At 52.0% G+C, this 70093-nt stretch overlaps 2 protein-coding genes across 12 annotated transcripts; both read right to left on the minus strand.

The window, feature by feature from the left end:
• Positions 1-30377: 30377 nt before the first annotated feature.
• Positions 30378-43122, minus strand: LOC125324514. 11 transcript variants are annotated; one of them, XR_007203017.1, is made up of 8 exons: positions 42970-43037; positions 41634-41756; positions 41128-41234; positions 39360-39653; positions 38506-38710; positions 37802-37894; positions 34486-35737; positions 30378-34408 (listed from the first exon to the last, which is right to left on the minus strand). XR_007203017.1 is itself a non-coding variant. In XM_048300466.1 (6 exons), exons 1-5 carry the CDS (start codon positions 43108-43110, stop codon positions 38678-38680), a joined length of 699 nt encoding a protein of 232 aa, XP_048156423.1. In that variant the 5' UTR covers positions 43111-43122; the 3' UTR covers positions 36243-37894; positions 38506-38677. The 11 variants fall into 11 exon arrangements, 3 of the variants coding, with proteins under 3 accessions (XP_048156423.1, XP_048156422.1, XP_048156424.1); XR_007203015.1 differs by lacking the exon at positions 34486-35737; XR_007203020.1 differs by lacking the exons at positions 30378-34408; positions 34486-35737 and having other exon boundaries at positions 36243-37894; positions 39360-39437; positions 41094-41234.
• Positions 43123-62145: 19023 nt separating this feature from the next.
• Positions 62146-65266, minus strand: LOC125324513. Its single transcript, XM_048300464.1, has one exon. The coding sequence runs from the start codon at positions 65253-65255 to the stop codon at positions 62862-62864; it is 2394 nt and encodes a 797-aa protein (XP_048156421.1). The 5' UTR covers positions 65256-65266; the 3' UTR covers positions 62146-62861.
• Between the last annotated feature and the right edge of the window lie 4827 nt (positions 65267-70093).

The raw sequence follows: 70093 nt of genomic DNA on the forward strand, positions 1-70093 counted from the left end.
CTCCTGGACACAAGCTGGCCAGAAGCAGGTTCCTAAGCCTTCAGTGCTGCAGAGTGCATGCAGCTGGAGCACAGCCAGAAGGACGCATCCAGAAAGAAGGCGTTCTTCAAGTACCCCCCTCCTCCAGGCAGCCTTGCAACTGAGCACAACAAACTGCGCCTCGGGGAGCTTCTTCCTCAGATAGATGGACCGTCCCCTTCTTCACTCTCGCAGCTCCGTTGCCCACTTGCGGCAGCTGCTGCCAAGATAAAAGGCTCCAGAAGTCAAAGCCTCTGCTGGGCTGCACTTTCCCCTTGCCTCACGTCAAAGCACCAGAAACTCTCCGCTGCACTCTGTATTTCCAGTCTCCGCTGCATCTACCACTGTCATCTCTGCATCTCCAAGCATCAAGCTGGGCACAATTCTTTCCAGGCAAAGCTGGAAGAGAAATAGGTAGCAGCACAAGTGGCCGCAGGTTGAACTTTCTGTTTTCAAGTTCTAACGTGAATCCGCACACAAGCGAGAGGCAGCCACGCTTCCTCTTGCAGCCTGTGCCATGCGCATACCAGCTCCGTGCTCTGCGCCTTCATTGTGCCGGAGTGGAACCGGTGTCTACTTCTCGCCCAGAGAGCACGGTGCTGGCAGAGAAATGCTCCAGGCTGCTGCCTCTGCCCAAACACGCCTGGCCTCTGCACTTTCCCTCTCAGCGCTAGGTAGCAGCACATTCGGTCTGCCTTGCAGCCTGAATCTTAACGGAAAGCTTCTCAGCTACGTCTCGCACAGAGAACAGTTGTAGGTCAACAAGCTTACCTTATGCGGAGCTTACCCTCGACGCGTGGAAACCTGTATTTGCAGCACATCCTAGTGGTAGCCCTCTTTCCTTTCCAGCCTGCACAGCGCGCAGTGCACAGATCGCGGTGCTCTCTGCACCTGCCTTCTCATTTGCAAGTACCAGCGCCAAGCTTACAGCCTTGCAGGGAGCGAAGAGGCGGATAGGCGTGTCACCCAGAAGAACGTGCCAGGACCAAAAGATGGTCTTCCTTTCTGCTGCTCCTTGCCCGAATTGTGGTGCTGTGTTGAAAGTCTTGCCCAGCGAAAAGCTACTCCAGCAAGTGGTTCTCTCCTGACGCATTTCGCTGAGCGAGAGCTACACGGACAGTTTGCACTCGGTGAAACAGCAAGAAAATGCTTGTCCGCCGAGCTGAAGGAAACTCCCTGCACAGCACACTGTGGCTGCGTGCAGTGTTCACGCTGAAGAGCGGCAAAGCTCCAAGCCATGGCTGGGCTTCACTTCTGTCCAGAGCACAGAAGGCGAAGAACCAAGCAGCTGGGCACCAGGCTCGTACTCAGGGGAGCCAATTTCAAATGTCCAGCCAAGAGCTGCTTCACAAGCAGCTGCAGCGGAGAATGCTCTGGCTGCTTCAGAAAGGAAGGCGCAGCCCTTGCACTCCTGGACACAAGCTGGCCAGAAGCAGGTTCCTAAGCCTTCAGTGCTGCAGAGTGCATGCAGCTGGAGCACAGCCAGAAGGACGCATCCAGAAAGAAGGCGTTCTTCAAGTACCCCCCTCCTCCAGGCAGCCTTGCAACTGAGCACAACAAACTGCGCCTCGGGGAGCTTCTTCCTCAGCTAGATGGACCGTCCCCTTCTTCACTCTCGCAGCTCCGTTGCCCACTTGCGGCAGCTGCTGCCAAGATAAAAGGCTCCAGAAGTCAAAGCCTCTGCTGGGCTGCACTTTCCCCTTGCCTCACGTCAAAGCACCAGAAACTCTTCGCTGCACTCTGTATTTCCAGTCTCCGCTGCATCTACCACTGTCATCTCTGCATCTCCAGGCATCAAGCTGGGCACAATTCTTTCCAGGCAAAGCTGGAAGAGAAATAGGTAGCAGCACAAGTGGCCGCAGGTTGAACTTTCTGTTTTCAAGTTCTAACGTGAATCCGCACACAAGCGAGAGGCAGCCACGCTTCCTCTTGCAGCCTGTGCCATGCGCATACCAGCTCCGTGCTCTGCGCCTTCATTGTGCCGGAGTGGAACCGGTGTCTACTTCTCGCCCAGAGAGCACGGTGCTGGCAGAGAAATGCTCCAGGCTGCTGCCTCTGCCCAAACACGCCTGGCCTCTGCACTTTCCCTCTCAGCGCTAGGTAGCAGCACATTCGGTCTGCCTTGCAGCATGAATCTTAACGGAAAGCTTCTCAGCTACGTCTCGCACAGAGAACAGTTGTAGGTCAACGAGCTTACCTTATGCGGAGCTTACCCTCGACGCGTGGAAACCTGTATTTGCAGCACATCCTAGTGGTAGCCCTCTTTCCTTTCCAGCCTGCACAGCGCGCAGTGCACAGATCGCGGTGCTCTCTGCACCTGCCTTCTCATTTGCAAGTACCAGCGCCAAGCTTACAGCCTTGCAGGGAGCGAAGAGGCGGATAGGCGTGTCACCCAGAAGAACGTGCCAGGACCAAAAGATGGTCTTCCTTTCTGCTGCTCCTTGCCCGAATTGTGGTGCTGTGTTGAAAGTCTTGCCCAGCGAAAAGCTACTCCAGCAAGTGGTTCTCTCCTGACGCATTTCGCTGAGCGAGAGCTACACGGACAGTTTGCACTCGGTGAAACAGCAAGAAAATGCTTGTCCGCCGAGCTGAAGGAAACTCCCTGCACAGCACACTGTGGCTGCGTGCAGTGTTCACGCTGAAGAGCGGCAAAGCTCCAAGCCATGGCTGGGCTTCACTTCTGTCCAGAGCACAGAAGGCGAAGAACCAAGCAGCTGGGCACCAGGCTCGTACTCAGGGGAGCCAATTTCAAATGTCCAGCCAAGAGCTGCTTCACAAGCAGCTGCAGCAGAGAATGCTCTGGCTGCTTCAGAAAGGAAGGCGCAGCCCTTGCACTCCTGGACACAAGCTGGCCAGAAGCAGGTTCCTAAGCCTTCAGTGCTGCAGAGTGCATGCAGCTGGAGCACAGCCAGAAGGACGCATCCAGAAAGAAGGCGTTCTTCAAGTACCCCCCTCCTCCAGGCAGCCTTGCAACTGAGCACAACAAACTGCGCCTCGGGGAGCTTCTTCCTCAGATAGATGGACCGTCCCCTTCTTCACTCTCGCAGCTCCGTTGCCCACTTGCGGCAGCTGCTGCCAAGATAAAAGGCTCCAGAAGTCAAAGCCTCTGCTGGGCTGCACTTTCCCCTTGCCTCACGTCAAAGCACCAGAAACTCTCCGCTGCACTCTGTATTTCCAGTCTCCGCTGCATCTACCACTGTCATCTCTGCATCTCCAGGCATCAAGCTGGGCACAATTCTTTCCAGGCAAAGCTGGAAGAGAAATAGGTAGCAGCACAAGTGGCCGCAGGTTGAACTTTCTGTTTTCAAGTGCTAACGTGAATCCGCATACAAGCGAGAGGCAGCCACGCTTCCTCTTGCAGCCTGTGCCATGCGCATACCAGCTCCGTGCTCTGCGCCTTCATTGTGCCGGAGTGGAACCGGTGTCTACTTCTCACCCAGAGAGCACGGTGCCGGCAGAGAAATGCTCCAGGCTGCTGCCTCTGCCCAAACACGCCTGGCCTCTGCACTTTCTCTCTCAGCGCTAGGTAGCAGCACATTCGGTCTGCCTTGCAGCCTGAATCTTAACGGAAAGCTTCTCAGCTACGTCTCGCACAGAGAACAGTTGTAGGTCAACGAGCTTACCTTATGCGGAGCTTACCCTCGACGCGTGGAAACCTGTATTTGCAGCACATCCTAGTGGTAGCCCTCTTTCCTTTCCAGCCTGCACAGCGCGCAGTGCACAGATCGCGGTGCTCTCTGCACGTGCCTTCTCACTTGCAAGTACCAGCGCCAAGCTTACAGCCTTGCAGGGAGCGAAGAGGCGGATAGGCGTCTCGCCCAGAAGAACGTGCCAGGACCAAAAGATGGTCTTCCTTTCTGCTGCTCCTTGCCCGAATTGTGGTGCTGTGTTGAAAGTCTTGCCCAGCGAAAAGCTACTCCAGCAAGTGGTTCTCTCCTGACGCATTTCGCTGAGCGAGAGCTACACGGACAGTTTGCACTCGGTGAAACAGCAAGAAAATGCTTGTCCGTCGAGCTGAAGGAAACTCCCTGCACAGCACACTGTGGCTGCGTGCAGTGTTCCCGCTGAAGAGCGGCAAAGCTCCAAGCCATGGCTGGGCTTCACTTCTGTCCAGAGCACAGAAGGCGAAGAACCAAGCAGCTGGGCACCAGGCTCGTACTCAGGGGAGCCAATTTCAAATGTCCAGCCAAGAGCTGCTTCACAAGCAGCTGCAGCGGAGAATGCTCTGGCTGCTTCAGAAAGGAAGGCGCAGCCCTTGCACTCCTGGACACAAGCTGGCCAGAAGCAGGTTCCTAAGCCTTCAGTGCTGCAGAGTGCATGCAGCTGGAGCACAGCCAGAAGGACGCATCCAGAAAGAAGGCGTTCTTCAAGTACCCCCCTCCTCCAGGCAGCCTTGCAACTGAGCACAACAAACTGCGCCTCGGGGAGCTTCTTCCTCAGATAGATGGACCGTCCCCTTCTTCACTCTCGCAGCTCCGTTGCCCACTTGCGGCAGCTGCTGCCAAGATAAAAGGCTCCAGAAGTCAAAGCCTCTGCTGGGCTGCACTTTCCCCTTGCCTCACGTCAAAGCACCAGAAACTCTCCGCTGCACTCTGTATTTCCAGTCTCCGCTGCATCTACCACTGCCATCTCTGCATCTCCAAGCATCAAGCTGGGCACAATTCTTTCCAGGCAAAGCTGGAAGAGAAATAGGTAGCAGCACAAGTGGCCGCAGGTTGAACTTTCTGTTTTCAAGTGCTAACATGAATCCGCATACAAGCGAGAGGCAGCCACGCTTCCTCTTGCAGCCTGTGCCATGCGCATACCAGCTCCGTGCTCTGCGCCTTCATTGTGCCGGAGTGGAACCGGTGTCTACTTCTCACCCAGAGAGCACGGTGCCGGCAGAGAAATGCTCCAGGCTGCTGCCTCTGCCCAAACACGCCTGGCCTCTGCACTTTCCCTCTCAGCGCTAGGTAGCAGCACATTCGGTCTGCGTGGCAGCCTGAATCTTAACGGAAAGCTTCTCAGCTACGTCTCGCACAGAGAACAGTTGTAGGTCAACGAGCTTACCTTATGCGGAGCTTACCCTCGACGCGTGGAAACCTGTATTTGCAGCACATCCTAGTGGTAGCCCTCTTTCCTTTCCAGCCTGCACAGCGCGCAGTGCACAGATCGCGGTGCTCTCTGCACCTGCCTTCTCATTTGCAAGTACCAGCGCCAAGCTTACAGCCTTGCAGGGAGCGAAGAGGCGGATAGGCGTGTCACCCAGAAGAACGTGCCAGGACCAAAAGATGGTCTTCCTTTCTGCTGCTCCTTGCCCGAATTGTGGTGCTGTGTTGAAAGTCTTGCCCAGCGAAAAGCTACTCCAGCAAGTGGTTCTCTCCTGACGCATTTCGCTGAGCGAGAGCTACACGGACAGTTTGGACTCGGTGAAACAGCAAGAAAATGCTTGTCCGCCGAGCTGAAGGAAACTCCCTGCACAGCACACTGTGGCTGCGTGCAGTGTTCACGCTGAAGAGCGGCAAAGCTCCAAGCCATGGCTGGGCTTCACTTCTGTCCAGAGCACAGAAGGCGAAGAACCAAGCAGCTGGGCACCAGGCTCGTACTCAGGGGAGCCAATTTCAAATGTCCAGCCAAGAGCTGCTTCACAAGCAGCTGCAGCGGAGAATGCTCTGGCTGCTTCAGAAAGGAAGGCGCAGCCCTTGCACTCCTGGACACAAGCTGGCCAGAAGCAGGTTCCTAAGCCTTCAGTGCTGCAGAGTGCATGCAGCTGGAGCACAGCCAGAAGGACGCGTCCAGAAAGAAGGCGTTCTTCAAGTACCCCCCTCCTCCAGGCAGCCTTGCAACTGAGCACAACAAACTGCGCCTCGGGGAGCTTCTTCCTCAGCTAGATGGACCGTCCCCTTCTTCACTCTCGCAGCTCCGTTGCCCACTTGCGGCAGCTGCTGCCAAGATAAAAGGCTCCAGAAGTCAAAGCCTCTGCTGGGCTGCACTTTCCCCTTGCCTCACGTCAAAGCACCAGAAACTCTCCGCTGCACTCTGTATTTCCAGTCTCCGCTGCATCTACCACTGTCATCTCTGCATCTCCAAGCATCAAGCTGGGCACAATTCTTTCCAGGCAAAGCTGGAAGAGAAATAGGTAGCAGCACAAGTGGCCGCAGGTTGAACTTTCTGTTTTCAAGTGCTAACGTGAATCCGCACACAAGCGAGAGGCAGCCACGCTTCCTCTTGCAGCCTGTGCCATGCGCATACCAGCTCCGTGCTCTGCGCCTTCATTGTGCCGGAGTGGAACCGGTGTCTACTTCTCGCCCAGAGAGCACGGTGCTGGCAGAGAAATGCTCCAGGCTGCTGCCTCTGCCCAAACACGCCTGGCCTCTGCACTTTCCCTCTCAGCGCTAGGTAGCAGCACATTCGGTCTGCCTTGCAGCCTGAATCTTAACGGAAAGCTTCTCAGCTACGTCTCGCACAGAGAACAGTTGTAGGTCAACGAGCTTACCTTATGCGGAGCTTACCCTCGACGCGTGGAAACCTGTATTTGCAGCACATCCTAGTGGTAGCCCTCTTTCCTTTCCAGCCTGCACAGCGCGCAGTGCACAGATCGCGGTGCTCTCTGCACCTGCCTTCTCATTTGCAAGTACCAGCGCCAAGCTTACAGCCTTGCAGGGAGCGAAGAGGCGGATAGGCGTGTCACCCAGAAGAACGTGCCAGGACCAAAAGATGGTCTTCCTTTCTGCTGCTCCTTGCCCGAATTGTGGTGCTGTGTTGAAAGTCTTGCCCAGCGAAAAGCTACTCCAGCAAGTGGTTCTCTCCTGACGCATTTCGCTGAGCGAGAGCTACACGGACAGTTTGCACTCGGTGAAACAGCAAGAAAATGCTTGTCCGCTGAGCTGAAGGAAACTCCCTGCACAGCACACTGTGGCTGCGTGCAGTGTTCACGCTGAAGAGCGGCAAAGCTCCAAGCCATGGCTGGGCTTCACTTCTGTCCAGAGCACAGAAGGCGAAGAACCAAGCAGCTGGGCACCAGGCTCGTACTCAGGGGAGCCAATTTCAAATGTCCAGCCAAGAGCTGCTTCACAAGCAGCTGCAGCGGAGAATGCTCTGGCTGCTTCAGAAAGGAAGGCGCAGCCCTTGCACTCCTGGACACAAGCTGGCCAGAAGCAGGTTCCTAAGCCTTCAGTGCTGCAGAGTGCATGCAGCTGGAGCACAGCCAGAAGGACGCGTCCAGAAAGAAGGCGTTCTTCAAGTACCCCCCTCCTCCAGGCAGCCTTGCAACTGAGCACAACAAACTGCGCCTCGGGGAGCTTCTTCCTCAGCTAGATGGACCGTCCCCTTCTTCACTCTCGCAGCTCCGTTGCCCACTTGCGGCAGCTGCTGCCAAGATAAAAGGCTCCAGAAGTCAAAGCCTCTGCTGGGCTGCACTTTCCCCTTGCCTCACGTCAAAGCACCAGAAACTCTCCGCTGCACTCTGTATTTCCAGTCTCCGCTGCATCTACCACTGTCATCTCTGCATCTCCAAGCATCAAGCTGGGCACAATTCTTTCCAGGCAAAGCTGGAAGAGAAATAGGTAGCAGCACAAGTGGCCGCAGGTTGAACTTTCTGTTTTCAAGTGCTAACGTGAATCCGCACACAAGCGAGAGGCAGCCACGCTTCCTCTTGCAGCCTGTGCCATGCGCATACCAGCTCCGTGCTCTGCGCCTTCATTGTGCCGGAGTGGAACCGGTGTCTACTTCTCGCCCAGAGAGCACGGTGCTGGCAGAGAAATGCTCCAGGCTGCTGCCTCTGCCCAAACACGCCTGGCCTCTGCACTTTCCCTCTCAGCGCTAGGTAGCAGCACATTCGGTCTGCCTTGCAGCCTGAATCTTAACGGAAAGCTTCTCAGCTACGTCTCGCACAGAGAACAGTTGTAGGTCAACGAGCTTACCTTATGCGGAGCTTACCCTCGACGCGTGGAAACCTGTATTTGCAGCACATCCTAGTGGTAGCCCTCTTTCCTTTCCAGCCTGCACAGCGCGCAGTGCACAGATCGCGGTGCTCTCTGCACCTGCCTTCTCATTTGCAAGTACCAGCGCCAAGCTTACAGCCTTGCAGGGAGCGAAGAGGCGGATAGGCGTGTCACCCAGAAGAACGTGCCAGGACCAAAAGATGGTCTTCCTTTCTGCTGCTCCTTGCCCGAATTGTGGTGCTGTGTTGAAAGTCTTGCCCAGCGAAAAGCTACTCCAGCAAGTGGTTCTCTCCTGACGCATTTCGCTGAGCGAGAGCTACACGGACAGTTTGCACTCGGTGAAACAGCAAGAAAATGCTTGTCCGCTGAGCTGAAGGAAACTCCCTGCACAGCACACTGTGGCTGCGTGCAGTGTTCACGCTGAAGAGCGGCAAAGCTCCAAGCCATGGCTGGGCTTCACTTCTGTCCAGAGCACAGAAGGCGAAGAACCAAGCAGCTGGGCACCAGGCTCGTACTCAGGGGAGCCAATTTCAAATGTCCAGCCAAGAGCTGCTTCACAAGCAGCTGCAGCGGAGAATGCTCTGGCTGCTTCAGAAAGGAAGGCGCAGCCCTTGCACTCCTGGACACAAGCTGGCCAGAAGCAGGTTCCTAAGCCTTCAGTGCTGCAGAGTGCATGCAGCTGGAGCACAGCCAGAAGGACGCGTCCAGAAAGAAGGCGTTCTTCAAGTACCCCCCTCCTCCAGGCAGCCTTGCAACTGAGCACAACAAACTGCGCCTCGGGGAGCTTCTTCCTCAGCTAGATGGACCGTCCCCTTCTTCACTCTCGCAGCTCCGTTGCCCACTTGCGGCAGCTGCTGCCAAGATAAAAGGCTCCAGAAGTCAAAGCCTCTGCTGGGCTGCACTTTCCCCTTGCCTCACGTCAAAGCACCAGAAACTCTCCGCTGCACTCTGTATTTCCAGTCTCCGCTGCATCTACCACTGTCATCTCTGCATCTCCAAGCATCAAGCTGGGCACAATTCTTTCCAGGCAAAGCTGGAAGAGAAATAGGTAGCAGCACAAGTGGCCGCAGGTTGAACTTTCTGTTTTCAAGTGCTAACGTGAATCCGCACACAAGCGAGAGGCAGCCACGCTTCCTCTTGCAGCCTGTGCCATGCGCATACCAGCTCCGTGCTCTGCGCCTTCATTGTGCCGGAGTGGAACCGGTGTCTACTTCTCGCCCAGAGAGCACGGTGCTGGCAGAGAAATGCTCCAGGCTGCTGCCTCTGCCCAAACACGCCTGGCCTCTGCACTTTCCCTCTCAGCGCTAGGTAGCAGCACATTCGGTCTGCCTTGCAGCCTGAATCTTAACGGAAAGCTTCTCAGCTACGTCTCGCACAGAGAACAGTTGTAGGTCAACGAGCTTACCTTATGCGGAGCTTACCCTCGACGCGTGGAAACCTGTATTTGCAGCACATCCTAGTGGTAGCCCTCTTTCCTTTCCAGCCTGCACAGCGCGCAGTGCACAGATCGCGGTGCTCTCTGCACCTGCCTTCTCATTTGCAAGTACCAGCGCCAAGCTTACAGCCTTGCAGGGAGCGAAGAGGCGGATAGGCGTGTCACCCAGAAGAACGTGCCAGGACCAAAAGATGGTCTTCCTTTCTGCTGCTCCTTGCCCGAATTGTGGTGCTGTGTTGAAAGTCTTGCCCAGCGAAAAGCTACTCCAGCAAGTGGTTCTCTCCTGACGCATTTCGCTGAGCGAGAGCTACACGGACAGTTTGCACTCGGTGAAACAGCAAGAAAATGCTTGTCCGCTGAGCTGAAGGAAACTCCCTGCACAGCACACTGTGGCTGCGTGCAGTGTTCACGCTGAAGAGCGGCAAAGCTCCAAGCCATGGCTGGGCTTCACTTCTGTCCAGAGCACAGAAGGCGAAGAACCAAGCAGCTGGGCACCAGGCTCGTACTCAGGGGAGCCAATTTCAAATGTCCAGCCAAGAGCTGCTTCACAAGCACATGCAGCTGAGAATGCTCTGGCTGCTTCAGAAAGGAAGGCGCAGCCCTTGCACTCCTGGACACAAGCTGGCCAGAAGCAGGTTCCTAAGCCTTCAGTGCTGCAGAGTGCATGCAGCTGGAGCACAGCCAGAAGGACGCATCCAGAAAGAAGGCGTTCTTCAAGTACCCCCCTCCTCCAGGCAGCCTTGCAACTGAGCACAACAAACTGCGCCTCGGGGAGCTTCTTCCTCAGATAGATGGACCGTCCCCTTCTTCACTCTCGCAGCTCCGTTGCCCACTTGCGGCAGCTGCTGCCAAGATAAAAGGCTCCAGAAGTCAAAGCCTCTGCTGGGCTGCACTTTCCCCTTGCCTCACGTCAAAGCACCAGAAACTCTCCGCTGCACTCTGTATTTCCAGTCTCCGCTGCATCTACCACTGTCATCTCTGCATCTCCAGGCATCAAGCTGGGCACAATTCTTTCCAGGCAAAGCTGGAAGAGAAATAGGTAGCAGCACAAGTGGCCGCAGGTTGAACTTTCTGTTTTCAAGTTCTAACGTGAATCCGCACACAAGCGAGAGGCAGCCACGCTTCCTCTTGCAGCCTGTGCCATGCGCATACCAGCTCCGTGCTCTGCGCCTTCATTGTGCCGGAGTGGAACCGGTGTCTACTTCTCGCCCAGAGAGCACGGTGCTGGCAGAGAAATGCTCCAGGCTGCTGCCTCTGCCCAAACACGCCTGGCCTCTGCACTTTCCCTCTCAGCGCTAGGTAGCAGCACATTCGGTCTGCCTTGCAGCATGAATCTTAACGGAAAGCTTCTCAGCTACGTCTCGCACAGAGAACAGTTGTAGGTCAACGAGCTTACCTTATGCGGAGCTTACCCTCGACGCGTGGAAACCTGTATTTGCAGCACATCCTAGTGGTAGCCCTCTTTCCTTTCCAGCCTGCACAGCGCGCAGTGCACAGATCGCGGTGCTCTCTGCACCTGCCTTCTCATTTGCAAGTACCAGCGCCAAGCTTACAGCCTTGCAGGGAGCGAAGAGGCGGATAGGCGTGTCACCCAGAAGAACGTGCCAGGACCAAAAGATGGTCTTCCTTTCTGCTGCTCCTTGCCCGAATTGTGGTGCTGTGCTGAAAGTCTTGCCCAGCGAAAAGCTACTCCAGCAAGTGGTTCTCTCCTGACGCATTTCGCTGAGCGAGAGCTACACGGACAGTTTGGACTCGGTGAAACAGCAAGAAAATGCTTGTCCGCCGAGCTGAAGGAAACTCCCTGCACAGCACACTGTGGCTGCGTGCAGTGTTCACGCTGAAGAGCGGCAAAGCTCCAAGCCATGGCTGGGCTTCACTTCTGTCCAGAGCACAGAAGGCGAAGAACCAAGCAGCTGGGCACCAGGCTCGTACTCAGGGGAGCCAATTTCAAATGTCCAGCCAAGAGCTGCTTCACAAGCAGCTGCAGCGGAGAATGCTCTGGCTGCTTCAGAAAGGAAGGCGCAGCCCTTGCACTCCTGGACACAAGCTGGCCAGAAGCAGGTTCCTAAGCCTTCAGTGCTGCAGAGTGCATGCAGCTGGAGCACAGCCAGAAGGACGCATCCAGAAAGAAGGCGTTCTTCAAGTACCCCCCTCCTCCAGGCAGCCTTGCAACTGAGCACAACAAACTGCGCCTCGGGGAGCTTCTTCCTCAGATAGATGGACCGTCCCCTTCTTCACTCTCGCAGCTCCGTTGCCCACTTGCGGCAGCTGCTGCCAAGATAAAAGGCTCCAGAAGTCAAAGCCTCTGCTGGGCTGCACTTTCCCCTTGCCTCACGTCAAAGCACCAGAAACTCTCCGCTGCACTCTGTATTTCCAGTCTCCGCTGCATCTACCACTGTCATCTCTGCATCTCCAGGCATCAAGCTGGGCACAATTCTTTCCAGGCAAAGCTGGAAGAGAAATAGGTAGCAGCACAAGTGGCCGCAGGTTGAACTTTCTGTTTTCAAGTGCTAACGTGAATCCGCATACAAGCGAGAGGCAGCCACGCTTCCTCTTGCAGCCTGTGCCATGCGCATACCAGCTCCGTGCTCTGCGCCTTCATTGTGCCGGAGTGGAACTGGTGTCTACTTCTCACCCAGAGAGCACGGTGCCGGCAGAGAAATGCTCCAGGCTGCTGCCTCTGCCCAAACACGCCTGGCCTCTGCACTTTCTCTCTCAGCGCTAGGTAGCAGCACATTCGGTCTGCCTTGCAGCCTGAATCTTAACGGAAAGCTTCTCAGCTACGTCTCGCACAGAGAACAGTTGTAGGTCAACGAGCTTACCTTATGCGGAGCTTACCCTCGACGCGTGGAAACCTGTATTTGCAGCACATCCTAGTGGTAGCCCTCTTTCCTTTCCAGCCTGCACAGCGCGCAGTGCACAGATCGCGGTGCTCTCTGCACCTGCCTTCTCACTTGCAAGTACCAGCGCCAAGCTTACAGCCTTGCAGGGAGCGAAGAGGCGGATAGGCGTGTCACCCAGAAGAACGTGCCAGGACCAAAAGATGGTCTTCCTTTCTGCTGCTCCTTGCCCGAATTGTGGTGCTGTGTTGAAAGTCTTGCCCAGCGAAAAGCTACTCCAGCAAGTGGTTCTCTCCTGACGCATTTCGCTGAGCGAGAGCTACACGGACAGTTTGCACTCGGTGAAACAGCAAGAAAATGCTTGTCCGTCGAGCTGAAGGAAACTCCCTGCACAGCACACTGTGGCTGCGTGCAGTGTTCCCGCTGAAGAGCGGCAAAGCTCCAAGCCATGGCTGGGCTTCACTTCTGTCCAGAGCACAGAAGGCGAAGAACCAAGCAGCTGGGCACCAGGCTCGTACTCAGGGGAGCCAATTTCAAATGTCCAGCCAAGAGCTGCTTCACAAGCAGCTGCAGCGGAGAATGCTCTGGCTGCTTCAGAAAGGAAGGCGCAGCCCTTGCACTCCTGGACACAAGCTGGCCAGAAGCAGGTTCCTAAACCTTCAGTGCTGCAGAGTGCATGCAGCTGGAGCACAGCCAGAAGGACGCGTCCAGAAAGAAGGCGTTCTTCAAGTACCCCCCTCCTCCAGGCAGGCTTGCCACTGAGCACAACACACTGCGCCTCGAGGAGCTTCTTCCTCAGATAGATGGACCGTCCCCTTCTTCACTCTCGCAGCTCCGTTGCCCACTTGCGGCAGCTGCTGCCAAGATAAAAGGCTCCAGAAGTCAAAGCCTCTGCTGGGCTGCACTTTCCCCTTGCCTCACGTCAAAGCACCAGAAACTCTCCGCTGCACTCTGTATTTCCAGTCTCCGCTGCATCTACCACTGTCATCTCTGCATCTCCAAGCATCAAGCTGGGCACAATTCTTTCCAGGCAAAGCTGGAAGAGAAATAGGTAGCAGCACAAGTGGCCGCAGGTTGAACTTTTTGTTTTCAAGTGCTAACGTGAATCCGCACACAAGCGAGAGGCAGCCACGCTTCCTCTTGCAGCCTGTGCCATGCGCATACCAGCTCCGTGCTCTGCGCCTTCATTGTGCCGGAGTGGAACCGGTGTCTACTTCTCGCCCAGAGAGCACGGTGCCGGCAGAGAAATGCTCCAGGCTGCTGCCTCTGCCCAAACACGCCTGGCCTCTGCACTTTCCCTCTCAGCGCTAGGTAGCAGCACATTCGGTCTGCCTTGCAGCATGAATCTTAACGGAAAGCTTCTCAGCTACGTCTCGCACAGAGAACAGTTGTAGGTCAACGAGCTTACCTTATGCGGAGCTTACCCTCGACGCGTGGAAACCTGTATTTACAGCACATTCTAGTGGTAGCCCTCTTTCCTTTCCAGCCTGCAACAGCGCCGGCAGATCGCGGTGCTCTCTGCACCTGCCTTCTCACTTGCAAGTACCAGCACCAAGCTTACAGCCTTGCAGGGAGCGAAGAGGCGGATAGGCGTGGCACCCAGAAGAAGGTGCCAGGACCAAAAGATGGTCTTCCTTTCTGCTGCTCCTTGCCCGAATTGTGGTGCTGTGTTGAAAGTCTTGCCCAGCGAAAAGCTACTCCAGCAAGTGGTTCTCTCCTGACGCATTTCGCTGAGCGAGAGCTACACGGACAGTTTGCACTCGGTGAAACAGCAAGAAAATGCTTGTCCGCCGAGCTGAAGGAAAATCCCTGCACAGCACACTGTGGCTGCGTGCAGTGTTCCCGCTGAAGAGCGGCAAAGCTCCAAGCCATGGCTGGGCTTCACTTCTGTCCAGAGCACAGAAGGCGAAGAACCAAGCAACTGGGCCCCGGGCTCATGTACTCAGGGGGGCTTTGTAATTACAGTTTGATTCACCGGTTATCAGTTTTCAGGAGTTTCACCTTCTGGAGGGAATTTCGTATTTTCTGAAGGCAGCCACTCCTACAAACTGCCCTTTATTTATGTGTGATTGCATTTGGGACAGTTGTAGGGGACAGGATTTTGTATTAGGATTCGCTTTTGAGAATCAATGTTTAAACGCTGGCTTCTGCTTGCCTCTTTGATTAGTCAAGCAGAAGAGTTGTAAGTAGAATGCATTCTAAATATACTGCTTTTTAATGATATCCCAACAGATTTTAGCCGTGTAAGAGATAACACTTTTTATTAGAGTTAGTTTCACCAATTCTAATTTTATTTTTCTAAAACTTGAGTTTAGTTTTTGGCTTTTGCAAGGAGTACAGGGGGCAATCAGAAGCTGTTGAAATGCAGGAATGTGTGGAAGCTGGCTCATGGGTCATCTAGCCCTTAGGATGTGTGGCCTTTGCTTGCTGTAAAGGAGTGTTGTTAGGTTGATGGGTCAGTTCATTTGGGTTTTTTTGTGAGGCGTTTGTATTGCCGCTTTCCCCCCCTGCCACTCCAAAGCAGGTTTTGGCACTTGGAAACTCAAGGCAGTTGTTACCTGTTTCTCTCCTGAACAATTTCTTAGTACATTTGGAGTTTCTTTCGGCAACGGTCTTAAACACCGTAAGATCTGCCTCTGCAGAGGCTGGGATGCTTGCGTCTGCACGGCTGTGTTATGCTTGCAAGCAGCCGGCTTGTGTAGCAGCAGCAGAGGTATTTTTAGCTGACTGCACAGGGGCAATACATTCCTCTCTTTTCATAATATTCATTCATAATATTCATTTGACTACTCCACAATGTAATGAATGGATGATGTGGGTTTAAAGAAGTTCCTGCCTTTTGCCCGGGCCTCTGGTAGCAGGCAGTCACATTACGGAGGTGGCCACCACGCCAAGAGCCGCTCTCATTCGTAAGTTCTTTAATGATGGCCGATTTGGTCTATTATAGAATGAATTATTTAGTGAATGGACACAAAACTAACAGACATGAGACTTAAAAGAGACTATTACTACACAGGAGTAAGACAAAAGGGACCACTAGTATTATATGCACAGGGTTAAATGTACCATTAAATTTTCAGCTAGCTAAGAAATAGCAGAACTTAGGATCCAATGTTCCTTACCACCAAATGGTTGAAGAGGCACGCATTGAAATCCTTTCCCTCAATTTCTGGAAAAATGACCACGAAGTGTCGTCCAGGCTTCAGGGAGAAATTGTCTTGCCCGTTCCCAGGGAGCGTGTAAGAGACTTCTGCCTCCTGACAACCTGTACTACTTTTACAGTGTGAAACCAGGCCTTTTGGTCACCTCTGGTTTTTTATCTCTTCCCACAACTCTTAAGCTGGCAGACCTTTTGGTGCCAGGAGATGATACCTGCTGGGCCTTGCCCGCCTGGGTTGTCTCTCCTGTCTGCACCAGCCGCCTGTGGTAGGGAGAGGGGTGATATGCCCTGCCCCTGGGCTAAGTATGGATTTAAACGGGGCTGGGTGTTAGTTTTGGGAAGAGACGTTTTTCTTTCAGGCTGCCAAAATAAACACCTGTAAAATCCTAGCTCTGCATTCTGTGTAACATGTTTCTATTTCATATTTGTGTAATCGCAAAAAGCAAGGAAAGAATAAATGTGACTGGTTCCCACTATTGCAATGTGAAGGTTTTTGAAAGGCTGGTGTATTTATGTTCTATTCTCCCACTCCAAGCTTGGCTTTTTCCCTCCTTTTTCAGTGTCTGCTGCATTGGGTGTCCCAAGGAAGGCTGGATTCCTCAGCAGGAGTCTTAGGAATTGGTGCTGATTCTGCTTTTTCTGAAGGTGTATCCAAGGATGCTACCAAAATGGCTGTTTTCTCCACTGAAAAGCTTTCCCTCTATGACATCAATGCATGCATGTGTTTTAATCATGTAGCCAGATGTACTAAGAATTGTACTTTCAATGCAAACACCTGCAGTAGGTTTCTGTTTGGTTTGTGTCTGTAAGAGGTGGGATTTGTGCTGGAGAAGTGCTCTTGAGTACAAAGGACGGAGTAAATTGGCTCCCTGGATGTGCAGTGAAGGACTGACTTGCAGGGAAGGGGAGCATTTTTAAACTGCATCATTATTGCCCTGAAATTCTGGGTAGTTGGAGTTGGCTTGGGCCTGTCAGGGTGAGCCATAAGCAACCCGAGCAAGCCCCTGAAGCCTCAATGGATGTTTGAAACACTTCCACAGAAAGCCAAAGCAGTAACGATTCCAGAGGAGAAGTTATAGGTGATTGCTTATGATCGGTGGGGAATTTCCTTGGCAATTATTAACCTTGGACATACAGCATTTTGGAGGTGGAATTCCAGTTTCAGCCACAGGCACCTGGATGAGAAGGAGAGTTCTTTGCCAGAGGAAGGGAAGTATTCTTTTGCTACTTAGTGCTATTAGTGAAGTGATCAGAACAAAAGAATGACTTCTTTTGGGATAGGCTTATTTATTATATGGATCAAAGCAAGTAAGAAGAATGAACTACATGGATAAGAAGCAGTAACAGCAATCAAGGTCGAAAGGCAATGCATCAAATCATTATTATGTATTCTAGTAGGGATTAGGAAGGGATACAACAGCAATTACCCTAAAACGTTACTGTCATCCTGCTCTGTACTTCAGCTGGGGAGTCCCATTGCAGAGAAAAGACCAGAGAAACCCTCCTGGTAACCCTTATGGGAATGATCCAGACTTGCTCCAAGTTGGTCTCACTTTGATATTGTTTCTTGTACAAGGGTATGTGATCACGTGTTTTGCTTTTCTTTTTTGTGACCTGGGGCTCTGTCACACCCGTCCACTGGCCAGGAGTCCAGGTATGTTGAGCGCGCAGCTCCTGTTTTCCTAAAATTGCAAATCTGGATGTGAAAAGACATATGTCTTTGGAAGTGAACATAGAGTTCAGCTTGAGTTGATGTAGTGATCGACTTAGGTTCAGCTTAAAAAAGGCCCTACCAACAGTTTATTGTATCTAATCCCTGCTTTCCCCTGCGTTTTAGTTCTTGCCTCTTGGCCCACTCTGTTTCACGGGGCTGTACATGGTAAAACACTTCCCTATGTGCTTTCTGGGTTTGAGCTGCCCTGCCCCGGCACGTAGGGTCACGGTTAAGTAGAAGACTTATCAAACTTAGTGGTTCATCTCTTTTCTATGGCTTTTTGGGCAGAAGACTTACGGGCCCGGTGTGGGAATAACTCCTAGCCCTCGGCATCTCGTTGACCGCCTCCTGTTGTCTCGCAGGTCTCCGAGGTGGCTTCAAATCTCCGCGGTCACCGACGCTGCCGATTTTCCCGGTGCGCGCCATTCGACGTCAAGGAGTGGCATCCAGAAGCTGTGTCGGAGCATCTTCATGGCTGGAATGTTTTGAGTAAGGGCTGCAGTCAGGGTGTAAGCTGAAGGGTGTGTGACTGTGTGTGTGTGTGACTGTGTCTGTCTGCCTGCGAGAAGAGTGCGTGTGTGGAATGGTTCTAACCTTGTGTGTGGGAGTTTTGCCTTTCAGGCTTTTCAGCTACTTTTTAAACTTAGAGTAAAAACAACCCAGCTGTGCTGTCTGGGGATTTTTTCCCTCCTCACTGGACTTTTTTTATCTGGGGCCCGGCCGGTCTGTGAGGTGACGTTCATCGCCAGGGTTTGGGTGCCGACCGTGCCGGGGATTTGTCAGGCGGGATGATTTTGGGGCTCCCGGGAACCGCGTTCCCATGGGGTGTTCTCGAGACGAGAGCGAGGGTGGGTTTGTGTGCTGCTGTTGTTTTGGGTTTCCTGGAACAATAAAATGTCCTAAATTTTCCAGAAATAGAACAATTGTTACATTGTACTGATAGGGGGTTGGCTTGTGTTGCTCTGTGTTTGTGTTTGCTGCTGCACTTGCACATATTGCTCTGTATGTCAATTGGACTTTGACCAGTGTGCATATGGATTGTATTTGTACTTGTGTACATTGTTGTTTCCACTTGCTTTGCTGAAGTGTAAATAAAAAACCCTCGTTCAATCAAGTTGAATAAACCCTAATAAAGATACTCCCCCTCCCCCCCTTTTGGTTGCTCTCTTCCTTTGGTGTGGTTTAGTAATTTTTTTGTCGTATTTCTTGCTTTGCTACTCTGTTTTGCTTTACTTTTCAGTCTATTCCTCACTTGACTTTTTCTAACTCTTTATCTTTTTCTTGCTGTTTAACTCTTTCTGGATGTCTCTGTCACTCTATTTCTCAGTTTCTCTTTTTCTCTTCAGCACTAATTCTCTTTTAAACTCGATTTCTTTTTCTCTCAAACCCTATTCTTCTGTTTCTCTATTCCTTTTTCTCTCTATTTTTCTTTCTCTTTCTTTCTGACTCTTTCTTTCTCTCTCTCTGACTTTCTCTCTCTCTGACTTTCTCACTTTCTCTCTGACTTTATTTCTCTCTCTCTGACTTTATTTCTCTCTCTCTGACTTTCTTTCTCTCTCTCTGACTTTCTTTCTTTCTCTCTGACTTTGACTTTCTTTCTCTCTCTCTCTCTGACTTTGACTTTCGAACTACCTTTCTCACCTTCCCTCCTTTGTTCATTTTTACCTTTCTACCTTAGGTTGTTTCTGTAGCAGCTTGGAAAAAAACAAGAGACCACTCTTTCTTCAGGCACGATCTGCCCCAGGCTTTGTGTTTCTATTTTGGGAAAGTTTTAAGAGAGTTTTGGGAATGGGCACAGGGAAAGACAAAACAGATCCATGCCCACAGACTGGTCAGGGCACACTTTCTGCCCCTTCTAGGCCACTGACTCAAACATGAAACCCCCCAGCTTTCTGGGAGGTGAAGGAAGAACAGTCACACCTGGTGCTTCTACCTGTAGTCATTTGCCTGCTCTGCATCTTTCCCAAGAGAGCAGAAGGCCCTTAGCAAAGTGAAGATCAATGTAACAAGTTGCTCTTCTTCTACACAGGGCTTTCGTTAAGGCTGGAATGGCCTCTGCCAGCCTCTGCACTTTCTGCCTCTCCAACTTCCTACCTTTGTTCATTTCTACCTTTCTATTTTTCTACCTTTGTTGCTTTCTACCTTTCTCAATTTCTAACTTGATACGTTTGTTTGTTTCTACCATTTGAACTTTCTATCTTTCCATCTTTCTTCATTTCCAACTTTCTACATTTCTACCTTTGTTCATTTCTATGTTTCTACCTTTCTGCATTTGTTCATTTCTACCCTTCTGACCTTGTGCTTTTCTACCTTTTTTGTTTCTACTTTTATGACTTTGTACCACCTAAGTTTTCTCTCTTTTTACCTTTGTTCATTTTTACCTTTGTTAGTTTCTAACTTTCTACATCTCTGACTTTCTCTCTTTGTTTGTTTCTACCTTTCTAGATTTGTCCCTTTCTGCCTTTGTTTGTTTGGAACTTTGAAACTTTATACCTTTTTTTTTCTCCCCATTTTTACCTTTCTAACTTTGTTTCTAACACTCTACATTTCTAACTTTGTGCCTTTCTAAATTTGTTTTTTACTTTCTAACTTTTACCTTTCTAACTTTGTTTCTAACCTTCTTTAGAGTGAAGGCTCCTCTGGCCTCAGGCCCAGAGGGAAGCCAAAGCACTAGGTTTGAATTAAAACCTTTGGACAGATTTTTAACTTTTAGTAGAAATAGATGCTAAGTGCCTTAAACATGAAAAAGCTGTAGCAGAGATCTTAAACACAGCTCTTGCTGCAGCAGTGTTACCTTTTCACAGAATTCTGTACTTTAGACAAAATCTAGATTGAATTAGACTGTTCACATTTTTCAGATGGAGTGTTCACATAAACAGTAAGAGCTGATCGAAACTGTATGTGCAAATCTGTGTAATACAGATGTAACACGTGTGAGGCTTATGAGTGTTAGAATTAGACCAGGATGGGTTAAGAAAAAGAAAACTAGAATGGTGTGTTAATCTTATTGGTCAATTAACAAATATAATCCACACTTCTGTAAGAAAAAATACAGTGTATGGAGCATATAGAAGAAGCTGGTTTTGCCTGCTGCTGCTGCTTGGCTTTATCATGTAACCCCATTCGAACTCTGCCTTCAAGACAGCTGTGAGACCGTGAAATAAAGAACTTAGCAGAACAGCAGCCTCCTCTGCTCTTTCACCCTGGTCCGAGAAGGAAGGGTACCTTGTCAAAAGCTCAACACCTTCTGCCTTTCTGACTTTGTTTCTAAATTTCTACCTTTCTAACTTTGTTTCTAATTTTTTTTTTGTTTCTAACTTTGTTTTTAACTTTCAACCTTTCTACCTTTAGAAATTTGTTCGTTTCTTGTATTTTACCTCTTTGTTTGTTTCTAAATTTCTGCCGTTGTAACTTTGTTTCTAACTTTCTACTTTTTAAATTTCAATTGTTTTTAACTTCTTACCATTCCTCCCAGCGAGGGGTGTGTGCAGAATACTAAAACCTGTTAAGTTCTTCATTTTTACATCTCTAGGCAAATGCTACTGATTTAGATGTAAATTCATTTTGAAATAAGCCAGCCCTCTCTACTCTGTCGCATACAGGAATATAAGAAGCTGGGAATAGAGATCAGCAAGTTTTGAGAATAACAAGCCGGCATTTTTCTGTAGGAAGGAAAGAAGCAAGTGCCTGGCCCCAGGAGCCGAGACACTCGGGCTGCAGGACCTGCAGAGCGCCCAGAGCCGGCTTTTCCCTCTGCTCTGTCCCTGCCCCCGGGCTGAGCTGGGCGGCGCTGCTGCCGCCTGGTGGCGAGAGCGCGGCACTGCCGCCCCCGACACGGCGCCCCGGCGCTGCTGCCGCCCGGTGCCGGCTGAGCCGAGAGGGCGGCGGCCTCGGTGGCTGCCGAGCGTGGCAAGGGCAAGGAGCGGGAGCGAGCGGGGCGGCGTCTGTCAGCGGAGGGGAGGGGCGAAGGGCGGTTCGGAGCGCTGAGGGACACGGCCGTGCGTGAGCAGGGCCACAGCTATGGAAAGGAGTGGGCGCCGTGCGGGGCGGCGACCGCGAGGAATGACAGCACGGGGGGCGGCCCGGCGGGGCCGGTTTTGCCGGGCAGCAGAGGTGCGGTCGCAGCGCGACCCGGGGCGGGGAGCACCGGGCGGGCACGGTCGGAATCGAGCCGCCCGTGTGCCGCTCTCAAGGGGGCGGCTCGGAAAGGAAGGCGCAGTTCGGCGCTTTCGGGACGGCGTTAAGTGACCTTGCAGAGGGTGGTTTACACTTCCGCCACACTCAAGATGGCGGATGCGATAGGCCCCTGCGAGAGGTGTCCCTGCCGATGCCTGCCGCCGGTCGCGGAGCAGTTGCCCGCCTCTGGTGCCGTTGACCCCACCAGCCGTGTCCTCGCACCGGGAAGCACCGCGGAAAATCGCGCGGAAAGCGCGGGGCCGGCGTCGGAGTCCGGGCTGGATTCAGGCAGCCGAATAGACAGATGCCCTTGGGGAGGGGGGCCTTAAATGCACCACACTAAAGATGGCGGCTTGACCGGAAGTGGCTTCTGCCAGCACCCAAGATGGCGACGGCGGGCGGAAGTCACGTGATCGCCACACTAAAGATGGTGCTTTTTTTACGAGGCTTTTTTGACCTTCTCAATATGGCAGCAGGGAAGGTCTCTCGGTCCGTCTATTCGGCTGCCTGAACGCAACGCCGATGCAGATCCAGCGCTTTCAGCACAATTTTCTGAGGCGTTTCCCGCTCTGCGGACACCGACTGTGGGGTCAGCGGCGCCAGAGGTGGGCGGGAGCATTCAGGCAGCAAAATAGACGGAGCGGGGTCCTTCCGGGCCGCCATATTGAGAAGGTCGAATACCCAGTTACCTGATCGCCATATTGGTGTGGTACCGGTGACTTCCGCCCTTCTTCGCCAGGAGCGGCAATGGCGGGGAGCCCGGGGATCAGCGCGGCCGGGCCGGGGGCACCGGGGCGGCTGCTCCGGGCTTGGAGGTGAGTTGGGAACGGGGACAGCCCCGAACGAACGGCAGGGGCCCCGGGGGATCGGTATTCCGGCCCAGGGATGGGTGTCCCGGCCCAGGGATGGGTGTCCTGGCACAGGGATCGCTGTCCCGGCACAGCGGGAGCTGCGGGCACCGGGACACCGGAGCTGCCTCGGCTGTGCAGGGCCCAAGGCGTCGCTCCGGGGTGGATTTTGTAGGGGACTAAATGAACATTTTGGGGTAAAATCTGGGTTAATCTGCAGGGGAGAGAATGAACAGTTTGGGGTAAGAATGAGCTGATCGGTGCTCGCCGGAGGGACCAGCTCGGGCTGGTTCTGTGTTGCTGTGAAGAATTTGCTTTGTGGAAAGAAAGAGACACCTGAGACTGCCGCGGGAATCCTGGGGTGGAGTCGGGAAGGAAACCTGGTCTGACTGCGGGAATGGGAAGGGGGGGTCAGGAGGGGTCCTGGTCAGTCACTGGAGCCGCCGCCGTGAAGGCGACGTGTAACAATGTATAGCGAGGTGTAAGGAACATATTGATTACTGGATCATCTATAACGAGGTGTGAGGAACATATTGATTATTGGGTTATCTATAGCGAGGTGTGAGGAACATATTGATTATTGGATTATCTATAACGAGGTATAAGGAAGATATTGATTGCTGGACTACCTAATAAAATTATATAACAATATATAACAAGGAGATATATATAAAAAATCCTCCATGGTCATCCTTCTCCCAGCCCCGCTGTGTTTTCAGGATCTTGGGGGCAGAGTTTGGGTCTGGACAAGGTTCTCGGGCACAGGGTGGGATTCTTGGGGTGCAGGGCCAGGATTTGGACTTGATGCTCCCTGTGGGTCCCTTCCAGCCCAGGAAATGCTGCGATCCTGTGCCTCTGAGGGTGAAATAAAGGGGACCCGTGGGGTTTGTGCCCGCTGTGTTCACGGCCCCGCCGGCTCAGGGCGGGTTAAAGGCGCAGCTGCCCCGAGACAGCGGGACCGGCCGGGGCTGCTCGCTCCCAGTGCTGCTGCCTTGTGGGGAGAGCCCGGCACTGCAGCCCGGAACGGCGCTGGACACGGGATCGGCGTGGAACAGCAGTGCAGGGAATGCTGAGGCACCCCAGGGAAGGCTGAGGCGTCCCAGGGAATGCTGAGGCGTCCCAGGGAATGCTGAGGCATCCCAGGGAAGGCTGAGGCACCCCAGGGAAGGCTGAGGCTTCCCCTGCCCGGGGCACTCGGCAGCAAATCCCTGATGTTGAGCAGAAAAAGGAAAGTTCTGTGTTAGTGGGAGGAGGTATCTGGAATGGAGTTGGAACAGGTGCTGACCCACGCATGGAATCAGGGCTGGTTTGGCTTGGAAGGGACCACCAAGATCATTTACACTCTGTTTGTTGTCTGATTCCACAGCAAAGAACATCCAGAACTGCCACCTCACCCTCACGGACAGCAGGAATGCCTTCCATAGCTCTTGTTTCACAGTGGGAATGGCTGTTGGGAACTCTGGCAGGACCAGGTAAGAACAGAAATGGGATCATTCCGGCTGCTGCCGGAGGTGGTTTTCTCCTTTTCGTCTGTTCTTCTGATTGATCCTTTCACAGCAGTGTTCCTGGGCACATTTGAGGGTAATTCCAGGAATTTCAAAACAGTTGAAAAATGGTGGGGAAAAAATGTGAACCTGATCCATTTCTAGTAATTCCAAGCTTCTCCCACAGCACTGTTCCAGGGGAAAATTGATGAAAGGGTAAAGATGCAGAGGAACAAGTGCTGTAAACCCCCCAGGCTCTCTGACAGAGCAAACCTTCCAGTAATGCCAGTACATCGCTCTGAGAGACTCTGGGATCACAAGGTTTTCCAGGAAAGCAAAACAAAGACAGAGATGAGGGAAGAGGCGTCCAGTTAAGAATGGTTTGGTGGGTGTAGGAATGATTCTTGTATGTTTGATGCTTCCCTTTTTATTCCTGAATAATTTTAAAATGATTCCTTGAATAAATCATCTAAATTTGGGAATTTAAATTTGAGAGGGAACAGTGCAACATTAATACAGGCAGAGATCATGGAATGATGGAATGGTTTGTGTTGAAAGCCCCATCTCTGAGCCTGTTCTGGGCAGGCTCCTGCCCATCGGCCACTCCTTGCAGGTGGACATGGAAGCGATGGAGGTGTTCAGGGAATGCTGATTGTTTTTCCCTGCCTCTGGCAGTCAGGTCATTAAAAAGACTAATTGACCTCTTCCTCCTCCTCCTCCTCTGTGGGGAGACATTTAAACAAGAGGTGCCAAAAAGAATTGGAGCTTCTGCACGATGAAATCTGCAAGTATCCAACTTAAAATCCCCCCTGGATCATCACCGGTGCGACTCCCACGGACTGGTCACCTTGGCCAGGAGTGTCCAATCCTGCTGTAAATGCATTGGGCTGGGGTCTCATTTTCATTTCATGTAAAGACCCTCTGGGTGCCCCCCAGTCACTGGAAAGACTGGACTGGGCTCCCAGGGCAGTAATTCCAGGTGTTCTCTTCATGGGAATAGCACAGGAGCCTTCCCCTTGGCCAGAGGAGCGACCAGTGCCTCCCTTAGTCCACAAATCCCCAGGACAGAACACAGAGAAAGCAACAGGAATATGGAAATCCCCCACAGTGGGAGATTCTGGTGCTCTGGATTAGATTTTGGATTTATAACGTTAAAGGGAGGGGTTTCAAAGACTGAAATATTATGTTTTATGACTTAAACATTTTCTTAAAACTTTTAAAACTGTACTACAAAAGCTGCAGAAGACTCCCACACCCTGAATGGGGCCCTGAGGCCTGACGCTGCGCGCTGATGAAGATAAGATAAAGTAACAACTCAGGGCTGGGGATATTCAGGGAGCTCAGGCTTAACACCTCCAAGAAGAGGAGCACAGCCCCAGGGCTATCAGCTGCCCGGGCTCGCACCAAGGGGTGGAGGGAGGAGAGGCTTTGGGTACCTTGGAAAAGCTGGTGGTCACAGACGCAGTGACTGCCCATCCTCCAACTGTGCAGAGCCCAGCTGCGGGGTCCTCACCGGGGGGAGGAAGCTCATCCGCAGCAGAAGGGGTGACATGGCCCAGCACAGGGGCCCCCAGACCCTGCAGCAGAGCACCAGAGATGATGCAACAGACCCTCAGTGTTGCAAGGGACAGTGTCAAGCCAGCCCCTGCAAGAGAGGCACGTGAGCGTTCCCACCTGGCCCAAAGTATGCATTAACCCACGGAATTCTGCACCCTTCGGCTGTGGCAGCATGTGGCGGCGTGGCCACGGCGCCCACGGGGGACCCTCACCACCGGCAGACCAGATGGAGGGGAGCAACGAGACGTCGTTGGCACCCTCAGATGGGTGATGGGCTTCCATCCAACCCCTCTCCCTGTTCCCCCACGCACCCTTCTTTTGTCTGTTTCTTTCTCTCTCTTCCCTTCTCTTTGCCTCTCTACTACTAAATAAAATACATCCATTTTTTTGGCAACAACATCTAGCCTCGTTTGGTTTTAATCTCGTTTCTGGGGATATTTTGAACCTTCTAAGTTCTTTCTGGTTTAGGCACAGAGACTTCGCTTGCTTTGCTTTTCTGGGTTTAAACCGGATCATAACAGGGCGGGTGTGGAGGGGTTTTTCTCCCTCTCCTGTTCATTAGTGTTATCACTGCTCTTGTTGCTCTCACTGTTACTATGTGTTGTCATTAATCTCAAATGATTGTATTTGTCTTGGTTTCCATTCTTAAACTGTTCTGAGCTGGAATTTTGTCTCTGGTCTCTTCCCCATCCCACGGGGCGGTGAGGGAGCGGCTGCTGGTGCCCAGCTGGGGTCCAGCCATGGCCCCGGGCACTTCTGGGGGCTCCGAACCCGAGGGACAGGAGCGGTTTTGGACTCACAAAAAGAGACCCAGTGCTGTGTTTCGGGGGCTCAAAAGCAGGCGCAGAGCTTAAAAGCAGAGACTAAATCCTGCATTGTGGAGTCCTATTACCGCAGGCCGAGGCCCTAGGGTATATCACTGTGGCCCGCAGCCAAAGGGAGGAGGAGGAGGAGAGAAGATCCAGCAGGCAGGAATTGTGCGGCAAGATTGATTCATTATTTTACACACTCTTATAGACTTCTTTCTTCACAGTCTAATTGGACAAAGGATCAGCCTCCCCTTGGGGGTGATTGGCTAAAATCCTAAAACATCCATTGTCAAAATATTTTTCTACCATAAAGAAGACTTTTCAAGGTTGCAGGTGGCTTGGTTGTTTACATAATTCTGCTACCTCCTGTGAGAGAGAAAAGTCTCTCAGAAAATAGCAAGAAAATCCTTGCTAGCAGCATTTCTCGATCTACAGAGTCCTGAGAGCAGGCTGGTATGGCCAGAGTTGGGACTCAGAAACAGTGACTAAATCCTGTTTTCAGGGCTTGAGGAAGAGAGCGAGTCCTGTGTGTTTGGGCTCACAAAGAGAAACTGAAGTGCTGTGTTTTGCTGGACCTGAATTAAAGCCCAAGTGCCGTGTTTTGATGCTCAAAGCGGGCTCTTCGGGCCAGGGCGACTCTGTGTCTCTGGGCTCCGAGTCCTGCCTCAGGCACAGCCCGAAGCCGGGCTCGCCAGCCCCACGCAGAGCTCGGGAGCAGCGACTCAGCGCCGCGTCCAGGGCTGGCGGCAGAGCCCGGGGCCGCGTCGTGGGGCCCAAGGCGGGCTCCGGGAGGGGCTCAGGGCTGAGAGCAGAGCCCGGCCCGGCGCGTCGGGCCCGGCTCGGGATCCCGGGGCAGCGCCGGGCTCGGCCCCAGCGCCCGTCCCGGAGCGGCTCCTCCCGGTGCCGATCCCAGCCCCGATCCCGCCGGGGGAGAGGCGGCACCGCCCGGGACCCGCAGCGGCCGCCGGCAGGACCGGGACCCCCGGTCCCGGGAGCGACCCCGGTCCGGCCCCGGTGCGCGGGGCGGGTCCGGCCCGGGAGAGAGGGGCGGGGCCCCGAGCGATGGTGCCGCCCCCGTGCCGGGCAGGGCGGGCCCCGGGGTCGGGCGGGGCCGGGGCTCTGGGGCGGTCCCGGGCGGGGCCGAGGGCGCGGCTTCAGGGGCGGCCCCAGGCCCGGCTCAGGTGCGCGGGGCGGGGTCCGCACAGGTGCGCGGGGTCCCAGGGCGGCTGCGCAGGGCGGGGCCGAGGTGATTTAAGCCCCCGAAATCGCCCCCGCCGCCATTTGCTCCCTCAGAGCTCGGGGAGGCTGCGGCCGGGCCGGGCTCCCCCGGCGTGGCCCGGGAGAGGCCCCCACTCCCCCTCTTTCTTCCCCCTCTTTCTTCCCCCTCTTTCTCCTGCCCTTATCCTCCTCCTTCTTCCCCCGCTTATCACCTCTTTCCTACCCCCCCAGTTTCTTTCTCTCTCCCCCACACCCTCCCTGTCTCTCCCAGCCCCCCACCCTCTCTCCCTGCTCCCCTGTGCATCCCCAACCCCCCCACCCCTCCTTTCTCCCCCACCCCTCCTTTCTCTCCTCTCCGTACCCCGCTCCCCAACCCGACTCCCCTCTCTTCCCCCTCCTCCGACCATCATCCCTCCCCCTCACCCGGCCTTTCCCTTCCCCCCTCGTTCTCCCCAACCCACCCCGACTCCTCTCCCTACCCCATCTCATCCCTCCCCTTTCCCTCTTTCCCCCTCAGCCGCGGGGCTCGGGGCGCCGGAGAATAAAGCCCAGAGGGCCGGAGCCCGGCGCCCCTGCCCTCGCTGGAGCCCCACACGGGCCGGGCCCGCTCGGCGGGTCCCCCGTGCAGTACAAAAACAGCGCCGGGGCTCCGGCTTTCCACACAACACACTGGGGATCCCCTCCTCAGGAGGGGTTCCCGGGGAGGGTGGTGGGTTGGGGTAGGGTGGGCCCCCTCCTCAGGAGGGGGTCCCGGGGGGGGTGGGTGGGTGGGTTTCGGGGAGGGTGGTGAGTTGGGGCGGGCCCCCTCCTTAGGAGGGGGTCCCGGGAGGGGGGACTTTCCCCTCCTCCAGTCCCCGCCCCCTCTCCCGGACCCCCTCCTCCGGACGGGGCTTCCCCCCGGCCCCCTCCCCGGGACCCCCTCCTCCGGACCGGGGCCGGGGGGGAGGGAGGGGGCGGGTGGGGTGGGGGGGAAGCAGCGGGGGTCACATCACTCTGCGGCATGAACAGACATAGAGATCACAGGCCAAACCAACAGCCCCTCCCGCCCGGCCCCCCCCCACCCCACCCGCCCCCCTCCCCTCCCCTCCCCTCCGGGGCCCCGGGGAGGGGGCCGGGGTGAGCCCCCTCCGGAGGAGGGGGTCCGAGAGAGGGGGCGAGGACTGGAGGAGGGGAAAGTCCCCCCTCCACCCCACCCCCCCTCCCCCGGAGGGGGCCCACCCCACCCACCCCCCCGGGACCCCCTCCTAAGGAGGGGGCCCACCCTACCCCAACCCACCACCCTCCCCGAAACCCACCACCCCCCCCGGGAACCCCTCCTGAGGAGGGGATCCCCAGTGTGATGTGTGGAAAGCCGGAGCCCCGGCGCTGTTTTTGTACTGCACGGGGGACCCGCCGAGCGGGCCCGGCCCGTGTGGGGCTCCAGCGAGGGCAGGGGCGCCGGGCTCCGGCCCCCTGGGCTTTATTCTCCGGCGCCCCGAGCCCCGCGGCTGCGGGGGAAAGACGGGACAGAGGACGGGAATAAGGGAGCAGAGGGGGTCAAAGAAGGAGGGCAGGTGGGGGGTTCGGGGTGTGCAGGAAGAGGTGGGGTGGGGGGACAGGAAAGGAGGCAGGGGGAAGACGAGGATGGAGCACAGGTGGGGGGGGTCGAGGTGCAGAGGGCGAAGGAGGGAAGAGGAACAGGGGGAGGTGGAGGGGGAAGGAAAGGTGGGAGACCGAGGGGGAGGATTGAGGGCAGGTGGGGGGAATTGGGAGGGGAAGGGGAGCAGGGTGAGGGGGCAGGGGGGACCCGGGATGGGGGGGAAGGAACGGTGGAGAAGGGGAGAGAGGGTGGAGAGGTAGGGCAGGGTTGGGGTGTGTAGGGGGACAGGGAGGGGGGATGGGGAGGACCGGGCCAGGGGGGAGGGAGGGGAGGCAGAGGGGGGAGAACGGAGAGAGTTAGAAGACGAGAAGCAAACACAAATATAAAGGAAAAGAAATACAGAGACATAGAGATACGGAAATACAGAGATACAGAGCCCAGTCCGGCCAGACACCTTCCCACCGAGCGCCGAGGGAACAAATGGCGGCGGGGGCCGATTCCCGAGGCTTAAATCCCCTCGGCCCCGCCCCGCGCAGCCGCTCTGGGGCCCCGCGCACCTGTGCGGATCCCACCCTTCACACCTGTGCCGGCCCCGCCCCGCCCCGCCCGCGCCCGTAAATGCCGGCGGATCCGCGCCCGCTCTGCTTTGTGCGGTGGATGCTCATCCTGCTCATCCTGGGCTGCGGCGGGACCGTCGTTCGGGGCGCTGTGCGGAGCCCGGCACTGGGGGCTGCTCCTGGCGCTGTGCCGAGCCCGAGGCGCTGAGGTGGGAACGGGACCTGGGTCCGGGGATTCGGGGCTGGGTCCTGTCGGTGTCTGCTGGGGGTCCCGGGCCCAGCCGCTTGTCTCTCGGCGGGCGGGGTGCGGCTCCCGGGGTCGGAGAACTGAGGTAGGATGGGGGATGATATTAGGGATCGGGATCGCCGCGGCTGGCAAGAGCCGCTCCGGGATTGGCGCTGGGGCCGAGCCCGGCGCTGCCGCTCCGGCTGCGGCCAGCGCGGGGCTGGGCTCCCGCCGGAGCTCCGGCTACGCTCCTGCTGTGGCCGCGGGGAGCTGGGGCTGTGCCGGTGCCGGGCCCGCCGGGAGGGCGGCGCTTCCCCGCAGCAGGCGCTGGATCGCGCCTGGAAGCGGGCGGGGCGCGGGGACCGCCCGTGCTGGCCCCGGCACCCCCAGAGGCCGCCGCTCCCTCAGCGCTGCCCGCCCTGTGGGGCGCCCCGTGGCGCAACCGGAGCACCGGCGCTCCCGGCCCGGCCCCGCCCGCAGCCCCCGCGGGGACGCGGAGCTCCCCCAGCCCCGGCACTGCCGAGGCCGCCGCACCCCCTGCGCACAGCAGCGCCCGCCTCCCCCTGCCCCGGGGCCGCTCCCCCGGGGGCCTCCCGCCCGCCGCGCCCCTGCCCAACGAGCGCGGCTGCAGCGGGACGAGCCGCTCCCCCGTTCTGGGGGCTGGCGCCGAGGCCGCTGCTGCCGCTCCTGCTCTGACTGCACCCGCTGCGGGACCGGGGCCTCGCCGGGGCTCGCTGCTGCTTGAGCCGCTCATCCCACAACTGCCGCGTGAGACCTGATGCTCTCCTTCCTCTCCCCCCCCTTCCCCAATGCAAAAACCTCTGGCTTTAAAAGTCCAGTGAAAAATGTTTCTTCTTTATTTCCAGAGCACAGGAGATCCTGAGTGGGAATGGATACACAAAGACCACCAAGTCGAACCCTTATGTGAATGGCTCCTCTGGCGATTGAACCCACACCTGGGCACTCTCAGCACCCTGCTCCAACCAAGCCAATCTCAGCTCCTGGCAATGTCCTGCCTGGGATAGGAACGCCAAGTGCCAGTAAGGCCATTCCTATACAAATACAGCTCCTTCTTTTATGCTAATGCTGCTTTACACACCAGCCCCTGCAATGGCCAGAGCTCCATGGCCAGCACCTGATCATGGAACAACACAGGTGAGCAGTTGTGTGACAGCACTGAACTCTTCCCATAACCCTGATTTCCTGCCCTTTCCAGGATTTACCCAACAGCTGTAAAGGTGCTCGTTCCATGGCCCTTTCCAGGGAGAAATGAGCAAGGCAGGTCCTGAGGGTTCACTTGGTCCACGGCCAAAGTTCTTCTGGAGAGTGTCAGGGCTGCTCCTGCCTGCAGAGGGGCCTTTCCCACAGGTGAGTGTTCACAGCCCAAAATCCCAGTGGCTGCTGAGGCAGGGCCAGCTTTTCCGGCCCAGAGCTGCACAGAGCTCTCAGAGACTCCTGCTCACTGCCAGGAGTGTTCCTTGGTGCTCCTTCCGTGTGTCCCAGCTGGCAGGGAACAGGGGGAAGGAGAAGGCCGGGAGGCCCAGGAAGGGAAGCAGCAGCTCTTGTGCTTTGGATTTGCAGAGAGGAGCTGTGCCTGCAGTGTCCTGCCCGTGGCACGCAGCGTGCCAAACACACATCCTGGGAATGGGCACTGGGCTGCCCGGGCAGCGCTGGGATGGACATGGATAAAGGGCTGCCCACGGCTCCTCGGCCAGGGGCTGCTCTGAACAGGCACCCAGAGATGCTTCAGCTCTGACAGACCCCACTGACACCCCAAAAATGCCCCAAGGAACAGCTGGCACCGGGGAATGTTGGCATGGGCTGTTTGCAGAGGGGTTCAGACAGCAATTCCCGGTGCTGACCTCCCACACACCTACCAGCTATGTCCCAGCCACCCAAAATGCCTTCCCTTCCAGCTTGAGGCCATCATCCCTCAGCAGCGTTAAAGCCAAGGCAAGCTTCCCCCACAGCAATGAAATGCCAAGCAATGCCCTCAGAGATGCCTTCAAATGAAAGGTCAGAGTCAGAGAAATCTGTTTGGATTGAGTTGGGAGTTTTTGGGGAGCCAGCTGGAACTGCACAACTGATGGAAAGCTTTCCCAGGTGGCTCCCACTGCAGGTGCCCTGAAGGCAGGGATGTGCATCCCTTTCCTGAGGGAAAAGAACTTCCAGGGGCCACTCCTGAGGCTCTGGAATGAAATCAGCTCCTGCAGGGAGAGAAGTCCTCCCGTGGGCACAGGAGCTGCCTCAGCACAGGCTGGGAGCGCGTCCGGCCAGCACCTTCTCCTGCTTTAAAATATCACCTGGAGCCCGAGCTCGGGGGGTGCAGGCAGCTGAATTCCAGGGAACTCTGTCAGGTGCCCCCAGAGACGTTGGGGGGGGGGCTGGGGGATGAGGGTTACAAACAGCAAATTCTATGGAACATGAAGCTGTCCTTGCCCTGACCCTGCTGAGCTTCCCTGGAAGCTCTGCTGGTTCCTGTCACACCTGGTGTTAAATAGGCAGCTCTGCATGGGAATATCCATGCTCCAGGAGGCGCTGGGAGGCTATTCCAGTGGCAATTCAGCAGGGAATTCAGGGCTTTGGGTAGAATTCATCTGAACTAGCAAAGCCAAACCCCAAATCTGCACACCACACAGGGAACAATCTTTGTGCTGCCCTGGCAGCCAAAGCCCCTGGGCTGGGAAATGTCAGCAGGCAAACGGATGGAATGATCTAAATGCCAGCATCCCCCAAAGGGACAATGCAATCACCTCCCTTTGCTCCCAAAGTGTCCACTGTGTTCCCCACAGCTGCCCTGGGGATGCCAGGGAGGTGCTTTGCCCACAGTGCCTTTCTCCTGCCCCTCTCCAGCCCGAGGCCTCTTCTCCCTTCCCTGCCAGCTGCTGCCAAGGAAGGAGGACACAGTGAGTCCTGAGTTGACCTCCAAATAGTCCTTCCCTCACCTTGAGATGACCTGAGATTTTACCCCCAAAATGTCCCCATCTGTCTCCTTCTGAGTTCCTCATTTTTTACAAGGAAGCATTCTTTCTCTCCTCTGGAGATTACCACAAGATTTGCCCCCAAAACTTTCCCCACCTGTCCACTACCTCTTTCCTCATTTCCACCTCAATCTTTTCCTTCTTTGCCCTACAGATGCTTTCAATTTTTACCCCTCTGAACTTCCCTACCTGACCATAAGTGATTACCTCAGTTTACCCCATCAAGTGCATTCTCTCTGCTACAGATCACCTCAGATTTTACCCCCAAAATTTTCTGTACGTCTCCACCACTGAGTACTTTATTTTTACCTCCAAATACTCATTTTCTACCATGGAGATTCCCTCAAGTTTTACCCGCCAGATTTACCCACCTGTCCACAGCAATTCCCTCAGTTTACCTCAGGATGCTCCTGCTCTCTCCTAGAGATGACCTCACATTTTACCCCCTCAGTTTTCCCTACCTGCCCAGTTCTGATCACCTCCTTTTTACCTCAAAACATGAGTTCTTTCTTCTACAGATGAACTCAGATTTTATTACCAAAATGTCTATTTTGTCCCCTGTACACTGACTAGATTTTAAAACCAAAACCATGCAGGTTATGTCTGTCTTACCCCCAAAATGTTCATTCTGTCCCCTACAAATTAGGTCAGATTTTTTCTCAAAAACACTTATGGTTCCTACATAATTACCTCAGGGTTTGCCCCCCACATTCTACCTCATCTTGACTACTGATCACCTCATTGCTTCCTCAATATGTTCATTCTTTGCCCTACAGATCTTCCCAAGTTTTACACCCAAAATTTCCTTGCCTAGCCCCAGTGATTGCCTCAGTTTATGTCAGTGGTCACACTCTCCCTAGAGATTACCTCAAGTTTAACCCCCAAAATTTTCCTTAACCGTCCACAACTTATTACCTCATTTTTACCAAAAAAGATTCATTCTCAACCTTTAGATTATTTCAAGTTTGACCCCCCAAAATTCCCCTACCTGTCCACTACTGATTCCCTCATTCTTCCTTCAATATTTATTTACTTTCTACCATGTAGCTTCTATCAAGATTTACCCCCAAAGTTTTCCATCTGTCTACTACTGCTTACCTCATTTTTACCTCAAAATGTTCTTTCTACAGCTTATTTAATATTATTTTTACACAAGTTTCCCTATCTGCCCACAACTGATTCCCTCATGTTACCTCAGTGTGTTCATGCTCTCCCCTAGAGATTAGCTCAGATTTAGCCCCCAAGTTTTCTCCACATGCTCAGTACTCATCACCTCATTTTTCCCTCCAAGCGTTCATTCTCTGCTCTTGAGACTTTGTCAAGTTTTGCCTCCAAAATTTTCCTTCTTTGTCTACTACTGAGTACCTCATTTTTGCTCCAAAATATTCATTCTGTCCCCTACAGATTACATCAGGTTTTACCCCCCAGTTTTTCCTTCCTGTACAATATTAACTCTTTTCTGCCCCAAAAATGTGCATTCTCTCCCCTAAACATCACCTCAGCTTTTCCCTCAAAAATGCCACCTTGCTCTGCTCGACATCCCTTCCCATTTTTCTACACAAACAATTCTTGTGTCCCCTCTCAGTCACCCCAGGTTTTCAGCTAAAAATGTCTCCTCTGTCCCCTTGAAGTTATCCCAGGTTTTCCCAGTGAGGAGCTGCAAGGAATTCAGGCAGGGCCAATGACACCAGGGAACAGCTGTAAATTCAGAGGCAGAGGGAGAAGATCTACCAGGAAAGGAGAAAGGTTCAGAAAACATTTCTGCAATTAATTAATAATTATTTCCAGTTCCCCACTGAGAAGAACACAACCTCACAGCTGTTAAGGCCTGACAGTTCCCTGCAGGGAGAGCTCAGCACATGTGCCCAGAGGCAATCCCAGCATCTGAAAGAAAGAAAGAAGCAGCAAAAGGTGATTGCTTCTCTTTCAAAGTTATTTCAAGTGCTCAAACCCAAACCCACCTTTGCTCTTGATTCTGGCCGGGTGCATCGTGAGCAGTAGGCACAGGTCATGTCATCCATGCTGGTGTGAGTGATGCTTTCTGGGGGAAAGCAGCTGATCTCCAAAGTTCCCTTCCTGCCCTGTGCCTGATCTGCACAGGAGAAAACCTCTTCCAGGAAGGGATTGTGCTCCCTCTAATGCCATTTTCCCAGTCTGTTCCATGGGGATATTGCCAGCCTGGGGCAGCAGAGGCACACGCAGCTCTCAGCACTCTCTGCTCCAAGCACAGCTCTGGGCTCCTTTGCAGACTGCCTCTGCCGTGGGGTTTTCTCCAGGAGAAGCCAAGGAATTGCTCATGGAAGGGTGCAGATTAAGTTATCCCAAAGGGAAGCAAGGAGTAAGTACTCTAGGAAGAGCCCTTGGCATCTGCTGGGCTGAGGTGGGAAGGGGACATTCATTCCCTGCAGGGCCAATACACAACAACCTCCAACCCAAAGCACAGACTGGCAGGTGGGGTCTGACAGCACCACTCTGACAAACCTCCTTGTCATTCTTCCCTGCAGTGACTTTTGCAAGCAAACTCTGAAGCTGACAAGCCCAGAAGCTCCATCCGTCTACTCTGGAAGGAAAGGATACTCCCAGGGATGATGAGGCACATTCCCAGCAAACTCTCCCAACACAGCCTGGAGGCAGCGCTGGAGCTTGGGTGTGGGGCTGGGAAGGGCTGCCAGGAGCACGCAGCCCCCAGGTGGGGTGGCAGCGGCAGCAGCAAATTCCCACAGGCTGATGGCACAACAGAGAGACAAAGGCCAGCAGTGCTCACGGGAGGTGCAGGGTTAATTCTGCTCCCTGCCCCATCCCCGCAGGAAATCTCCAAGGGGGAGAGAAACTCTCAGGGTGCCCAAAATGCAGCATCTGTCACCCTGATCCCGCTTCAACTCAGCATGTGGGGCCAAACTCCCCCCACAGGTAAACACTGAGCTGACCTGGTCAGTCTCAAACACAGCCCCAGTTCTCACCTCCAGCCTGCTCCTGGGGCTGCTGCCACATTCCTGACAAGGAGCCCCTTTGGACAGGGCTCTCTCTGTGTCTCAGGTGCTGGGCACTGCAGGGACCAGGGCAGCCCCCTCTGGGGACAATTGGGGATTCATCCCACACCACAGGCAGGATGAGGGGCCCTCCAGTATGGGCTGGTGGGGCCAGAGCCCATTGGGTTTGGCTGCTCAAACACCAAAGCTTTTGGCAAAGATGGGGCAAGTTAAGTGGATTTTCCTGTCGAGAGAGAAGAAATTGTTGAAATTAAGCATGGAAATTAAGTCCACTGTGGAAGTCAAAGGCTCCTGGCTTTCCCACTCGTGTTCTGATTGCTCACTAGAGGGTTTTATCCATAAAAAAATGAGAGGTGGCACCAAATAAAAGAGCTCTTTTTCAACATTTTTCCTCTACTTACTTTCATACATAAAAAGGATGTCCATTTTTTCTTAGTGCATTCTTTGCCTAATTTTAACAGAACCGTTTTCCTTCCAGGCCCCACTTGTGGGTTCTTCACTCCTTTGCCGTGGGACTTTGGACAAAGGAAGAAAAGGATCTGCTCCAAATGGGTGTCATCCTACGGGGAACACCCCCTGTACCAGCCCCAGCCTGGGCCAAGCATGCTGCCTCACTCTCCCCATTCTGGATGCTGGCTCCAATCCAGTCTGAGTTTTCCCCTGTTTTCCATGTCTAAGGACAGGAACTTGTCCTGGTCAGGGTGTAAGGCCTTAAACTGCACCTTGGATCTGGGGGGCTGTGACTGGGATTCCAGCAGGGAATTCATTGTTTTACAAATAAAAATTATTCCAGGGAGCTGCTGCTTCACCACACAGTGTCAGCAAAAGAGAGAAAACACCAAAGGTGTATCCAAAAACAAGGATGGAATGATTCCTCCTGCTTTTAGTGGGATCAGGGCTTATGCTGCCCTGGAATGACAAAGAACTTCTCCCTCAGCCCCCCAGAGAGCCCTCAAAAAGCCAAAGTGCAGCAGGGAAGGAAGGAAAGGCACCTGCTGGGGACAGCACAGCTCCAGCTGCTCATGGGGACTGGGAATGAACCCAGAGCCAAAAGCCCCTTCCCAGGCTGGAGGGGCTTGCCTAAAGCACCACCTCTGGGAAGCAAAGGGCTATGGAAGAAATGGAGTGGGAATTTACAATAATAATCACAATGTATCAGGAAAGAGCAACAACAGAAGCAACAATCATTCCAAGGGAGCAGGAGGGATGCTGAGCTTTAAACGAGGTTTGAGTGAGGCAGCAGCTCCTGGGAGTTCTAACCCACAGCTCCAGGTCTGCGCTTCCAGGAGCAGTGCAAGCTCCTACTGCCCAGTCCCTGGCTTTGCCTCCTGCCAGTACTCGGCACCTCGGGCACGGTTGGGTGCGAGTGCTCCAGTGCTGCTGCCCCGAGGGAGTGGGAAAATGGCCACTAAACCCCTTCCCACTGGGCTGGCTCCAAGCTCTGGCTGGGGAAAACATTTGGCACCCCTGGCATTTCAATGAAATCAGTTTCCATCACTTTGAAGATGTACTGAATAAACCCAGGGCACATAAGTAAACCTCTCCCCATAAGGACAGCCCCAGGGAATACGCAATTATTCCTATGCCTGGCCAAAGAAACCAGCAGCCAGGTTTTGGGGAGAGACTCCAGACTCCTATCTCCTTCCCTGGCTGTAAACCACTTGCAGAGGCTTTGGAGTTCATACAAGCTTGTCAGGATTTGGATACTTCATTTAAATTCCATTCAGATACTGGAATGGAAGTGTCCTAAAGGCATCTCCACTCAGACTTTAATTTTAAGCCCTCTACCACCAAAGAATTTAGATGTTCTTTTCTTAGGAACACCCCACCGCTGCTTCTTTAGGTGTCTCCATGTGGGACATAAATTAAATGTGGACAAATTTTAGAATGCAGCTTCCAAGTCAAGTTACCTGCTAGGAAATTACTCCAGCTCTCTGGCACCTTGGGCTGTTTTAAACACAGCCTGGCCCTTCATGGCTGAGGCTCTGAGCTACACAACTTGTGAGCTGGCAAGTAACAGCAGCTGAGGTCTCATCCCAGCTGTATACAAAAACAGGGAGGGGGGGCTGCACTTGGATACATGCAGGCAGGGTTGGGCCCCTTCTGAAAGCTTCAATCCCTGTTTTTCAGAGACTCAATCAGGATAATGACATTTTCACAAAGCTCTCTTAAGGCACGTGAAAACCCGAGTAAGAAAATGGAATCAAAGCCTTTGTTCCACTGGCCTCACGCCCCAAATTCCAACGGGACAGACAAGTCCCTCTCCTCGCAAGGCAACGTCTCCTACCTGGATCTGTGCCTTCCCCAGCCTTTGGTGGCCGCTGTCTCCATCCTCTCACACCTCCTCATCTTCCTCCTCAGCAGGCCTGGCTTCCTCATCCTGCAGAGCAAGCACAGGGACACTCACCAGCCTGCTCATCCCAAACCTGGGCAGCAGGGATGGACTGCTGGGACCCCCTGGACAGTCACCCCTCTGCTGGGCACCATCCCTGCTCTGCAGTCCATTCCCGTTCCTGGCCTGGCATCTCCTTTGAACGGGATGTTAAACCACAACCACTTGCTCTGCTGGGTTTTGGGACATCAGAGACTCCCCCAAGGCAGTGGACAAAGCTCCTGTTCCCACAGCCTCTGCCTCCCAAAGCCCTGCTAGGGCCAGGCAGAGCAAGGGAAACCCCTCAGTTCCTGCTGGAAATTTCCTCTTGTGCCCGTAAACCCAGGGAAATCGTGGCTGCCCCATCCCTGGAAGTGTTCAAGGCCAGGCTGGCCGCAGCTTGGAGCATCCTGTGGATGGAATGAGGTGATCCTTAAGGTCCCTTCCCACCCAAACTATTCTGCCATTCCAGGATGATTCTGTGATCTCTCCCTGCATTTATTTTGCATCGTTTCCTCTCTAATCTGAATTCCCAAATCGAAATGATTTTTTAAAGAACTCATTTAAAATTATCCCAGGAATAAAAAGGGGTGCATCAAACATACAAGAATCATTCCTACCTCCATCAAATCATTATTAATTGGAAGCCTCTTTCCTCATCTCTGTCCTTAGTTTTCCTTTCCTAGGAAACCTTACGATCCCACAGTTTCTCCAAGAGATTTACTGGGATTGCAGAAAGGTTTGCTTTGTCAGGGAGGCAGGGGGGTTTACAACACTTGTTCCTCTGCATCTTTATCCTTTCACCAGCTTTCCCCTGGAACGGTGCTGCAAGAGAAGTTCAGAATTACTAGAAATGGATCAGGTTCACCTTTTTTCCTCATTCTTTTCCAACTACTTCAAAATTCTTGGAATTATCCTCAAATGAGGCCTAGCAAGCTACTGTGAAAACATCAATCAGAGGAACATCTTGAAAAGAGAAAACCACATCCAGCAGCAGCCAAAACAATGCCATTGCTATTGTTACCTGGTCTCCAGGTGCTCCTGCCAGAGCTCCCAACACCCATTGCCATTCCATGAGGGTGAGGAGGCAGTTTTGGACGTGTTCTTTGCCACGGGATGGGATAACAGAGCCCAGAGGGTCTTTGTGTCCCTTCCAAGCCACCCCATGATTCCATGATACCATCAGCACCTATACCAATTCCATTCTGGAAAGCCCAATTCCATTCCTCCCATCAACTCAGAATTTCTCCCTTCCTCTCTCTGCTCCACATCAGGCATGTGTTGCCACGTGCCACAGGCATGGGATGCCTCAGCATTGCCTGGGAATGCCACTCAAGGCTGCCCTGGTGGCCTCAGCGCTCCAAAATGCCCAGCTGGCTCCCGTTCCAGTCGGGAATGTCCCAAACAGCAGCGTGGGGTGTGCCCTCTGCCATCCCACCATTGGGGCAGCTCCCATAGAATGTGACCGACTTACTGGGTTTGGAATTCCTGGCTTAAAAGTCAGGTGGTGGAATATCCTCTCCTGGGAATATCCGGAAGACCAGAAGGCTCCCTGGAAGCCACAGGTCAGGGACAGAGTCAGATGAACGATCCTGAACTGGTTTTCAGGGGATGCATCCCCAGCCTGTGGCTGCAAAAACTCCAGAGCTGTTCCTTCCCCTTGGGACAGCCAGGGAAAACCTCCCCAGCACGGATTTCTGAAAGGAAAAACCTCACTGCTCCAGGCTACTTGGCTCCTCCCAAATCCAGGCCAGCACTCCAACAGGCTCTAAGGACAAAACAACAGGAAAGACCATCTCAGGGCACACGCCACGAGCTGGGCGTCACATTCCTCACTGGAACTGGGCTGCTCCCACATCCCTGTGACAGTCGGGAGCATCCCCCGTTCCTCGCTCTTCCATTCAGGAGAAAGAGACAACAGAGCTGTCAAACAGCCAGTGTGTAACCCCAATGATCCAGGGAAAACCACCTTGCTCTGGAGAGAAACATCATGCCCAGTTATGGAAAAAACCAAAGAGCAGTACTGGAAACACTCCCAGGCATGGAGGCTCCCAGCTCCGGAAATGCAGCTCACAGGCTTCTTCCCATGGGAACCCCAATCTTGCCCGGGACTGGGCTCAGGGAGAAAGTCCTGCCTATTCCACCACTCTGACACAGACACCCCAGGAAGGTGTCCCTGACCATGGCAAGGGGCTGAACAGGATGGTCTGTAAGGTTCTTGCCAGCACAGACCATTCCAGGAGTTTAAGGTGGATTTGAGCAGCTCCTGGGGACATGAACACCACCCACACCTCCCACCTGGCTCAGCCCAGAGTCCATCCAGCACTCACAGAGAGCTGCTGGGAGCTGAAATTCTCCCTGCTCCCCCTGCCTGGGAAACCCTGCCTCCAGCTCCTGCGAAAGAGGAGCTGCATCCTGCTGGGTGCCCCTGGCTCTGGGCAGCTGCCGCCTTCAGGCGGGGGGATGGCTCGGGCAGCTCCGGTGACTGTTCCACCTCGATGATTTTGTGTTTTCCTGCATTTCCCTGGGCTGGAGGGGAGCAGGGGGTGCGGTGGGAGTGCGGGAAGGCAGCGGCGGGGAGGGCAAGGAGTGTGGCCGGGCACCGCACGGCGCAGGGGGGCTTCTGCTGGCAGTGGAGGGGCGCGACCCGTACGGAGGCGTCCCCGCCGCTGCCGGCCACTGCCCACGGGGCTCCTGCCTGCCCCCGGCGCCACTGACCCCACACCCCGTGTCCCCACACTGGGAACCACCATGGAAAATCATGCTGGAACCTCTAATCCTGAGCCCGAGCCTTGACCTTTTACCCCCTGACCTTTGACCCCTTGACCCATTCATTGACAACCCGACCTTTGATCCCTGACCCCTGACCTTTGACCATCCACCTTTACCCCTGACCTTTGACCCCCCAACCTTAGCCCTTTGACCCTTACCTTTTGACCCATGACACCTGACCCCAGGACCTTTGACCCCCCTGAGCCCTGTGACCTTTGCCCCAACCTTCTACATGTGACCTCTGTGCTTTGACATTGACCACCTTGACCTTTGACCCCTGGACTTTGACCTTTGATTCCCTGACCCCCCAACCTTTGCCCTGACTTTTGTCCCTTTATCCCCTAACCTTTAACCCCCTCTACTTTATACCCCGCACTGCTCTTGCTGCCTGGAACCCCTCACTCCTGCTCTACACGCCCCAGCCCCCAACCCGTACCTGTCACTCTCCAGCCTGCAGATGTCATCCCTACCTTTTTGGTGTGGGGCTTGGCCTCCTCTGAGGGTTCCAGGGTTATCCCAGCACCAGGCTTACTGAGCTGTGCTGCAGTGAGGGTTCCAGGGTTGCTGCATTGTGCTGCTGGTGGGGGGAAAATGGTGCTGTTAGGGGTGGTGTAAGGGCTGGTGCACCTTTTCCCTGTATTCCTAACCTCCACTGTGTACTCTCCACCCTGTTAGGGAGGCTCTTTGTTTGGCTGCACCCAAACCTTGGCGATGAACATCGCCTCACAGACAGGACGAGACCAAGGAAAAACAAAACCCAGATGGGGGAGAAAAAAAACCTCACAGCTGCCTGTTTTCTTATTATAAAGTTAAAAATCAGTTGAAAAAACTGAAAGGCAAAAATCACACACACAAGGTTAGAACCAGTCAACACACACGCTCTCACAGACTGACACACGCAGACACAGACAGACACACACTCTCACAGACAGACACCCCTTCTTCAGCTTACACACTGACTGCAGCCCTTACTCACAACACTCCACTGATGAAGACGCTTCAACACATCTTCCAACTGCTGCTCCCTGACGTGGAAGGGCAGATTCTGGGAAAAGCGGTAGCATCGGTGACTGCAGGGATCGGAATCGGCCTTGGGGACCTGCAAGACAACATGAGGCAGTCTACAAGTAGCTGACAGCTCGGAGTTATCCCCATACACCAGGCCCGTAAGTTTTCTACACAAAACCCCACAGACAAGAGATGAACCACAAAGTTTTACAACTGTTCAACCCAGCCATGACTCTACATGCCAGGGCAGGGCAGCTCCAAGTGTAAGCACACCAAATAGAAGGAAAGATGACACGAGGACTTGAGATAACTCTCCAGAAGATAAATTCTAGACCCAACATGCTTTGAGGCAATGGAACCTATGGAACTACCACAGTGAGGAGGGTCCAGAGAAGTCCATGGCCCATGAAAAAAAGATACTACCAAAAGTGAGAAGGAAGATGGATGAGAACATCTTGTGTACTTCTTCTGGTCTCCAAAAGCAGAACTGTAAAGATGCCGGAATGAGCCCGATCCGGGAAAGTACGCGAGCAGAGACCCCCGCTGCCGCTACGGCCCAGAACGAGGCCGATAAAGCACCGAGACGTAACAAAGCCCTGTGACACAGGAGAGGATGGACACAAACTACAGAACATAGACACAAATGACATAACACAGACACGAGCTGAACCTGCCCAGCAATGGGCACAAGATTCCTAGAGCAAGATGAGCCAGAGGCTGGCGATGCCAAAGGAAAGAAGGCTCTATGGCAACAGCACGCGACAGTGAAACGTAACTCCTTCCAAGAAGCCAGTGCCAAAGCTGCTCAGAGGATGCTTGAGAAGCTCGGCAGGCCTAGAGAAGGAGGCAATGACTGCCAGGTGATACAAAGGGATCCCTAGGGAAGGACTCTGCCACCAAAGGCTGAAGTGGTGTTGCAAAACGTGACCAACCAGCAAGTGGCCAAGATGCCCGCGGGCGGCTACGCCAGCGAGTAGGTAAAATGGAGACCGTGGCGATCGTGCCAGACCCAAAGGCGAGCTCCTCGGGCAAAAAGATCCACGATGACGTCGAGACTCAAAGGCCAATGACAGAGATGGGTGGGAACTGACCTGCCCAGCAAAGGCTTGGGTGATGCTGAGGAGAAACCCTCTCCCTTTACTTCCAAGGGGCCCTCCCACAACAGCCCTCTCCCCTAAGCTAACTTCCAGTTGCCTCCTGGAACTCCAAAGGTCTTTCCCTTCTCCCAACCACCGCTCCCAACACTTAGCTTTCTGAAGACAAACGGACAAAATCCATCTTTGACAGAAAAAACACATCAGCACCTCAGATGTCAACACGTTCCCCACGGTCCGCTTTGGCAGCTGCGAAAGATGGAGAACAAGGAGAAAATTCAGCCTCTGACAACACACGCCAAAAGAGACCCCTTCCGCAAGGCCCCCTCCCTCGAAACTGCCGAGGCTCATCGCTTAACTGCTCTCTCCAGCTCCACACCTGCTCACGGTACCTAAGACAACAAAACAGAAAACGTCACTGTTGCCCTCAAGAAGAGCATCCCCGGGCTACTCCACACCACTGCCCTGGCTTACCTCAAATCTTGATCTGACTCTGGAGGTGGCCAGGACAAACCTGCACAATGAAAAGGGACACGCTCAGCACGCTGCCATAGACCACTGGACTATCAGCCGCCCCACCTAAATGCCAACTCACCTGCTCGCCTCTGTCCCTTGGCACGCCCAGGGCGGCAGCAGCACCTGCAGAGAAGCAAAGCAAAAACACACAAAACATGCTGAGAGACTGTGAAACCACAGCCTCCCTGCTCCAACTGAAGTACACCACACCTATACCTTAGGCTTGCATGCTCCAGCATCCAGGGCCAGGACATCCTGCAAGTGGACCACCTAAAACACACAAACAACAACGGATGCTTAGAGCTGCACCAAAAATTGAGACCGAGGCCGTAACAACTCATTCTGTTCACCGGTCACTGCTTGCCTCGCTCCATCGCCCTTGACTGCCAATATCCGGCATTACTTCCTAAAAAAAAAAAAAAAAGACATGGAACAATGCTGTAACATAGTAGCATGACATAGCCCAGCAGGACTGCAGAGAGCGGCAGAGAGGGAAAGCTGGCCAGGATCTCATTCCCAGCCCTGAGCAGGGGCTTTACTGGCCTGACTGTCCTGTACTACCCGAGCTCTGGGGACAATGAACCAGGCTCAGTCCCTGCCTCACCACTGCCACTGTGAAATTCTGGCACTGCAAGAGTCAGGGGAGGTTTCAGCAGTGATTTCAGCAAGGTCAGAGCTGCTCCCAGCAAAAGCTGTTCTTAGACTACTCCTGGCAGAAGAACCCAGAGTACCTGCCACTGCAGGATGCTTGTGACTTCCAGGTGGAGGAGAAGGGTGGAAACAATCCAAGATGAAGACAGAATGATGAACACAGCAAAGAGGATTTCTTTATGCTCTGCACTGTTTTTTTCACGTTCAGCCCTTCCTGGGCTGTTCTCTGCTTGCTGTTCTCAAGATCAACATCTCCGACTAAGGGGGGGTGATGTGAATTCCAAGGAAGTACAATTCAATTCTCCCCTAGATCTTTCCCTAAAGTACAAGATACTGATTCACCTCCCTTCCCACCAGAGTCAATCAAAGACTATCCAAAAACGTAAATTATGATAATGCGGAATCTGGTCTCCATTAGAAAAATTAATGTAGTATTTTTTATCAGAGCTTTGGTTAAATGTAGCAACACAGGAAGTGCCTGTGCTCAGGTTATTGGAGAGTGCGAGGTTTTCTCATCGCATCAGCCCTGTCAGCTGACAAATGTGGGTGTGCACTAAGGCACAAAGCACCGACGTTTGCACACTACAGCTGGAATCTGCTATCTCCGTGTGCACACAACCACTGCTCATTACAGATAAACCCACAAGGGCTGCTCCAGCATTGACTTACCTGGGGAAAAACCAGCACTAAGAGGAGGAAAATAAAAAGCATGGGAGTAGTAGTTTCACCCTGACCAGCTCCATGAGATGGGCAGGAATCAGAGGATCCCCTGAATAACTCTGAACTTGCTTTTCCTGATCACCTTTCACAGAATCCATAGCAGCAACCCACGGACATCCTGTGTGTAGGTTTATTCCAAAACCCACTCCCAGAAACATCAGGATATTGCACCTAAAGCTGCCTCTGCCAGAGGGAAGCAAGAGCTGGGGCTGGGAGAGGAAACAGGCAGGAACTTGCTCTCAGGAGAGGCAGCACTTGGGCTGCTGGCACTGCCAGCAGGAGGATGCAGGTGGGAGCAGGTAAAATTCCAATACAAAATGCAACTGGGGAATGTGACGGTGCAGAGGCTGTAGGTTGGCAGTCTAAGACTTTGGGGTTTATCACAGCTCTGTGAAAGCACCGAATTTCGCCAGCAGGTACCACTCATCCTCCTCAGGACAAGCTCCCAAGAGTTCATCTCTCAATCTGTGCCCCAGTGTGGGCCAAGTGCTGGTGGAGCCTGGGCTGGCACCCCGAGCTCTCACCCCCAGCTGGCACCCCCAGGGCTTTCCAACGTGCCACTGCCACCCAAGCCACAATGGTGGGCCCAGCCACAGCTGGGGCCTGAGGAAAGGAAGGAATGAGGAGGGACTTAGGACACAATCCTGCCCTTCAGACAGGCAGATTTACTGTGCTCCAGTCTCAAGGGGGCTCTCAGTGGATAACTCAAGCATCCCGCGTGGGACACTGGGGCCAAGGAGCAGCTGGAGGCAGCTCTGCCACCTGGGCTACCTGTGTGTAGCCATATTTAGCAATAACTGAATTGATTGAAATGAAGGGTAAAAGCTTGACTCAGCCTGTAACTTTCACCTTTCTTTCAAGTGCAAAAAGAAGCAGAAAAATCCATTCATATTGATGCTTTCCAGCTATGTGTCTTTCAGATTCCCAGGTGTTCATCCCCTCACAGAGTTTTAGTGGTGACACAGAAGAAAGTTCTTTGTGTGCTGCCAGAAAAATGAGATTTCTCCCATTTTTTATTTTCACACCTAAAGTATGAAAACATTATCATCACACAGAAGAGTTCTGCACACTCTCCTGTGGGCAAGGGGAAGATTCCCTGATAGGCAGATTCCAACCCGTCCTGTCCATATTTACATCCCTAAGGCCTCAGACCCTCTATAGGTAACCACGGGGTTCCCAGGTGAGAGGAGTCACTGTGAGAACAGAATTAAACCCCAAAGCACCTCAGAGGAGACAGCGCCTGACTCTGGGAGTGCCTCCCTCTCGCGTGGAAGGTGTGGGTTACTCAGGAGTTACTCCAGGAGTTCCTACTCTGCCCAGGCCAGGCCTGCTCTGGACACTCCCCGTGCCCTCAGAGCCACAAACCCAGCTCAGGGCTGGGCTCAGAGCTCCAACACCACCAGGAATGAGCACTCCCTGAGCTCCCTGCCCTCCCAGCCCTGCTCTAGGCTGGGCAGGCACTGAGGGGCTCACTGACACCTCCAGTGTGGCTCTTTAAAGGTGGTGGCACAGGTGCTCCACAGCAGATCTGTGCGAGACCCAACTTCTCCACGGGCAAGGAAGAACCTCCCAAAGCAGGTGACACAAAAAGCTCTGGTGTGGCCCAGGGACTGCTCAAGGTCACAACCAAAATTAGTTCTGAGCTCAGGGTGGTGTCACTTCAGTTCCCTGCCACTGCTGCCACTTCCTGCCACCTTCAGCTTTTGCTCCAGGCACCAAGATATGAATTTTTCAAGGCCAGCCCATCTAACTATCTGAAATTGCAGCCTGGCTGATCTCGGGAGCTCCCAGACTCACTCATGAGGATGAAGTGACAGACCAGCAGTGAGCACTTCTCCCAGCCAAGCTGTGAATTGCTCCTCCCTCGGCTTCAGCAACCACTTTTCGTGCCAGTTCCTGAAGAGAATCTTGTGCTGAACATCCATCACTTTTTCAATGCAGAGCATTTGGCTTCATCCTCAAGCCCTAGAAATACTCAGCTAAACCAGCACTAAAACCTGATTAAACTCGCATCCTGCACAGCACAATGAACTTGGACTTGGGCAGGAATCAGAATATCTGGGAATGAAGAGAACCCAAGAGCTCGGAGAGGCTTGCTTTGCCTTTGTCCTGCCTTGGGCTCCTGGCTCTGCCACAGCAGTTACAATAAGCAGAGCAGTGACCTCCCCTCCCCTCCTCATCAACACAAACCCCCAAAAGCAGAGTTTGTCTCTCTCAGACCCACCTTGAGCTGTGTCCGCAGGAACAACGAGGGTGTTGAAAGCAGCAACCCCACAACTCAGCGTCTGCAGGGCTGCACCCTCTCCATCCTACAGCCTCTCCATCTCCCCACAGCTTGGAGTGATCTGTTCTCCCAGTTTAGAGAAGGTGACACCAACCTCACTTTGGTTTTGGTACAAACTCTGAGGCAGACACTGAAGGCAAAGGAAGACGAGGTCTTGGTGGGAAGGGACCTTAAAGCCCATCCAGTGCCACCCCTGCCAAGGGCAGGGACACCTTCCACTGTCCCAGGCTGCTCCAAGCCCCAGTGTCCAGCCTGGCCTTGGACACTGCCAGGGATCCAGGGGCAGCCCCAGCTGCTCTGGGCACCCTGTACCAGGGCCTGCCCCACCCTCACAGGGAAGGATTTCTTCCGTGTATCTACTCTGAACTGAAGTTTAAGTATCTAAGCTCAAGTTTAGTTATTGCTGAGCCTCTGCTGAAGATAACTGAGACACCATAGTAGGAGAGAAAGGAAACAGGCCTGTAGAACAAACCACAGGCGAGTAACAAACCGAAATGATGTGGCCAAGAACAATTATTGCACAGAAAAGAAACCTCAGTCACCAAAAACTCCAGTCTATTCCTACATCCTCACCCAGGGGGACTGCAAACACGACACTGCAACTCATGCTCCTCCCAGCTCCACACACACATTGCTGGGACCTCTTGCAAGCTGCTCGAGCTCTCTCCACGTGCCAAATCTGCCCATGGCAGAGGTGCTGCTTTCCTGACTCAGCTCCCAAGACTCAATTCTCAGTATTTCCACCCTCAATACTGTAAATTTCTGGTGATCTGGAGCAAAGATTTCTGGCTTGCTGTGTGGCTTCTCACACAGAACCTGACCCCAGGGGCTCAGTCTCACTCTCTCCATATTTGACACAAGTCATAAAGCAAGAACTGCAAAGACATTTCGAGGCAGTATCAGGGGCCTGAGACAGCTTTTGAGATCAAAGTTGAAATCCACTGTTTTCTTTCATTGCTGTTAAACTGTACTGGAGTCCTGGGGGCACTTTTGGGCGCCACAATATAAAAAAGATAAAAAGCTGACAGCATCCAAAGAAGGGACATGGGGATGGGGAAGGGTGTGGAAGGACCGTGAAAGAGCTGCTGAGGGCACTGGGTTTGTTCTGGTAGAGAAGTGTGAGGTCAGAACACATCAGGGGCTACAGCTCTGATCTCTGCTCCCTGGGACAGGGACAGGACCCAGGGAGCAGCTGGAGCTGGGCCAGGGCAGGCTCAGGCTGAGATCAGGGAAAGGCTCTTCCCCCAGAGGCTGCTGGGCACTGCCCAGGCTCCCCAGGGAATGGGCACGGCCCCGAGGCTGCCAGAGCTCCAGGAGCATTTGGACAGCGCTGCCAGGGATGCCCACGGTGGGGTTGTTGGGGGGTCTGGGCAGGGACAGGGGTGGGACTGGGTGATCCCTGTGGGTCCCTTCCAGCTCAGGATATTCCAAGATTGTCTCACTCCCCAACAGGGGAGAGTCTGCTCTCACACAGAGCTGCAAACACACTGTGCAGGAGGCAGCAAATGACAAAAATTGACATTGATACATTAATAAAGCCAAGATATTAAGCAAGCCAAAAGATAATTTTTCCCTTTTGTTCCTGACCAACAAGACCTGTCCCAGTCCCAGTCCAGCCACTAAGCAACTCCAGTGTGACACCGGGACTGTCTCATACCTCGAGGCCAACACACAACAGCAGCACAGCACCGGGAGTTTAATCACGTTTCCCTCATTAGAGGAGACAATTAAATGACCACTCAGGTGCACAACCACTCCTGCAGAGCGCTTCACTAGACCCCGTTTTGCAAGAACTCCCCCAGGCTGCAAAGCCCCATTTGCCAGGGACCTGAGAGAAGAATTCGGTAGTTTTAAAGGAATGTCAGGAACTAGGAACACACCTGAGTGTAGGAACCGAGAGTGCCGAGAATATTTCTCGGTTTCCATGTCGCCCGATCCATCTGTTACGGCGCAAGGCAGAGGCAGGTCCCTACCTCCCGAGCCTGGGGTCCTCCCATCAGATGAGCCATGCGCGCGGCCAGGGGCGGTCCCGGAGCTTCCATCTGGCCCTCCCGCTATCCCCATGCAGCCCGGATTCGCGGCTGCTTCCACGTTTGAATGGCGGCGCCAGCTGCTGACGTCATCACTCCCACCGCTTCCATCCCGGCCTTACTTCTGCATTCGGGAGCCCTCGCTTCCACGCCTGTGCGGCGCGGCATCGGCCACCCCTCCTCAGACCCCGCGGTTACCCCGGCAACGCCGCTCGTGGCTCGAGCCGCTCCTGGCCCGGCCCCGGCCCTGCCCGGGACGTCAGCCCCGCCCCCGCTTCCAGCCCAGCCACGGCCCCCCTGCCAGCCCAGCCCTGGCCCCGCTGCCAGCCCAGCCCCGCCCCCACTTCCAGCCCGGCCACGGCCCCGCTGCCAGCCCGGCCACGCCCCCACTGCCCGGCACCAGCGCTTCCCAGGCCAGCCCGGTCCCGCCCACGATCCCGGCCGCCCGCCCGGCACCTCCAGCCACACACGGACGCTTCAGCTGCCACGCCGATACGAGCGATAAGCACAGCACCTCCAGCCAGCAGTGCAATTCTTTTGGCTACTGCAGTTCCATCCTACGAGCTTTCGGCAGCTACACCTCCTACCAGCTCTGTGTCCACACAGCCCCCGTCTGCACCGCAGCCACAGCCGTGGACACACAGCAGAGACATTTCAACAGCTACCGTGTCACCACGGCATGTACCCCCTATCATCACTCTGATAACACCACTCAGAGGATTATCACAACAATCACACGATGCTGAACCATGTTTCCCGTGCCATTTCAGCGAAACAAATACGATTTTATCTCCAGAACAGAAAGAGGACTTTCTCAACTATATGTGGACACCTCTTCCATCACAACAGGACCAAGCACGTGTTATTAATAGTGACGTCTCGCATCGAGACATTCCACTTCATGCACATTCTTCTCGAACTTCTCAGGGACATTCAGCTGATTTTATGGGACTTTTTCATCCTCAAATGCCTGCTCAACACTTCAGTGAGAAGGATATAGTGACCAGCACAGCTTCAGAAAGCATTCCTCTATCTTCCCAAGCTTCATCTCATTTTTTTACAACAACCAATACAACTCCAACTTCTCATATGCCTTCTTCACAGCTTCGAAATCCACAACAGGCATCTGATCCCTCATTTTTTCACCGTCGCTTTCAGCTTTCGGATGACTTTGTTCATCATCTTTATTTCTGACTCAGAGAACGTGCAGATTATCTACCTCCAGAGGTTGCAGCACTGGGTCCCCACCCCTCACCCATCCCGCATGGTGGCAGTACCGTACCCAGATCCACTGTACCCTCTCCTCCAGTGTCCAGATCACAGCCACCTGCGATGGCAGGTTCAGCCACTCCTCGTTTATTTCCTTACAGTGCACAGCTGCAAATACCGACCCCTATTCCTCATCCAGGAGGGGGAGAAGAACATGGAATAATAATAAAATAAGAATTTTAAAGTTGTTTATTTTATATTAATTTTTTTTTAATTTTATGAGAGAACTACATACCCCATGACATTTGAGTTTCAATTACTAATTCAGTTAAGGTTCTCTTTAAAGTTTGTTTCATCCTCTCTACCCATCCTGAACTCTGTGGGTGCCATGGGGTATGTAGTTCTCTCATAAAAAAAAAAAAAACCAAAAAAACCAAAAAAACCACTTTAAAATTCTTATCCCTTAGACCCTATGTTTCCCACCCAGCATGAAGCATACTTGCTTTCTTCTGTGTTAATGAGTTCTTTTGAATTTATAAATACTTGTATTAGCGGTGATGGCGCCCGCCCGCGGAGTGATCCGCCGGAGGGACTATTTGTGATGCGCTCCTGCCCGCGGAGGGATCAGTGCTGATGCCGCCCCGCCCGCCCAGCTGCTCTTGCTCCCTTTTCCCGCTCTCCCCTCTGCTCCCAGCGCTTCTCCTGCAAAGTGCACGGCTTTTCCTGGGCTCTTTTCCTGCCGGGCTGCAGCAAGCGCTCTCCTCAAGGAGCAGGGGCAGCTTTGCTCGCGGCGGCAGCGATTAAACAGAGCAGGCCCGGAACAATTCCTGCTTAGCCGGGCTTTGATCACATTCCTGAGCCAGCACGGCAGCAGCGAGTGAGGCAGCAGCACATGAAGGAGGCTGCGGCTCTGGCCAGGCTGGGGAGGGGTTCCTCTGTAAAATAAGAACATGGAGAGACAAACCAGAAAGGGCAGGAAAAAAAGAAAAAGCCAAGACAAACTAAACTTTTTTTAAAAAATAATCCGGATCCAGAGAGACTTCTGGCTGGAGAACTTCCTGGGGAGCAATCCTGCCCCTCTGGGAGGCAATGCCAGGGCAACTCCAGCTGAAACCTGCACACAAACACCACAAAGATTTCAGATATTTGCAGGAAGCATCCACTTAGCAACTGCTGCTTAATAATTTATTCACTTTCCCATTAAATGGTACATTCAGTCCACAAGACTTCAACACCTTTCTCGTAGTTTTATTTACAGTCTGCAGCGTGTTCTGTAAAACACAGGAGTGCTCACAGACACACACACACAAACATTTAAATAAGTACAGTTTATTCCAAAGGAAGTCTACGCACTACTTTTCCCATAAAAATTATAAAAAATACTTTAGTTACTGTATTTTACCTAAACCAAGATACTTGAGAATTCTTCCACAAGTGATGCCCCCTCCCCACAAAGGGCACTCCGACAAGAAGAAATTCAGGAGACTGCATCACCAAATAAAATCCTAATGGCAACTGCTTCAATGCAGCAGAAGAACAAAGAACTCCCACTCTGCATCCAGCAATCCCTGCTCTGCAGCCTGTCTGCATCTGCTTTTGTAGGGCTTGTGGGGCTTTTGCACTCACTTCCTTCTCCAGGGCAGTTCCCACAAACAAAGAATGACTGAATTTCTGCAGACTGTCACTCGGCAATCCTGCATTTCACACATCCAAAGGGAAACACTTTCCTTTGAGCCCTTTATTTCAAGGAGTCTCTTTTTTACTGAGCATCCAGTGAGAACAGTGCCCAGTTGTGGCTGTTATTATTTCTCTGCTTTTGCTGCGTGGCAATATTGTGCTGGAGCTCTGCAGAACACCCACTGCAGCCCTTGTCTCACTGGGGCACACCAAATTGACAAAAAAAAGGCACAAAGATGAAACTCCTAAAGCAGCAGCAGCCCCAAGTCACTGAGCTGCTGCTTCCCAACACCAACACTCTGTGTCTCAGCAAACACTTCCAACACACGAGCCAAGGCCACAGGGGAGTGAAAAGCCCAGAGCCTGCGGGCAGGACAAGCACTCCATTGATCAGTAAGAAACCAACACAGCTCAGCTGGATGGTGCACTTAAGACTGGACCTGGAAGCATCAGGAAAAGCCATTGGAACACAAGCTCAGCAGCACAGAATCCATTTGTCACCAGCTGATGAGATGGGAGGCTCTGTGTGGGACACGTTGTGCATTCAGCTTCAACAATGCCCCAGCTCCACAGCAGCGCTGAAAAACTTCTGCTTTTAACAGTTGGAGAGGATTTTCTCAATGGAAGTGAAACTGTCATTAACAGAGGAACAGCACATGATGCACAGCATAACCTGCAATAAAAAGCTTTTGCTTTCCAGCATGTAAACATCCAGGTTACTGGACTTTAGCTCATATCAACGAATCTGATGATAGATTTTTTTTAAATTTTTCTTGGAACTAAAAAAGTAAAATCTTCCATAAAAGGATAAAGCACAAAAATACTCTCTCAGTAAGTCTCAGGAAGCCATTTAATACCTTCCATGTCCTAGGAACAACTAGGCAAAACACTTGGAAAGTGTGAGCAGCAGAAATGTTGACCATTGAATGTTTGGCAGCCGTGTGCTCCAGCTGCTGGGAGGGGCTTGTCCCCCACTCCACACCAGTCCTGCAGCTCCCCAGCTATTTCTTCTTCTTCTTTGGGGGCTCATCCTCAGAGCTGCTGCTGCTGCTGCTGCTGCTGCTGCGGGAGGAGCTCGGATCCGAGTCGAAGTCGGAGGAGGAGGAAGAGCTGCTGGAGGAGGGGGAGGCGGAGGAGCTGTCCTCATTGTCACTGTCCTCGGAGGAGGTAGAGGAGTCCTGGCTGTCAGAGGAGGAGTCGCTGGCTGAGCTGTCACTACTGCTGCTGCTGCTGCTGGAACTGGTCACACTTTTGGACCTGGGAGAGAACAAAGAGCTGAGCACAGCCCTGCCAGAGCCCAAGGCACCGTGTTCTCTGCTCTGCTGTAATTATCCAAAGATCAATTCGTTGCCTTGAAAATTTCCAGACCTCACCACCTAAGATGAATTCCTGTGCCCTCCCTCCCTTTCCCACTCCTGGATGAGTGGATTTTGGCCATTTGAGCAACGGCAGAGTGGCCCCAGGGCATGACATAGCCCAGCAGGACTGCAGAGAGGGGCAGAGAGGGAAAGCTGGCCAGGATCTCGTTCCCAGCCCTGAGTAGGGGCTTTACTGGCCTGACTGTCCTGTACTACCCAAGCTCTGGGGACAATGAACCAGGCTCAGTCCCTGCCTCACCACTGCAGCAGGAATTCTGTCAGTTGTGACCAAACTTGTCCAGCGAACACATCCTACAAGCTCCTTCCTGGGCAGTTATTAATAAGGAAAACCAAGAGACTGTAAACAACCTTAAAGCAGGATACCAAGCTCCAGCCTTTTCTTTGAGAAGCAAATATGGCTAATTTGTGCCTGCTCAGGATCAGAAGGAGCAGCTATCTCCTGGCAAGAGCCCAGGGTGGAGCACGGAGCAGAGCTGGGACACTGTGGTGGGGTCCTGCCACGTTCCTCACCATGGGGCTGCCGAGTCCCTGGGAAGTGCCCGTTCATTGGGTCACCCAGCTGCCAGCAGTTGTTTCCCACTTCCCACTCCACATTAATGTTTCATCTCCGGCATTTCAAATGCTTTGCATTTCTGTAGGAGCAGGGAGCCTGTCTCCCATGGCAACAGTGCCAGGAGTCCAGGACAGAAGAAGGAGCTGAATGGGAGCACAAACTGGAGAGGTTTCTCACCACAGCTCAGCTGATGGCTGTTACTGAAACCCAGTTCTTGCAGTAAATTAATCCCAAGTGTTTGCTCCTCCATTCTGCCACAGCTCACCTCAAATACCACTGGATTTGGAGCCTTTCAGTGGCCAGGGCAGCTCCGGGTGCCACAGGCAAGACCTTGGTGGAGACTTTCCCTTGTCAGCAGTTTGCCAGGGGACCCTCAGAACACCTATCCTGTTGTTTTCATCCATGGAACTAGTGGGATTCTCAACCCTGCAAGAGGCAGAAGCACCAATAATCCTGGCCCTTCCTCACTAGGATTTTCAAAATAAGCCAAGGTTTTCTGTGTCTGTTCAAATTAGCTTTAAAGGCATTGATTTAACAGAGAGGGTATTCCCCCCCTCCTGAAATTCATTGGGAATTAGAAATGGACACAAAATAAAAATGAATGATTCCTACTCCTCCATCCCTTATTCTTCTCATCAGTCCACAACACTCGCCCCATGTGACAGAAAAGAGAAGGCACACTCAGGTTAGGGTTAAACTGTGTTTACGTTCTCTTTTCAGGCCAAACTAAGGAAGCACATCCAAAACCCCCGTGCTTCGGAGTTGGTGCATTTCCTCTTTGGGCCGCTGGAACTGGTAAATCTTATTCCCAGGTCTCACTGGGAACTCCTTTTATTTCTAGTTCACACTTACAAGTAGATAGATTGTGCAACAGGGTTGGAAAACTGCTCACACCTGGCCACAGCTTTCTCAGGAACTTCCAGAAGCGATGCCGGTTGTTCCTGGCCTCTGATCCGGTTTGAAGCTTGAAGTAAATACAGGAACCCCAGCAAATATGAATCCTTCCACCCAGTCAATAAGGCATTACTGTGAACAAAAGGGGCAGCCAGCTGGAGTCCCCACTGGGAATCTGTCTGGTCTCACCTTCAGGCAAATACGGCTCAGTATTTGCACTGAAAATGCTTGGAAGCAGAAATCCCAACTTGGAAAAGGAGCCACAAAGGAATAGCAAGATACTTTCCATTTTTTGAAGTGTCAGCTTCTGACACTTCACTTGTCTGTAACAACAGCTCATTTGTAGATCAGCTCTTCCTTTGACTCCAATCCAAAAAAATCTCATGTTCCCTTGAACTATCCAGTCTCCTTCAAAGACTTAGGTTGATGTTTTTTGCAGTGACTGAGCTCATCCAAGGATCAGCTTTGTCTTCGATTCCTGCTCGTCTGTGTGTCCCCGGTTTGACATTTTGACCGTTTCCTGCAAGTTCTCTCCTCTTTGTGTGGTATTACCGCAGGCCTGGTTCCTACGGTATATCACCGTGTCCCGCAGCTATAGGGAGGAGGAGGAGGAGAAGATCCAGCAGGCAGGAATTGTGCAGCAAGATTGATTTATTTAATTATTTTACAAACTCTTTTATAGACTTTTTTCTTCATAGTCTAATTGGACAAAGGACCAGCCACCCCTTGGGGGTGATTGGCCAAAATCCTAAAACATCCATTATCAAAATATTTTCTACTATACCATAAACAAGACTTTCCAAGGTTGCAGGTGGCTTGGTTGTTTACATTCCCTGCTACCTCTTCTGTGAGAGAGAAAAGTCTCTCACGGACTTAGAAAAATAACAAGAAGATCCTCACTAACAGCATTTTTGTACCTACAGTGTGGTTTGTGTGTGACCCAGATCATCAACAGCTGCGGTGGCCCCGAGCTGGCCCAGTCTGTCCTCAGCCCACTGCTTTCTAAAGACGCCACCAATTTCCTGAGAGGACACCTGACACCCAAAGAGATAAACCTCTGGGATTCCCTGGGGGAGACATGGACCAGATCCAGGTAAGGACAGAGCTGCCATCTCCCCAGACTCCCCACGCAGATGGGATGCTTAGATTCCCTGATGCTCCTGCTTCTTCTTTCAGGGGATGCCCTGAAAGACACATTCTTCATGAATGTCACCTCATATTCCCACTTTCTGTCCTAGAGCCGAGTGGCCCCGAGACACGAACATCCCCACCTACATCCCCAAATTCCGCAACGGCTGGGAAACGCCCACAGAAATCTTCCGTGGAGCTCCCTGGGAAATAAACATTGGACACTTGCAAGAGGAGGTTAGTCCTGTGTCCCTGTCCCTTCACTCTCCCTCCCCCTTTTCCGGAGAGATGGAGCTGCAGGGGTAGTGGTGGCGTGCAACAAGTAGTTGGCTCAAAACTCAGTTGGATCTGGTTGCCCCAGTTAAATACAGAAAGCAAATGAGGCTGGAAAAGGGCAGCAATAATGAGCCTCTCCCAATCCAAGGCAACAGCACCCTACAGCGTAACTGAGCTCCAGGGACACAGGCTTCCCTGGAGAACACCTTGACCAAAATCTGCCAGACCATGACTCATCTACCACTATCCCTCTCCTTTTCTCCGATCAGCTTTCCCCTTTCCTGGTAACACTGACTCCATGTCTGCCTTTCCAGCTCTCCTCAGCCAATGGATATCCTTACCGGAACTCCTCACTCAAGCGTGGCCAGACGGCTGAGCAGACACAGGTTGGGGATGCCTTCAAACAGAACATCACTCCACATGGAAATAGGTAATGGATCCGCACGCCTGGAGCTTTGGCTCCCACCTCGGAACCTCATGAACGCACACGGACACGTACAGTGACACTGGGACGTTTGGGCATCCTGGAGACAACTCCCTGCCACTGTTAATAACCACCAAGGGAAGACAAAGATCAGCTGAGGGGTTATTCCCATAAGCACTGTCTGCTGTTTAACCCCCAGCAGCTCTGCAAGGAAAGGAATCGCAGGTGTTTTCCACTGCAGGAGGCAAAAATATTGACTGACTTCATCAGTCCATCCATAGGTCTGATTTCCCAACATCAGCCCAGCAAAGTGACCTTAAGGATCAGGTGCCAAACATGCTGCACTGCGCTTTGGCTCTCCATGTGTGTAGAGACGCTGGAATCATGGAATCACAGAAGGGATTGGGTGGGAAGGGACCTTAAAGATTATCCCGTTCCAACCCCCTGCCATGGCCAGAGACACCTTTCACTATCCCAGGTTGCTTCAATCTCTGTCCAGCCTGGCCTTGGACACTGCCAGGGATCCAGGGGCTTCTCTGGGCAACCTGTGCCAGGGCCTCAGCACCTTCACAGGGAAGGATTTCTTCCCAATATCCCATCTAAACCCACCCTCTGGCAGCGGGAAGCCATTCCTCCTTGTCTTTCACTCCAGGCTCTTCAAGTCCCTCTCCAGCTCTCTTGGGGCACCTTTAGGCACTGGAAAGGGCTCTAAGGGCTCTCCAGAGCCTTCTCTTCTCCAGGCTGAACATTCCCAGCCCTCCCAGCCCGTCTGTGTAATGCTCTAGCTCTTGGAGCACTTCCTGGCCCTTCCTGGCCTCCTCTGGACTCCCTTGAGGATCTCTCCATCCATCCCAAAGTCACCCCAGCTTGCACAGACAGAAGCTGCCTACAGAAGGAATCTGCCCCAAGGGAAGGGCACACACAAACCTCACCCTGTTGGAAACACAGGGCCAGGGAAGAGCAGCCCGACCCCCCAGCACTGCTGGAAAACATTTTAGCTGAGGAAGGAGCTTTGTTTCACTGGAGACAGCAGCTCCCCCTTGGCTTTAGACAAAACCAAAGGCAAACCCACTGATTAGGGGCTGAATAGAACAGTGTATTTCAGTCCTGCCCACCTCTCCCCCAGGGAACCGACAGGGCGCTGGGTTCAGACAACTCTTCTTAATGAGAGAGAATTCTAGAAAATGGGGGAAAACCCGTCCCCTTTCTTCAGAAGTCTTGGGAAGGTCACTTCCAAAGCCAGAACAAACAAGGCCACCCCTTTGCCTTTGGTTTTTCCCCAAGGGAAAGATGGCTCTTCCACCTTCTAACAGCCCTGACACTCATTTCCCATCACCGGTTACTCCGCGGTACAAAACCTTCATCAAAGTACTTTTAGTTCAGAGTTTAGAAGCCCCATCTGCTTCCTTGTTTACATGAGCTCACACCATGGAAACTGTCACATCTCGGAGTGCAACCAAACTCTTCCCAAACTCCACGCGAATCCTCTGCCGTGATTTGACACATCACTTTACAGGGATTTGACTCAAAGTTTTCAGCTGACCATCCGCTTTGCTGATGCCAGTTCGAGTCTGGGAAAAAACCCTCAAGCCAGACTGTTTTTCCATGGTTTTCTGTTCTAATCTAAAGGATTTATAAGCTTTACTACAAGAGTTCAAATCCACAGGAAAGTACCTTAAATCAAATTATATCAGCAAAATAACTCTTTTTCTCATTCACCCCATCACTGATTCTGGTAGGAACATCAGGTGGTAGAGATGCAATGTGGAGCAGGGAAAGAATTAGGAGCACTTTCAAAGATCTGTTTATTGACTGACAAAAGATCACACATAACCAACTTCTGCTTTGCAAAGCAGGATAAAAATACTCAGGCCCATCCAAACTACTTCTTATGCTAGATGTGGCTGATCGATAGCCCAGCTGAAAAATGGACAAGCCACTGTAACAAGAAATACAAGTTTGGAAAAGGAAAAAGAGAAGTCCTAAAACCACAGAACTCCTGAAGCTTAGCTCGCACCACTCTAATGTGCTCTCCGTCAACACCACACAAAGATGTGCTCCTCCTGACACTTGCAGCAACTGGCTTCTCTCTTGCCGTTCCGAGAGGAACTCTATTTTGTATAGGGATGTAGACGTGTCTGCATTTAGACACCATCCTCAATACAAACCTCCTCCATTGCTTTTTTCTGACTGGAGATCCTTGCTACTGGATACGATGGTGCTGTTTATTGGGAAGGGTTGCTCTGATGCCGATCACAGCACAGCACAGCAGGAGCTCCCTTTTTGCTCCCTTGGGCTACTCAAATTCCTCTTGGGTGATCTCTGAAATACTCTTTATCAGCTGAGGGCTGACAAAACACAGAATGTCTGATTAATCACCCTTCTCTTCTCCAGCCATGACACAAGAGCTGGGTGCACTCAGAAAACAGTTTTCTGAACCATCCTATATAATAACAATCAATGCCTTATAATTTCTGCCATCTAGATGAGGTCGCCATTGAACAGCTCCATGTCCCAAGTGCTACCCAGCAGGGAGGGAAGAAGAGGAAGACAGGATCACAGCAGCCACTGATCAGTCATTCACAGGCATCATCACAAAGAAAGAGGAGAGAGTCAGGAATTTCACAGGCTACTCTGTTTCAGCAGCGCATCTCATCCTCCTCTTTTTAGATCTCTACTGATCACTACCTTCCAGTCCCTTCACAGTGCTCTCCTAATCCACATGAGTAACTAAGATGCAGAATAAGAGGGAAAATTTCTTCTGACCTCCAGTCACCTGAGAATCAAGCAGATAAGAGAAAACCTCCGCCCTACTCTAAGGAAGGTGTTTCATAAACTCACCTGTAGCTAAAGCTATTCAGAAAGCCCACACTACCAGACGCAGAGTGGTAAAGAGCCTATTAATTTGCTGATCCTGGAGAAAAGGCAGCTTTAAACAAACTCTGCTACTCTCACTCTCTCTCCTTAGAACTTCAGGTTGAGATGCCTAGGACCAACTAAAGAAAAAAGTCATTTCATTCATGTCCTGGTCAAGCATTTCACACCCCCTTGTCCCTCCCAATCTACCAGCCAGTCAAATACAGAAAAAGCAAGAGACCCGTGGTAGGCTTCCAGTGGAAATACTGGCAAAATCTTCTGGGACTGCATTATTTGAAGGACCTGAGGTCAACTCACTGACTGTGAATGACTTTTACTGCTCCACTTAGCCTACCAGCTCAGCTCAGCTCAGGTCAGCTCAGCTCAGCAGCCTCCCAGCTACCTTTAGCTGCACAAGCACATGACCTGCAATCAGAAAGGCGTGAATCTTCCTTAGGAAGGAAACAGACACGGGGAATGAAGACTGGAGATTAGTCCACACTCTGAGGAACAGGCAACACCAACCAAACACTCTGGCAATAGCTTGTGTCTAGAAGCTCTCTACCTTCCAATCCACCTCAAGGCTTTGGGACTTGTGCTGACTTGCACAAAGGAACCCACTCCACCCTGCAGCAGTGGGCTCCTTCTTTCCAGCCTGGACGGAGACATGTCCTGTATTTTGCAAGCATGTCCAGGTGTTCAGAATGGAACATGCTGATCATGATTAGCACCTTAAGGCACACAGCTCTTCCTTTCTCAAAGTATGCTTTGTGAAATTATAGGCAGTGCTATCCCCACCCTTCCAAACAAATTACCCTCCTTCTAATTGCACTTGCCTTCAAAAGACTGCCACTTCTTCATTTCAGACTATGCTTCCCTCAGAAGGATGCACAAAAGGTTAGAGTAGTTGCAAGCACCTGCACCTGCAATTTTCAAGTAACTGCGTCTTCAGAAAGGCTTCTGACAACAGGCCATTCTCTGGACATGAACACAGCAACGCTGAGGCAAGATAAATGACTTCGCTACATCTTACAGCCCAGATGTCTAAGGCCAGAGAAGACACCACCAGGTTGTCCTGATACTTCTGCTCATCCTCTCTGGTAGGGGCTGTACAGAGAACAACACAGTTTTAAATTCTAACTCAGTTTGTGCTTCACTGATGAAGGAAGCAGGAAGAAAGGGAAAGGGACTTCGCTTCGGAGCAAATGGGAATTTTCTTGTGGATTTCAGTGTCCAGGATTTAAACCAGTAAGGGATTTTCTTCAGTAAATCCAAAGGACAATTGGCTACAGAAACTCGTATCTGACACTATTGATAAGCGCTGACAGTTCTCTGGCTGTGACTCATTTTATTAAAATCTGCTTTCTCCGAATGCACATCTGACAGCAGGACTTGCTCCATTCAGCCTGCAGCAGTTCCACAGGAAAGATGTTGTGAAATTGGCCACACATCTTCACAACGCTTCCACTTCAACATTTTTCCCACTATGTTCAAATGTATTTGTCAGCTTCCTAAGGAGTGCAGTGTCCATAACATAGGAGACAAGACTTTCATGCAAAAATTGAAAGACCTTGAACTGCAGTGGCAGGAAGAACTCTGGTGTAATACCAGTGCCAGATGGCATGGGTGTGAAAAGCACATTCACATCGATACTAACAGGCTTAGGAGAGACACAGAGCAGGGTGAGGTATTCCCAAAGAAGGTGAATTGACAGTGCAAAGGAGAGTTAATACCAACCAGGTGCTCAGTTACTTTATCAGAGCTGTCCCTGTTTTCAAGGCCTGAAAGAACAGCTCAGTGCCAGAAAGACATCCAGATCATTTGGCTATGCTTGCTCTTATGGAGCACTGTTTTCAATTTCCATCCTAGTGGGGTTGCATACTACCGACCAGTTAAAACCAGCACCTGAGCTACACAACAGTGTTTCAGTGGCAACACTGGAAAGCTGTAGGTTCTGTCCTTTCCCTCTCCCAGCATGCTCCTCAGACACACAGCACACTTGCACCAAAACTCACAGCCACACCCACAGTTTAACCACCTGCAATAGTTTTGGCCCTGGCCAATCTAGCCCTGGGTGCATTGTGCAGCAAGAAGCCATGGGGGCCGTGCTTCTCCCCGACTCCAAGCATCGCTCCAGAGGCAACACAAGCTGTGCGGTCAGGCCGTAAGGCTCAATGGCACACAGAGATCAAGTCCTACCCACTGAGAGCACATGTCCTTGTGGAAGGGGCTGATGAGCACTGGAGCTGGAGCAAGGGAAAGGGCAGGTCTCTGCAGCTGGGGGCAGAGGAGAGGGGAACAAAGTGGGTGGGTGTGTTTGGGGAGAAGGGAGCAGGGAGGGTGTTCTCCTCCTTCCACAAGCTGGGCCAAAGGGGCTGTGGTGGGAGCAGTGCCTGCCCAGCAGAGGAAGCAAAAGGCAGGGACCCCAGCGAGCACAGTTCCCTCTCAGTGGAACAGCGAGTTCTGCTGTTGGCAGCGATCCTCCTCTGGGAGGTTCCTGCCTGCTCTCCTCACATGGAGCTGCTTGTTCCTGTCCCTTCAGAGGCCTTCCCTCTCTGACGTGGGCCACAGCAGCTTTCTTTCCCATGCTCTGAATGAGGAGGGGCAGGTTTGAAGCAGCACTGGGAGGATTAATTAATATTTTAGCTGTTTCAACCATCATGACTTCTGGTTGCATTCATGAGACAAAATTAATAGCCCTGCTCTAGTGAGTTGCAGAAGTGCAATACCGAGATGTGACTGCTGGACCCAATCACCGCTTGAGTCACTTTGTCATGTTTTCAGGTAGCTGCAATGGATGTACGTTCTCTAAGAACCATTGGATTAAATATAAAGAAGGACACTTTTCAGGCAATTTGAGAAACTTCTCTCCTTTTATTGTTTTTCCTAACATAGATATCTGGATATTACTGAAAAGCAGCCAAGCAACTACAGCAGTGTAGGTTAATTGCCTAAACTAAGGGTAACTTTGCAAAATAGTTTATACACTGACAATACTAAAGGGCCTCTTGAAGGGTGGATAATATATCCAGTTCCCATTATGAAAACTGGGACTACCTATTCTTCCATGGTAGAGTGAATTAAAACTATCTGTTGTACTTTCATATACTAAGAAAAACTACATCCTTAAAAAACTACAGTAAGTACAGCTTACTGAAGAATTACATTAAGTCCCTAACAGGCTCGTTTTTTGGACTTGGAGGTATGCCAAGCAACCTCTCCTCAGCTCATAGTCTTCTGTAAGGATGTGCAGGTAGAGCCAGTTTCTGCCTCGTAGACGTAGGAACATTGCAACAGCACCATCATGACTGAAAGGTGAAGGGCAAGGCCACGCAGAGATGTGTGTCTGCACAGTGAATCCGTGTGCCGCAGCATCTTCCATCCATGGGAGCAGGAAAGCAGCTTCAGGATTGCCAGTGAAAAAAGCAAGAATTATGCAGTGCTCACGTGGCTGCCATCGGGTGTGAGGCCCCCCCCCAGCACAGCTCTGTGCAGGGAATTCCTCTCAGTGGTTGGAGAGCAGCATCCAGAGGCGGAATTGCAGCTGACCGTAAGCTCGCATCGCCTCTGCGTGGGCGGCCGGATCTCGGGCTAGGTGCTCAAAGAGGTTGAGCGGCTCGACCGTTCGCATTGCCGGTGGCAAGCTGATCTCCGCAGGAAGCCTCTGGTTGCCCAGGACAAAGTGCTCCAGGTGTTTCAACTGCAGGCAGCGGCGCAGGTATGCCATGATGTCCCACAGCCGCCGCGCAAATTCCCTCCTGCGCCACTGGCACAGCGGTACGGTGGTCAGCACGTGCATGACCACAGTCTTCCAGGTCGAGCTGGAAAAACCTGTGCCCCTCAGGATGCAGGTGAAGAGCTGCAGGCATTTCAGGTGCAAGCTCTCACACGGCACCTGCCTGGCGACGTGCTGGAAGAATTTTGCCTCTGCCACAGCGTACGTCTCAGGCCACGCTGTGCTTGCGATGGAGTCGGCCTCGGTGGGCTGGCTGCTCACAAAGATGCTGGAGCCGCCTTTCTGGGCCTCTGTGGGCTGGCTGACCACAAAGATGTCAGAGTCCCCGTGGCGCACCCCAAACAGCATCTCCACCATCAGGCTCTTCTTGCCTTTGCTCAGCCGGAATTGGCAGGACCGGCTGCAGGGCTGAAACACCAAGTGCCATGAGTACGACTGAGGCAAATGCAGCCACGAGCATCTCACCAGCTGGTAGAACCAGTGGGAGGTTTTCTCCACGTCCAGGTAGGAGCCGGTGCAGAGTGTCTCTAGGAGGCTGGGCTTCTGCTTCCGCCTCAGCTCCTCCTGCGAGTGGTGCAGGAAGCACAACAGCTTCTTGCCCAGCTGCTCCCTCTCGCACGTGCACACCAGCTCCACACGGACGCAGAAGGTCCTTGCTGCCATCTGCCCTGCACTGTTCAGCTCCAGGTGGAAGGCGTGTCCCGGCGGGGGATTCAGTGGGACCAGCAGGCAGTACACCACATCCTGCTCACGGGGACTCCAACCCTCAAAGGCACTGCCCACCCCGATGGCTTCTTGAGGCACTGGGTAGAAACTATTGCTCACGCTGTCAATAAAGACACGTGTGAAGCTCTCCATCAGCTCAGCTGCCACTGAGCGACCTCTCTCCACGTCCTCGACAGGACACTGTATGCGATCCACTAAAAGGATCCCTCGCTTATTCCCAAAGTCACAGGAGTCTTCTTCCTCTTCAATTCCACCACTGCTGCCTTTGTCCTTGCCAGCACCACTGCCTTCTTTTTCACTGGCAGCCACATTTCCACCTTCTTCTTCTTTTCCATCTTCATTCTTCTCGCCTTTCACATTTGCATCCCTGTTTTCCTGATCCTTCCCATTCCAATCAGCTCTGTGTTCACTGGAATGACTGTATTCCTTCACCTTCATATTGCTGCTTTCTCCTTCATTTATCTTATCAACACCTTCTTCAGTTGAAGCAACATTGCCATGTTCCTCTCCATTTCCATTTTCATTCTTTTCTCCCTTCATATCGGCAGCACTGGCTTTCTCATCTTTGTCTCCAAGATTGCTTTCTTCATTTCCAATGTCCTTCTTTTCTTCCTCAGTTGCAGCAAAACCACAATGGTCTACTGCATTCCCACCATCACGGCTGTCTTCCTGTCCTGTCCAATCACTGCTTCTTTGTTCACTGGCATCACTGCTTTCCTGCACTTTCACATCCACTTTTTCTTCCTTTCCATCTTCACCTTCACGTACGTCATCGTTGCTTGCCTTCATATACGCATCATCGGTTTTTTCTTCATTTCCATCTCCTTCTTCTTCCTTTCCAGCATCCTTGTCTGGCTCCACCTTCACATCCTTGTTTTCTCCTTCATTTGCTTCATCTAGGTCTTCCACACCTCCAGTAACATTGCCAGGTTCTTCTTCATTTCCTTCAGCAGTATTGTCTCCTGGCATATTCCCATCACTCCAGCCTTCATCTTTCCTTGCATCATGGCCATCATCACTTTTAACATCACTGTCTTTCTTCAACTTCACATCTTCATCTCGTTCATTGGCATCATCGTCATCTCCTTCATTTGCAGCCACAGGACTGCCTTCTCCTTCATTTCTGCTGCCACTGTCATCTGCCTCCACAGTCACATCAATGTTTTCTCCATCTCTCTCGGAATCCAAACTGTCTTCTTCCTTTTCTTTTTCCTTCTCCTCTCCCAAGGTCTTGCAGGAGGTCTGGTTCTTGCCGCTGCTGTTGGTTTTGCTGGCTTCAGGACTCCTCCTGCAGCTAAACCACAGGCCCAAGAGGAGCAGGAGTCCAGCAAGAGCCCAGAATGGCCACTGCTGCAGGGCACCAAAGAGCAGGGCTCCCCAGCCCTCGTCCTGCTGCTCCGGGGGCCCTTGCTCCAGCTCCTGCAGCAGCCGAGCCATCTCGCGGTCGAGCAGCTCTTCACGCTCCTGCATTTGCCGGTGCGTGGCCTCATCCAGCCCATCCCCAGCTGGCTGGGGGTACTGCATCAGGCTTTGCACGAGCACGAAGAGCAATGACAATAAAGCCATGGTCTGCAAGAGGACACACAGAAGGGGTTCAGTAGGGCCGGAATGGAGGCAGCCAGTGCAGGGCAGGAGCCACGGGGATGTGGCAGCAGGAAGGAGAGGGCCCCCGGCAGCTGGCAGGAGGCAAGGCCTGCACCGCTGCCCCAGCAAGCACCGAGCCTGAGCAAGGTGCTCCCGCCAGGGGCTGGGCCCTGGATGCAGGGACAGAACACACGCCCCGGGTGCCAGCGCTTCTGCCCCAGCCCTCCCCCAGCCCTGCCTCCCCACCGCCTGCGTGCACTCACCGCTCGCCCAGGCTCTACTGGGGGCAGCATCAACCAATGGGGCCTTTTATAGCTGCCCCCATTGTGACACGGCCCCTGTGCTGTCACAGGCCCCAGAGCGCATCACAGGCCAGCCCCACCCGCCATCCCCAGCCCGGGAACTCCTCATGGCCCTGGGCACCCAGAGCCTCAACAGACACAAAGTGCAGACCCATCAGTCGTGAACCTGGGAACCTCAGAGCTTCCCTGTACAAAGCAGGCACAGGCGCCCTCCCACACAAACCCTTGTCAAATATAAATTTGTGTGACATGATCCATGGATGCTCTTGGTATATAGGTGTAAGCTTTTATTTAATCTTGGAGGGGGACATTTTTTATTAATAATATTTATATTTATTACTTTTGGGGCAGGATGTCATACAGGCTAATGTTTTGTTACAGATTTAGTGAGAAATCTTTCTGAAAGAAATCCAGGCTGCTTGAATGATGCACAGGAAGACGTAACACCCTCCTTAAAGAGGCCCAGTAAGTTAATTACAAAATTTTGGTGTCTTCAACAACCTTTCAGCTCTTAAAACTCTATGGTTCAACACAGTGCAAAATTCTGGGATAGCCAGGATTTTGTTCAGAAAGTAGAATGTCTCCTTTTTCAAATCTGTAGCAAAGATGTACATCTGTCACTCCCACCATCTTCAAAATTGTCTGCCTTAAACAGAGTTAACCAATCTCTCTGACTTGTCTGATATTGCGCTGGTTTATTAAAGGAAATTCTGACTCTTTCTGCTATCTCTGTGTATTTATCTCCAAAGGACTGTGAGTACGGAAGAGTCATCCCCTATGTTCCTCAGCTCTTCTTTGGGGAACTCGCCTATAAATGGAACTGCAGAAATGGGGAGGGAGGAAAAGGAAACAGGATGTGAATCGAGCACCTGCATAGTGACCACAGATGTCCACTGCTAGACAGACACTGATGTCAGGCAGATCATGCCCTCCAAATAGTGCTCAGAAAGAGAACAAGTTTGGGATTCCTGAAACTGCTCTGAATTGGATTTGCTTAAACAGATGTCATTAGTAAAACTAATCAAAGAAAGAGTTTTGATCCCTCTTCCAAGCTGATGCCACTTATCATGTACCTTCCCTGCATTCTTCTAGGGAAGCTGTTTTTGATGTTGTCCTGTCCTTCTTTTTTTAAGGGAGCAAAAATACTTTGTTAAGTATTACTCTTTCAGTTTTGTTTCCTCTCATCGTCTGAGATATAGTAAAGTGAACATTCAGCAGAATAGTTTTGTATTTTTTGAACACAATTCTTCTTTTATCCAATTGAGCCCCTTCTGTGATCATGAAAAAACAGAAACTGTTGTGAACTACAGTTTACACTCATAAGAGGTTGACATGGGTCAGTTCTCCAAGGTTATTTTTAGTTCAACTGCTGTGTAAACTGTTGATGTCACTGACTGGAGGCTGCTCTTCAGGACATTATATATATGATAATTATATGACAGAAAATGCAACATATAGTTGAATCTGACCTTCAAGTTCACTAGCTTAAAAAAGGAAAAAAATGTCTGTAAGAAATTTGCTGCTTTTCCCATTACTAAGATGTAATAAATGCCTTCAAGTTTATACTCAGTCGACAGCATATACACATGGACAGCAGTGCCCATCCATCTTCAAGCTAGGGTACATTTTAAGTCTCAATGATCACTGCCTCCAGAAAGCATTTTTGAGACAAAACAGGCAAAGTCTTTTGCGTATCTAGACAATCATCCAATACTAGGATCTTCACTCTCACATAAACACTTCATGTTTTTCCACAGAGGAATCTGAGATAGATTTTTCTGAGAAATAACAAACCACCAAAAATTAATTAAATGACAAACAAGGGAAAAGCACCACTTCCTCACTCAGCACATTTTCCTTGATTTTCATTAAGCATTCAGATTTACAGATGCTGATATTGCCACAAGAGCAGTTTTTTTCTGGTTTAACTTCCTCTTCCAGTAGAGCAAGCACAGCTGCAAAATGCAAGCTCATTTCCAGGCTCTCTTACACATCACCAGTTTACCACATTCCAACCAGTCATAGCTGTGCAACACCCCGTCAGGGTACTGGGATTACTGCAGTGTCACAGACAATTTAAGTGAGGCTCATGGAGCTGTACAATTTTAACTATGTTTTATATGTATAATTAAATGATGCATGACATGGAAATAAGCCAGCTGTACTGAAACTGAACAAACTAACTGCTCTGATGCAACAGTTAAGCATCTCATCAGTTATAAAATGAAACACGTTTAAAGCAAAAACAATATAGAGAACAGAATGCTTGACACTGTTAAATAGCATGGTCAAAGGATAATTTTTGAACATTAAGGAAATGCACTCACCCAGTCAAATTTTCAAAAGAATTCCTGGCACCAAAATGTTCTCTGTTTGCTTTTTCACCATGTTTTAAGAATGGATCACTCTGGGGGAAGAAAATCCTGTGCGCAAAACACTGTGTGAAATGAAACAATCCTTAAACATGGCTAATTTCCATGTGGAGCTGATGATTTAGCACTGTCATCCTTCAGCAGAGGAGAAAGAACTACCTGTCTTTAGTTTACTTAGGTAAGATGAAAAAAGTGAGGAGTGTGAATTTGGTCTTGCTTCAATTTACTTCAGTGGAAAAACTCTTGCCATGACTTCAGTGGGAGTGAGACTGCATCTTAATTCATTCTATATGGAGAAAAACAAATCAGCTGAGAATAATGCTTTTGTTTATTAGATGTAAATTACTACCATAGTCGTTTTTAACAGTGCTAAGTAAATCCTGCTTTAAAAGCCAAACGTTGCCTTCAGTCATGCTTATTCCTCTGTACTGTGTCACAATGCAGGATTCCTGGTCCTCTGACCAAGTCACCGCTGTCACAGTAAGCATGGCTTGCTCTGGGGAAAGGCCACATTCCCACACGGGAATGATATATGTTTGTGGATGTCACTGGTGACAATGTCCAAATCTGGGCTAGGGCATGCCCCCCAGCCAAGAAACTAGGGTGCACACTTTTGTAATATAAATGCATTCACTGAAAACACCGACTACACTTACTAAAATGTCCATGAAAAGCAGCCAAGTAAATCAAATCAATAGGGTTAAATTTGCAATTAGGATTCTCTCTTTCTGCAGGAAAATTTTAGGATAGCCACAAATTGAGAAAAATTTGATTTTTTTTCTTCTTTTTCTCAGAAGGCAATCAACCTTCTGGTCTGGCTATTCTTTACTTCTCCCTATGAAGTAAAATCTAAAAAGACACACATATGATATTTATGGAAGGACCTCCCAATGAATTAGGAAAAATTATTACTCAGAAGATAGAACAGAAGCAAGACTGTCTACACTGTATGAATTAAACATACATGAATTAGGACACAGAGCCTTCCATTCTTTAGTAACAGAACTGATGCTGTCCTGAAAATGACATTAATGAATTAGACTGGTATATGAAAACCTTCTGCATCTGCTCTAGAGGTTGGAATGAGGATGTTAAATGAGGCAGCAGACAACAAGGATGTGCTGCTTAGGGAAGCTGAATATCACTTCTGTGCTTGTGGAGTTCTGCAGTTTGGATGAAGGTCACAGGTTATCTCCAGCTACATGAAAATGAGTGATAAATACACACTGTTGGTCTTAGACTGAAAGCAGTACTAGGCAAAGAGAGTCAAAATATGGAATATTACTCAAAATCATCCCCTGGTTTTCTAAAGATCATAATCTTCTATTAGAAGAGTTTGTTACCTTCTCCTAATATTAAAGCTATAATAGTAAAAGCACCTCAATCTTGTAGAAGTATCTAAGATACATAGATTAAGTAAGGTATATGCAGTGAGAGCACTCTAAAAACATCACAAGAGGAGTGACAATTTCTGGGATAGTAATGACATGAACAAGTATCTAAATGTTAAGTCTGAGTGAATAAGAGAATTTTTCAACTAACGGATCAGGGAAAATGTGAAAGGATGAGATATGTGATTAAAGATGATAGTGTATTCGGTTAACACAGGTGGAAAATATATGACTTTGATTCTGTATTACAACACATTTTAATTGATTTGTGTGTAGTTTTAGTTTTATACATGCACAATTTTTTAGAACACATCTTTAGACTGGGACAAACAATAAAGGAAATCCATTGTATGACTTTACATTGATCCCAACATCACTCACTGGAATATCTTAACATTTCCTGCACAGATTCCCATTCGTTAAGATGACAACCTTGAGAAGAAGGAAACCTATAACTGCCATTCAGAGAAGGTCTAAAAATTTAATTGCTGTTTGAACACAAAGGAGCTTTGACATGCTGTGGTTTATTGAAACACTCCTGCAGTTATAGACACATCTTTAACCACCCTACCCTCTCCCTCTTCCTCCATCCACCACTGATTGATGCAACTGGAAGATTCAGTAAC

Source organism: Corvus hawaiiensis, chromosome 4 (assembly GCF_020740725.1).
Source record: "Corvus hawaiiensis isolate bCorHaw1 chromosome 4, bCorHaw1.pri.cur, whole genome shotgun sequence".
NCBI classification, from domain to species: domain Eukaryota; kingdom Metazoa; phylum Chordata; class Aves; order Passeriformes; family Corvidae; genus Corvus; species Corvus hawaiiensis.

Excerpts from the sequence above, each read along its gene's own strand:
- LOC125324513 (XM_048300464.1), bottom strand. The coding sequence starts at position 65,255 with ATGGCTCGGCTGCTGCAGGAGCTGGAGCAAGGGCCCCCGGAGCAGCAG.
- LOC125324514 (XM_048300465.1), bottom strand. The coding sequence starts at position 43,110 with ATGAGCCTCGGCAGTTTCGAGGGAGGGGGCCTTGCGGAAGGGGTCTCT. Across the intron at positions 41,757-42,969 it reads GGAACGTGTTGACATCTGAG|GTCCCCAAGGCCGATTCCGA; the intron begins GTGCTGATGTGT and ends GTTGTCTTGCAG. Across the intron at positions 39,654-41,127 it reads CCAAGCCCCACACCAAAAAG|AGCCTGTTGGAGTGCTGGCC; the intron begins GTAGGGATGACA and ends TTTTGTCCTTAG.